Source organism: Cynocephalus volans, chromosome 13 (assembly GCF_027409185.1).
Source record: "Cynocephalus volans isolate mCynVol1 chromosome 13, mCynVol1.pri, whole genome shotgun sequence".
In the NCBI taxonomy this organism is placed as follows: Eukaryota; Metazoa; Chordata; class Mammalia; order Dermoptera; family Cynocephalidae; genus Cynocephalus; species Cynocephalus volans.
Genome location: NC_084472.1, coordinates 104,470,106 through 104,542,194, shown reverse-complemented (window position 1 = coordinate 104,542,194; position 72,089 = coordinate 104,470,106).

Sequence of the window (72,089 nt, the reverse complement as noted above, 5' to 3'; positions counted from 1 at the left end):
GCAGATAGATCTACCATACGACCCAGCTATCCCACTATTGGGAATATACCCAGAAGAATGGAAATCATCAAGTCGAAGGTATACCTGTTTCCCAATGTTCATCGCAGCCCTCTTTACAATAGCCAAGAGTTGGAACCAGCCCAAATGCCCATCATCGGATGAGTGGATACGGAAAATGTGGTACATCTACACAATGGAATACTACTCAGCTATAAAAACGAATGAAATACTGCCATTTGCAACAACATGGATGGACCTTGAGAGAATTATATTAAGTGAAACAAGTCAGGCACAGAAAGAGAAATACCACATGTTCTCACTTATTGGTGGGAGCTAAAAATTAATATATAAATTCACAGACACACACACACACACACACACAGACACACACACACACACACACGCACACAAACCGGGGGGGGGGGGAAGAAGATATAACAACCACAATTATTTGAAGTTGATATGACAAGCAAACAGAAAGGACATTGTTGGGGGGGATGGGGGGAGGGAGAAGGGAGGGAGGTTTTGGTGATGGGGAGCAATAATCAGCCACAATGTATATCGACAAAATAAAATTAAAAAAATAAATAAATAAATAAATAAATAAATAAATAAATAAAAAGGAAAAAAAAAAAAAAAAAAAAAAAAGAAACCTACACAGCCCTATAAGAAATTATTTCCAAAAATCCTTTCCACATATTTATTAAAACTCCACTTAAATTTAACTTGCGTGTGAATGTATGCTGATGTATATATGTGCTTATACATGTTGGGATTATAATTATACAATTCTTAGGTGTATTTTCTTTATGAGTGTTTTTATAGAGTACAGGGCTAATAGTCATGAGAAAATCATAATCCCGTGTTATTCAGCTTCTTTATCTAACAGGTAAACAGAGCTTGAAGCACCAGGAACGTGTCTCCCCATCCAGACAACAATTAAATTGGCAGAAATTATTTGATGTACCACTTTGATAATCTGGAGTCTATTGAAGGCTTGAAACTTCCAGGTGAAGGCTAAGACAGCAAATGTGGTTAAGTTAGGACAATTTTAGCTCCTAGGTCAGCAGATGGAGGCAACCCATCCCCCACCTCTCCAACCCATGGCAGTCAGCTGTGCATGTTACTTTGAGCAGCTTGTACACAGCTTCAAGGAGCCAGGGTTGGGGAAAAGGACCAAGTCCTCCAAATACAGTCATGTGCCCCATAACAGCGTCTTAGTCAATGACAGACAGCATATACAACAGTGGTCCTATAGGATTATAATACTATATTTTTTCTATAGCTTTTCTATGTTTAGATACACAAATACTTAGCATTACCTAATGATGCATTTCTCAGAACATATTCCCATCATTAAGTGGTGCACAGTTGAACTGGGGATCTATATTCTGATCACTAATTGCTATTTTGGATCACAGAAGTACAAAGAGCCTGAGGCCATTGTTGTCACACCTCCCCCATTGTTGCAAGCCCCTCAATCTCTGACTGAAGTGACTTCCTGAAAATTTAAAGGGCTGGTGCCTTACTTCCACCTTTCATTTTTCTCTTTTTTCCTTTTTGGGAGCCAGACAAGGAAGACTAGGACATTCAAAAGCAACTGCATATGCAGTAGAAATTAGAAAGTCACTGTGCATGCCCAGGAGGCATGGCATTTTCTGCAGGCTCAGAAAATACATCAAAGACCTTAACTTTATGCCTCAGGCCAATCTGTGGCACAGAGAGAGCCTACAACAATCAAAAGCCAAGCCAAAAAAAAAAAAAAAAAAAAGCAAACCCTAGGGAAGAGAAATGATCTGATTTCTAGAGTTACCACACTGTAAGATTCAAAAGTCCAGTTTTCAACAAAAAATTCAAGAGGCATACAAAGAAATAGGAAAATGTGTCCCATTCAAAAGAAAGGAATAAACCAACAGAACCTTCCCTGATGAAGACCTAATGGCAGATTTACTAGACAAAGACTTTATAACAACTGTCTTGTGCTAAAAGAACTAAAGGAAAACATGTAAAACACTGAGAAAGGAAAATATATGTGTGTATATATATATATATATATGTGTGTGTATATATATATATATATGAAGAATATGTAAATATTAATAAAATTGTAAGAAACCAAAAAGAAATTCTGGAGTTGAAGAGTATAATAACTGAAATGAAAAATTCACTAGAGGGATTAAAAGCTTAATTTGAGAAGGCAGAAAAATCAGCATCTTTGAAGACAGGACAATTAAAATGATCAATTCTGAGGAATAGAAAGAAAAACTGTTGAGAAAAAGTGAACAGAGCCTGAGAGACCTGCAGGGAACCATCGAGTGGACCAATACATGCATTGTGGAGGGTCCAAGAAGAATAAAGAGAGAAAGGAGCAGTGAGAATATGTGAAGAAACAATGGCTGAAAAATTCTCAAACTTGATGAAAGACATTAATATAAACTACCAAGAAGTGCTATGAACTCTATGTAGACACATGATAATGAAACTGCCATATGCCAAAGACAGAAAATTTTGAAAGCAACAGAGAAGTAACTCATCACATACAAGTGATCTTCAATAAGATTATCAGCAGACTTATCATCAGAAATTGGAGGCCAGAAGGCAATGGCTGATATATTTTAAAGTCCAAAAAAAAAAAGAAGATATCAATGTCAACCAAGATCTTATATGTGGCAACACTGTTCTTAAATAGTGAGGGAGAGATTAAGTCATTCTCAGATAAATACAAGCCGAAGGAGTTTGTTCCACTAGACCCGCCATGCAAGAATTGCTAAAAGGAGTCCTGCAGGTCAAAACAAAAAGACACTACACAATAACTCAAAGCCATATGAAAAAATAAAGATCACAGTAAAGGTAAATACATAGGCAATTATGAAAGCTAGTATTATTGTAACTTTTGCTTGTAACTTTATATTTTGTTTTTTGCATAATTTAAAAGGTGAATGCATTTTAAAAACAATGATCAGTTTATGTTTTTGACAACACGATATAAGAATATGTAACATCAACAACTGAAAGGGTGGGGATATAGCTGTAAAGAGGTAGAGTTGTTGTATGTTATTAAAGTTAACATTTAATTAAAGTTAAATGTTATTAAAGTTATAAATTTAAATTAGTGTGTTATAACTTTAAAGTTTTAAATATAATTTCCATGCTAACCATTAACAAAAGCTATAAAATATACACAAAAAGAAATGAGAAAGGAATTAAAACATTTCACTGAAAAAATCAGCTAAACACAAAAGGCAATATAGTGCAGGAAATGAGGGACAAAAGGGCTATAAAGCACATAGAAAATGAATAGAAAAAGACAGAAGTGAGTTCCTCCTTATCAGTAATTACTTTAAATTTATATGGATTAAACTCTCCAATCAAAAAACAGAGATAGGCAAAATGGATTTGGAAAAAAAAAAGATCCAACTATATACTGCCTACAAGAGGCTCACTAGATCCAAAGACACAAATAGGCTGAAAGTGAAAGGATAGAAAATGATATTCCATGGAAATAGTAATCAAAAGAGAGTAGTTGACTATATTAATGTCTGACAAAACAGACTTTAAATCAAAACAAAACAGACTTTAAAGGTTACAAGAAACAAAGAATGAGATTATATATTCATAAAAGGCTCAATACAGCATAAAGATATAACAATTACAAATATTTATACACCTAATAACAGATTGCCCAAACATACCAAGCAAAAACTAACAGAATTTAAGGAGAAAGTAGACTTTAATACCCCACTGTCAATAATGGATAGAACAACCAGACAGAAGATAGGTAAGGGAATAGAGGACTTGAGGAATACGATAAACCAATTAGTTCTAGCAAACATATACAGAGCACTCTACCCAAAGATAACAGCATACTCCTCCTTCTCAAGGGCATGTGGGACATTTTCCAGGATAGTCCATACATCAGGCCACAAATTAAGTCCAGTAGTTCCAAAAGCATATATAGTATACAAAATATCTTCTCCAGCCACAACAGGATAAAGTTAGAAATCAGTAACAGAAGAAAAACTAAAATTCACAATTTGTGGTAATTAAACAACATACTCTTAAATAACCAAAGGATCAAAGAAGAAATCACAAAGGAAATTAGAAAATAATTAGATACCAAAAAAAACAAAAAGATGACATATCAACACTTATGGGACACAGCAAAAGCGGGGGGCTAAGGGAGAAATGTATAGCCATAAACCCACTTAAAAACAAGAAAGCTCTCAAAACAACAATCTTAAAATTTAAGGAACTAAAAAGAAGAACAAACTAAGCCTAAAGCTAGCAGAAGGAAGAATACGATAAAGTTTAGAATGGAAATAAGTGAAATAGAGAATGGAAAAACAATAGAGAAAATCAATAAAACCAAAAGTTGGTTCTTTGAATGATTAACAAAATTGACATTGAAAAGAAAACTAGAGACCATAAACCTCGATACAAACATCTTAACAAAATACTAGCAAGTCAGCTTATTGAGAGAATTGTACACCATGACCAAGTGGTATTTATTCCTGGAATGCAAAATGCTTCAATACAGAAAAATTGATCAATATAATACACCATATTAACAGAATGAAGAAAAAAATGCATGATCGTTTCAATTGATGCAGAAAAACTATTTGGGAAAACTAACACTGTGCAAACTATGAATAGTTTCATGATAAAAACACTCACCAAGCTAGGAACAGAGGGAAACTACCTCAACATAATAAAAACCGTATACAAAAACCTCACAGCAAGCATCATACTCATTGGTGAAAGACTGAAAGCTTTTCCTTCAACATCAGCAAGACAAGGATGCCCTATTTCACCACTTTTAGTCAACGTAATACAGGAAGTTCTAGCCAGAGCAATTAGGCAAGAAAAAAGAAATAAATGACATCTAAATTTGGAAGGAAAATTAAAAGTTTCTCTGTTCGCAGATGATATAATCTCATATGTAGAAAACCCTTAAGATTCTATACAAGAAAAAATTGTTAGAAATAATAAATGAATTCAGCAAAGTAACAGGATGCAAAGTCAACAATGCCATATTCAGATGCATTTTCATACATTACAATAAACAATTGAAAAGGAAATTAAGAAAACAATTCCATTTACAGTTGCATCAAAAGGGTAAAATACTTAGACATTAATTTGACCAAAGAGGTAAAAGACTTGTATAATAAAAACTTCAAAAATTGCTGAAAGAAATTAAAGAAGACATAAATAAATGGAAAGACATTCCATGTTCATGGATTGGGAGCTTTGATATTGCTAAGAAAGCAATACTACCCAGAGTAATCAGTAGATTCAATGCAATCTTTTTCAAAATCCCAGCGATGTTTTTTGCAGAAATAGAAAAATCCATACTAAAATTCATAAGGAATCTCAGGGACTTTTAATAACCAAAACAATTTTTAAAAAGAACAAAGTTGGAGGATTTACACTTCCTGATATCAAAATTTACTACAAGCTACAGTAATCAAAAAATTTTTGGATATGGATTTCTTGGATATGACACCAAAGGCACAGGCAACAAGAAAAAAATAGACAAATTGGACTTCATGAAAACTAAAAAAATGTCATGCATCAACAGACATTATTAACTCACAGAATGGGAGAAAATATTTGCATATTATATATCTGATGAGGGATTAATATCTCAAGTGTCTAGAGAACTCCCAGTACTTAAGAATGAAAAAAACAAACAATACAAAAATAGCAAAGGACTTGGATAGGCATTTCTCTAAAGATAAACAAATGGCCAACAAGAATATGAAAAGAGGCTCAACGTCACTAGTCATCAGGAAAATTAAACCAAAATTACAATGAGATATTGCCTCACACCCATCAGGATGGCCGCTATCAAAAACAAAAAAATAAACAGAAAGTAACTAGTGTTAGCAAGGATGTGAAGAAATTGGAACGCTCGTGCCCTTTTTATGTGAAGGCAAAATGGTTACAGCTGCTATGGAAAACAATATAAAGATTTCTTTAAAAATTAAAAGTAAAATTAGCATATGCTCTAACAACACCAGTTCTGGGTACTTATTCAAAAAGTATTGAAAACAGGATCTCAAAAAGATATTTTCACACCCATGTTTACTACAGCATTGTTCACAACAGCCAAGAGGTGGAAGCAGCCTGAATATCCACCAATGGATAAATGGATAAAGAAAATGTATATACCTACAATGGAATATTATTCACCCTTAAAAAGGAACCAACTTCTGACATATGCTACAACATGGTTGAACCCTGAGGACATTATGCTAAGTGAAATAAGCCAATCACGAAAAGCCAAATATGATTCCATTTATGTGACGTACCCAGAGGAGTCAAATTCCTGGAGACAGACAGTGGAAGGGTGGTTGCTGGGGGTTGGGGGTAGGGAGGAAAGGGGAATTAGTGTTTAATGGGCACAGTTTCAGTTCTGCAGGGTGAAAAGATTTGTAGAAATGGGCAGCAGTGACGGTTGCATGACAGTCTGAAAGGTACTCAATATCACCGAACTACATACTTAAAAATGGGTAAGATGGAAAACTTTGTGTTGTGTATTTTACACAATAAAAAATAATCGAAAAGAAAGTTAAAAGTTATGTCTAGAGGTAAGTTGACCAGACAACAAAATCAGGAAAAAAAATACCCCAAAAACCAGATATCCTGTCCCAGGCCACTGCCCCTTATCAGTTCTCAATCTGGTGATCTACCTACTATGCCTGTGAAAATGTCTCTCCCCTCCTCTGAACCTCAGTTTTTCTAGCTCTAAGACAGAGAGTTAGCCAGATAAGAGGTGGCAAACTGATATCATAGAATGATTTTTTCAACACTGTTTTTTTTCTCTTGAAGTCAATAGGTTTTTAAATGGAACAATCTGTATTTTAAATTATAATGCCCATCACTGGGTTTCCTTTCCACATCCATTCCTACCTCCTTCTTCTCCCAACCCCATGCTCCTCTTCCTACTCTCGGATATGTAGATCTCGGGTTGGCTCCCCCAGTTCCTCCTTTTTGAGTTGCTTTTTTACTTGCTGCTGAACGCACCCTGATAGACGCATCTGATAGACGCAATCTGTCAGCTCTCGGCCAAAATCCCCTCATGGCAGCAATTGGCTGGAACCCACATAGTGGCTTCTCCTTTTAAGAGTCCCTGTGCCCTTCAGGGTCAGCCCACTTCACTCATTTAGTTACCTGTTTGCCCTCTGTAGGGATTTCAGTTTATGACCCTTAGGTAAACGATTTTGTGTTACATTATTTTATATACTTTATAGATGCAGCACACACAGATGGTGGCCCTGGGTGGGCATATTGTTATTCAAGTATCTATTCAACTAGGTCAAATAGAAAGTTTTACTGACATCACTAGGCTGTACTTTAAACTGACCAAACATGCTAATGGTTTCGGCATTGTGCGAATGCTGTCTCAGTAAAGATCTGCTGAACTTTGCATAGAAATGTGTGCCAAATTATATGCAAATTTGTAATTTTTCATGGGAGCTGAGCGCTTTGGCACTTATTTTGATTTTTCTAGAGCATTGGCCAAGTTCTGCATGTTTAATCCTTTTAATCATTCAACATAAATCATGCTCTCAGCCCCTTAATCATTCTTGTTATTCTTTGAACTTCCTCCAGTCTCCTTACATCCTTCATTGCATAAAGAAGAGTTTTTTAAACAGGTTTGTTTCATTTCCAAGAATCTATTTTGTGATGGAAACAGTGGGGGTTCAGAAGAGCCAGTGCCAAGGGAAATGAGAAGCTTGGTCCTTGGAAATTCAGACATTCACAGGGACTGGATGGGCACTTGCAGCAGAAAGATCATTTTGCATCCTTTTCCTCCTAAGCAATACAGACAGAGAAGAGTTTATATTATTGAGGCAGGGACAGAGTAGGAACACGCCCCAGGGAGGCTGCTCATAAGTATTCAGACCAGATCAGCACTGCCCGCCTCTTTGCCTGGCAGTGAATGGACTCATACTGCACTGGCGACAGCTGAGCCACCCGCCAATCAGCACGCTATACCACTGCACCTATGCACAAGGAGGAGCAAAAGTGCAGACCTTCCACCTATGACAGACAGGACAAGGTAAAAGAGAAGTGACTCCTGTGCATGGCCAGAAACTTCTCTAAGTGTGACAGGAAGCTGACACTACCTCATTAGGCTTTAATTACCTTAGATCCTCCTCCCCTTAGTTAAGGTGGAGAAACACCCCATCCCAGAACAATATATAAACACTCCCCGCACCTGTGTGCACACGTTGGCACAATAAAGTCTTATTATTTGTACGTTCGTCAGTCTATCCCTCCTCCTTTTTCTTTTTGCTGAGTGGGTGCTCACTGGGTTGTGGACTTCGATTGGTCCCGGGTAAAGTTCTCCCTGCTTGGTTTGACCAAACACCTAGACCAACCATCCAGTTTCAGTTTGACCACTGGAACTATATTTGACACTCTTCTCGTTATTTGTTGGTTGGTTTGCTTAGCATCTGCTATGTGAATGAGAGAGTTCAGAATGTTTGTTCACTGAATGAGCAATCACCTTCAGCCTATCACTTCATGCTTTCGTAAGGATAATCGATACTTCTTAATTTTATGTAAAGCATTATGCAAAATATAGCTCCATGACAGTGATTAAAGCTTCCCTCAACCCACAGTAATACCCTTCAAATTGTATTGGTGCCCAGAGATCTTCCTACAGAGAAGTTTAGAGCCACCATTACTCAAGAGCTGGGGAAACAACAGGAATGAAACAGCACATATCTTAGAAAAATTATAAGAATCCCAGTCTTCCTCAAATACTTCCCAGGAGATATGTTCCAGATTTTTTTTCCTCCTATAGTCTCCACCCATTGGCTTGGCTGTAAGAAGCAAATTAATCTTTTTCAATGGTCAATCCTTCTGTTATTTGGAGAAATTAACATGTCCCTTCTAAATTTTCTCTTCTTCATATTAAATGTCCATGGTTTCTTTCCACACCTAGAAATGTATAGCAGAAATCCCAGCTTAGAAGTCTTGCATGTATTCACCTTGAAGATCAAAAGGTGAATAGCAGGAATGGGCCAGTAGGGTGTCTATTTTCATAAAGGACTAAAGAGCTAAACCAATGACTAGCTAACTAAGTATGAGTCATCCTTCAAGAGCCATGAGTCAGCATCGGAAAGGAAGAATGATTAGGGACACAGCCTCAGCTAACACTGTGGATCCAGCTTTCTCTCCCCAGAAACTCATGCCAAAGCCTGGGGAGATACAATAGTGAGAATAAAAGGCCAACGTCACAAAAATTTTTGGTGAACACTGAAAATACAAGGCTACACTGTTTTGAAACTTAGGTGATGCTGTACATCACACAGATGGAAAAGCTGGCAGAATACCATGTCACATTAGAGCAGAAAAGACAACATTAGCTCTACAGCAAGGCAGGAGCAAGAATGGAGAGGTGATGGAGGAAACACCACCTGAGTGACAGCTGATATTCAAGAAAGAGCTAGAGTAGGGAGGAGAAAAGGAGCACTCAGGGGACAGCTGAGAGCAGAGGATTCTGCATTGGAACATACCTCCTGGGAGGTATTCGTGGAGGACTGGGATTCTTATAAATCTGCCAAGATATGTGCTGTTTCATTCCTGTTCTTCCCCCAGCATAGGAACGTGTTTCATAAGTCATGATAGCAACAGCTCCTATCCATGGAGTCTCTCTTATATAGGTCAGGCACTATGTTAACATTGGGTTAACTCATTTAATCCAATTAATAATCCTGTGAGGTAAGTGCTATTCTTATCCCCATTTAACATATGAGAAAACTAAGACTTAGAGAAACTATCTCATCCACAATTGCACAACTAAAAATGGCAGAGCTATGAGATAAAGCTACTTTTATCTGATTTTTAAGCCTGACTTTTTAAATGACGCAACGTTCTGCATTTTAGTATAATTTCCCTGTGTCACAGCCCAAATTTTAATAGTAAAGTATTTAAATTTAGATTGAATATGAAAGTTGACTGTTTGGAGCTTTAATCAATGCTTTCTCTTTTAAAAATATTGCTGAATTTAAATATACTCTTATATACCATATCAAACAAAAGCCTTAAGCAGGGAAGTGACATTAGTTCATTTCTACAGGAACTGTTCTTATCAATGGTGCTTACAGGATCATCCATCCCCTGTCACTGATCTAGGGGTAAGTCACCATTAGTCTTTAGTCAGTGCAGCTCTTTCAGCTGCAGAACTAGCACTTCGCAAGGGAGCATCTGTCCAAATCAGCCTCCTGCACTCAATATCAAGTCAATAGCAGGGGAGGTGACAAACACTGCCTCATATCTCCTGCATCCATCATCATCACCCACATCCTTCAAACGAGAACTTTTCACTCTGGTCCAGAGAAAATTAAATTGTCTCATGAGAAATTCTGGGGCATCTTGCTTTATGAAAACCTTTTATGGGACCATAAAATATCTCACCTTTGGGAAGCTGGCCTCATGAATGAGAGTAAACTATGTGAGCTATACAAGTTGAGCAAATTGTTACATTTTTCCTGGCTAGAACACATCCACCTTCCTTGTTGGACTAAGTGCATTTAGCAAAAGAAAACGTTTTAATTGCACACTCCTCTTTACAGCAGGCAGATCATTTAAGATTCACATTGTAAACCAGAAGAAGGCTCCAGCATGCCAAGCAAAGCATTGCTTACACTTTATGTGCCTAAGAACACAGCCATTTACAACCCAGAGGTACTTTACTGCTAACTATCTCTGAAGTTAACAAGGTTTGCAAGAGCTTCTCAGCATTATTATTACTATTTATATTAATAGCATTAGTGATCTCTTTTATTCTTCCAAGACTTAGCACTACTAATTGGCATCAGTATAAACAGAGGTATTAATGCTATCACGCAATGCAAGCAGAGCCAACTCTGGCAGCTTTGTGTGTTTAATATGGAAATGTTTGCTATCTAATGAGGACACAAAATGTTAATCTGCAGAACAAATTGTATTTATAGAGAAACTAATTATCATATGCAAATGTGACACTCATCACTTGCAAAATTCCTGTTGCTGCTGGGTGGGCCCTCTTTGACCTTGGTGAAAAGCAGCACTTTGAAGCTGCAGCTAATGGCTTCATGCAATGAAGCTGATTAGTTTCATCTTCATGCAGAAAGGAGCTAAGCAAGAATGACTCTGGCTTCAAATAAAAACACCAGAGCCACTGCTTCCGTAGCCATGACTGAACACTATTTTCTTTTCTTTTCCTTTAAAATTAAGAATTCTCTGTAGCTTTGCTATAACTGAAAAGCCACAGAACAGAGGACTAGAGTGAAGAATGTTTTAACTCCATTAATAAAAGAATTAAGATATTCTTATCATAAATGCAATCCTATTGAGCGAAGGCTACTTTTATATTGTTTTCATAGTTATATTTCCTAATTATTTTTCATAATTATTTTGTGGTGGTGGTCTTTTTTTTTCCTTCTCCATTGAAACAGAAATTCCTCCAAGTATATGGCACAGATCATTAGATCTAGTGAATATGATGTTGACTCCTTTTCTTGGTTCTTTTTCGTCTTCTCTTTCAAATATATGTGTTCTCTAGTTTGAAGCCTCCTAGAATTATAAAACGCTAGAACTTAACTTAGAGAGCATTCAGTGAGTCCAAATATTTCATTTACAGATGAGGACATTGTAGCTCAGGAAGGTCAAATGGCACGCCCAAGATCACAATGAGTTACTAGGTGATACTAGAAGCCAGGTGCTCTTTCTATGTGCTTAAAAATAAAAATAAGAGTATCCAATCACCTCTACTGTAGCACTGCTGTTCGTAGTTACATCAACACTTAATGGCTTTTATAACATTGTATGAAAGATGCAGCTGACCAGAGAGCCCCAGGCAGTTTATGGTAACTGTGAATTCTCATCCTGAGGTTGGGGATCCAATTCAGATTCAGCATTCTCCAAACGCCTGTTAGGCTCCAAGGACAAAAAGGCAAAGGAAACATAGCCTCTACTCTCATGGAATTCACAGTTTACTGAGAGAGACCAACACAGACAGACAATTTCAGTTAAACGAGGTGAGTGCATTGTCTAAGTCAGCCAAGTCATGTAAGAGTGCAGAGAAGAAATAAGTACCCCATGTGTGAGAGGCCAAAGGTTGTTTACTGCTATGTAACAAATTACCTCAAACTTAGTGGCTTGAAAATCAAATATTTATTATTTCCATGGGTCAGGATTTCTTATATAGCTTAGCTGAGTCCTCTGCTCAGGGTCTCTCATAAGGATGCAGTCAAGGTGCTGCCCAAACCATGTTCATTTCTGAGGCTCAGAGACCTCTTCCCAACTTGGGAGGCTGTTGGCAAAATTAATTCCCTTGTGGTTGGAGGACTGAAGTCTTTGCTTTCTTGCCAGCTGTCAGCCGGGGGCTGGTCTCAGTCCTAGAGAGCCCTGCACCTTCCTGCCAGGTGGCCTTCCCACTATATGGTGGCTTACTTCTTCATAGTCATCAGGAGATCCTCTTCAGGACTGGCCCAGCCCCTCTTTCAAGGGATTTAATGACTAAGTCAGGTTTCCCTAGGATAATCTCCCTTTGGTTAACCCCACATCAACTGATTTAGGATCTTAATTACATCTTCAGAAATATCTTCACCTTTGCCATAATCACAGGAGTGACAGTCCACCAAATTCATAGGTCCTACTCACAGTCAAGGGAAGGGGACAGAGGGGCAGAAATCTTGGGACCCATCTTAGAATTTTGCCTGGCAAAATTTCCTGCAGAGAAGAGAGGTGTGGCTAGAACAGTTTTCTGAAGATGTGAACTGAATCACAAAAGACAAACACAGGTAAACATCTGAACTGATAAATTAATTTTATAATTTTCTTGAAGTTACCATTCCTCCATAGGTTTTTGTCCATGAGGTATAATTTTATGTATTTAAGTCAAATTTGGATTGAGCAGGAAGAAAAATAGAGAAACGAAATGAACAACTCACCGAGAGTAAAAGTCAAACAAACAAAGCTTGGTTGCAATGAATGAATAAAAATGAAAAAAATGAAGAGATATAGATGGAAATTTAACAGATACGGTGCTTAATCTATTTGGGTGTCAAGGTTCTCATTTGAAAATATGGTGCTTATCTGCAACATGTGAGAGGCAAAGAAGTAATATTCCTAACATATAAAAACTGCTTATAAATTAAGGGAAAAAAAGAAGAATCCTTGAATATAAAAGTAGGCTAAACATAGGAATCCAACAGTTGGAACAAGAAGAAACAAATGGTTAACAAGCTTATCAAAATGCTCCAATTCATTTGTAATTAAAGAATAGTGATAACAGTTAATAATTAAAACATCTCTTATCTATGTGCCAGGAATTTTTCTCCTCCTTTTTCATTTATTGTCTTACATAACATGCAAACCTACAGAGAGGATGCTATGATGGGCTCCAATATATAGACACAGAGATGTTAAGTTACTTGCCAAAGGTCACAAAGTACCAAGTAGCAGAGCCCAATTCCACCAGGCAGTCTGGCTCTAGGGGTTGTGTTTGAATTATCACATTATGTTGCCCTGAAGACACACTGAGAAGTCAACAATAGTTTGTCAATACTTGTTAAAAATAGTACCTAGTATTGATGAGGGTTTGGGAAAATAGGCACTCTCCTATACCGTCAGTGAAGATGGAAGTTAATAAACTTTTCCATAGAGGTATCGACAGTAGGTATCTAAAGTCTTTTGAAAAATGTCTTTAATGTAGCATTTCTCTCATATTCTTTTATCTTAATGAAGATATTGTGTATTTAACTCTAAGAGTATCTGCCAAATTACTCATAATAGCAAATAAATAAATAAAAACAATTTTAAAAAATAGAAATAGAGCAAAAGATTACATAAATTATTTTGTTTTCATTCAGTGGAATACTATGCAGCCACTATGACTGTATTTTATGTTTTAGAATATTAACAGGAAAAACTGCACTGTTTGCGAGGAGTCAAAAGCAAGTTACATAATATCACAATTTTTGTTTTTATAAAAAAGCTTGCATAGCCAAGTACCCAAAACAGTGATTGGCCTGGAAACATATTCACCAAACTACAGTATTAAGTGTACTATGTTTGAAATGTGATAGAATAATAGGTGAATTCATGGTTTTTTAATTCTGATTTGGGGGGTATTTTTTATTTAGTAAGCATCATAAAATAAGAAAAAATAATAATCTAAGCTTTAATTAAATGCTTTGTAAAATCCCATTCATAGTACAGTGCATGAGTCACATTTTGTAATTTGTTTGGTATAAGCCGTCAATCTCACGCTGTACCATCAACACTGAACTCAGTCTGGTGACCTGTCTTCTGCCCTTGGCTTGGTTACAAACTCAATACAGAAATTTAGAACTGGAAGAGATCTCAGAAATCAAACTATCCAAAACTTTTTTTTTCATAGATGAGAATGTGAAGACCCCAGGGAATAAATGACTTGCCTAAGATTGACAGCCACTGTGTGACAACCCAGGACTAGATGAGAGGTCACCCTACCCACAGGTTTGTACCAATCCCCTTTCACTACACTGCCTTTTTGGATTTGCCTATCTTTAGTTGTGAAATTAGAGCCCTAGATCAGCAATTTCTCAGGTCAGAGTGTGATGGTCACACAAGTAGGATTTGAGGTCAAATAGCCTAAGTTCAATGCCAGGTCTTTTGTTTCTAACTGAGAGACCTGACACTAGAGAATCAATTTTTTTGAGCCTCATTTTTCTCAACAGCAAAATGGTGATTATAATAATACTCACCTCTCAGTCTGCAGTGAAGATTTTAAAATGCAATCACGTATTTAAAATGCTTACCACAATACCTGGCTTCTTTAAGTCTCAACAGACATAAGGAATTATCATTCTGTTTTGTGTCTTTGGGCATAGAGCTACATACTGACTCCAGCGTTGTCCACTGCTGGTGGAGAGCAACTGAAGATTGGGTGCTATGACTATGCTCCAATTTCTCTATGTCTGTAGAGAGCTAAAAGCCTCATATATCTTCCCTGAGGAAGGCAGAGTTACTTTCTGTCTACTGCCTGCCCTCTGGGGAAATCACATTTGTACTGCAGTCATAGTGGAAGCCATTCAGATTTACAAGAAAGGAACATAATTTATTAGCTAAGGAATGTCAGCTCCTCATGTAAATAAGTAATAAGTTGGGTAGGAAAACAATCACTGAAGTTGGCTGCTCTGGAGGATGTGTTGATGCTGGGATTATTGCTTGCAGGACCTAGGCAAGAAAATGCTTGGTTGAGGATCACACTCATGCACAAGCCTCACGTGCACATCACTCCTGACTCGTGCAAAATCACAGAAGTAACTGATGGTCAGAGTTCGTACCACAGAAGATACAGGGAAGGAGACAAAAAAATAAAACCAACATGACATGAAGGCAGGAACATGCCCGGGGACCTTGGCAGGAGCCACAAGCAGCCTCCCCAAAACTCTCAGAGCTAATAAACAATTTCAGTAAAGTTACAGGACACAGAATCAACACACAAAAATCAGCAGTGTCTTTATACTCCAATAATGAACTAGCAGTAAAAGAAATCAAGAAAGCAAACCATTTTTCAATAATCACCAAAAATAAAAATAAAATAAAATACCTAGGAATCAGTTTAACCAAGGAGATGAAAGATCTCTATAATGAGAACTACAAATCAGGACTGAAAGAAATTAAAGAGGACACAAAAAGATGGAAAGACATTCCATGCTCTTGGATTGGAAGAATTAACATTGTGAAAATGTCCATGCTATCCAAAGTGATCTATAAATTCAATACAATTCCCATCAAAATACCAATGACATTCTTTACAGAAATAGAAAAAAAAGTCCTAACAGTCATATAGAACAACAAAACACCCCCAAAAGCCAAAGCAATCCTGCACAAAAAAAAGTGAAGCCAGAAGAATTACACTTCCTTATTTCAAATTACACTACAAAGCTATAATAACCAAACCAGTATGGTACTCACATAAAAACAGACATATGGACCAATGGACCAGAATAGAGAACCCAGAAATCAACCCACTTATAGATAACTGATCTTTGACACAGGCATCAAGAACATATATTGGGGAGAAGACTACCTCTTCAATAAATGGTGCTGGGAAAACTGGACACCCATATGTAGGAGAATGAAACTAGACCTGTACCTCCTGCCATATATCAAAATCAATTCAAAATGGATTTAAAAAAATTAAATATAAGACCTGAAACTACAAAACTATTGAAAGAAAAAATAGGGAAAGCACTTCAGGTAGGACTTAGAAATGACTTTATGAATAAGACCCTAAAAGCACAGTCAACAAAAGAAAAAATAAACAAATGGGATTATATCAAATTAAAATGCTCTGCATAGCAAAAGAAACAACAAAGCAAAGAGACAGCCTACAGAACGGCAGAAAATATTTGCAAACTATTGAACAAGGGATTAATTTCCAGAATGCAAGGAACTTAAACAATGTAACAGTAAAAAAACAAATAACATGATTTAAAAATGGGCAAAGGAGGTGAATAGGCATTTCTCAAAGATGATATACAAATGGCCAGAAGATACATGAAAAAATGTTCAGCATCACTAAGTATCAGAGAAATCAAATCAAAATCACATTGAGATATCATCTCACTCCAGTTAGGTTGGCCATTATCAAAAAGAGAATAACAAATGCTAGTAAAGATGCAGAGAAATATACTGTTGGTGGGACTGTAAATTAGCACAGCCATTATGGAAAATGGTATGAAGTTTCCTCAAATAACTACAAATAGAACTACCATATGATCCAGCAATTCCTCTGCTGGGTGTGTACACAAAGGAATGGAAATCATCATGTCAAAGGGATATGTGCACTCCCATGTTTACTGCAGCTCTATTTACAATAGCCAAGAATTGGAAACAATCTAAATGTCCCTCAGTGGATGTCTAGATAAGGAAAATGTGGTATGTGTACACAATGGAATTCTACTCTGCTGTAAAAAGGAATGAAATTCTGCCATTCACAGCAACATGGATGAATTTAGAGAAAATCACATTAAGTGAAGTCAGCCAGGCACAGAAAGAGAAATAGTACATGTCCTCACTCATAAGTGGGAGCGGAAAAAAAAAAAAAAAAACCAAAAAAATAAAAGAAAGAAAGAAAGATACAACTATCACAATAATTTGTTAAACTCTCAAAAGGAGAGAATAGAACTGAGGCCGCCTAAGGTGGGAAAAGGCGAGAGTGAAGGGGAGTTAGCGAGAAATTTGTAAAAGGCCACAAAAATGATTACATCATGTAATGATAAATACAGCAATTATCCTGATTTGAGCATCACATGTTGCACACAGGTATTGATATTTAATGCTGTACCCAACATATATATGTACAACCAATAAATTTTTTTTATGTTTCAATAAAAAAAGAAAAAGAAACCAACATGACACTGGATTGGTGGGCGAAAGCTCTGCCCGAGATTCTGTAACCACCTTGCTCAGTTGTACGCTCTTGGGAAAATCCTGCAACTTCTCCAAGGTTCAGGAGTTGGGCCAGGTAGGTAAGGTACCTTCCAAGTCTGATACTTTATGAAGACAAGATTTAGGGTCCAGGTCCCCCTTCCTAGTTTACTTAGAATACATACATTCAGATTAGAGGTTAAAACCTGTTCTGTGGAAATAATGGGCAGATTTGTAGACAAAAGCTCCTTCAAACAACTGCCCAACCCTTGCTGGCCTGTGATCCATGTCTGTGCCTCCACCACAAAGAAGCCGGTAGTTTATCAGGCATGTTGAACTCACTAATCCCATTAGCAACCTACCTAACCGTTTCGTCTCAGTCACTCATTGCTCCGGTTCCAATACTCAAGGGCAATTAAGTTACATTTGGTTGAATATTGAGGAGTTATTTAAAAATAGGTGATAAAAAGAAGAACTCATCACATTTGGTTAAGCCAAGTTGCAAGTATTCCAACCATTCATCTGTGCCTGTTCTTGGAACTCAGAGAAGCCCTGGTCTCACACCTCTGTAATGCAACCCCTGACATGAGAGGAAGGAAAATACTGCTGTCCGTGGTCATGTGGGACAGCGATGACTTCCAGAAAATTCAATCTTTGAAAGGAATTCAATGCATAATTTTAATGTCCCACCATAAAGAAAAAAAAAAATGTTGTTTTTCATTGTCATCTCAAGTGTATGATAAATTGACAGCTGAACACTTTTTTTCCCCCTGTCTTTCAGGTGGCAGGAAGTATTTATCAAGAACACCCATTCTTTTCGCCCTCAGAAAATATCTACAAATGCATCACCCCTGAAAGGCAACAGCTTTTATAGAGTCCAAGTGACTTCCAACCTTCAATTTGGCTGCAGAAAGCCAACGATGATCGATTTTCACATATCATGGAGCACAGAAGGGAACATGAGAATCTACCTGGCAAATGCCCCTGCTAAAACATCTGAAGATCCTGGCAAATCCCCTCATCAATTTCACGGTCCAATATTACAAAGTTTCTAGAGAAATAGGTCCCAAAAAAGCCAATCCATCAAGGTGAGAGGAAGCAGAGAGCAGGCTCTTCAGGTTGTCTTAGCCATTTAAATGGTCTAATTGGCTTCTGTCTTGCAAATTGTACCTCCACTGATGAAATACCGAGGAATGGCAAGGAGCCAGAATCGCTCCCGTTAGCTCTTGTTTAACTCAGTCGTTTAAGTGCTTGGCAAGTGTTACCTTTAAATGTGTGTAAATATTATTATCCCTCCCCCCAAAAAAAAATCAAGGGAAAAGTGTGAATACGCGTCCATAGGCCACACGTACAGGTCAAGAGGGAAAATAACTTCAGGGATATTTAGAGATTTAGCTTTTAGCAAAAGTCATTGTTCCCCCTCCAGTAAGCCTGTGAACTTTTAACAGCCACTTTCCTTGATTGCCTTCTAGATCATGTCTGCTGCCAAGTGCCCTGATATGAACACACAGATGCTAGTCTCGGGGGAGGGGGAGGGGGGTTAAGAGGATCCTCAGACCAGAATTCTGAAAGCCTTCCCAGACTGAGTCAACCATGTCTCTCTCCTACATTGTGTAATAAAATAAAGTCCCAAGCTCACATTTCAAGAATCATTCTTTTTGTGTTTGAATACGTTTATATTTTGAGAAGTGAAAAAAGTTTGGAAAAATGCCCTCATTCCCCCTCAGAGTTCCCTACATGTTTCTGAAAATATTATGATGACCTTGCAGTTAAAATATTTTGGAAATATCACGAGATTGCAGAGAGAGCAAATTATTAAAATGATTTATTATCTTGAGAGCTGATGATACTAACTTGCTCTTTATTTTATGAACAGTATTTTTTTGGTAGAAGTTATTGACACTTTACAGTATTTCTCTTAATGGGTAAGTAGGTGGTTGGGCCAGATCCCATAGGCTAGTCCAGATTTTAAGGGTGGAGAGACTCAGGCATAGTCTTTGTTTTAATATGGAAACCAACCAACTAGGAGGCAAAGGATACATATAAGATCAAAGACACAGGACAATGAGCACAGATGCCCGATACCTCCTCCCTTGCTCCTCTCCAAGGCTCACCTGACTTACCTGCTTATTTGCTCGGGGAGAATCCTGAATCTATGGGTTTGCTACCATTACACCGTTTAGCCTGCTCCTACTTCCCTGACTGCTCCAATCAGCACTCAGGGGTGTACTTCATCTCAAATAAAACCTTCTTGATGTGCTATTACATACTTACCCCGGTTTACATTTTACCAAGGCACCGGGTCTAAAGGAGATTTCTGTACAGTGGATTGGACCACACCTATCACTGTGTTGAACTGCTAATAATGATCTTTGAGTACACTATTCTTTCTTTTGAAAAACTTGTCCGTATTAATTTTCCCATAATCGCTTGCATAAAAAGAATAGTTAACAATTCTCAAAAGGAAGTTAATATCGTGGTCTACAAACTAATCACCACATTTGCTGAATACCTAGCACTCGAACGGGTGTTGTGTTTCTTCCAAAGTATATTGAGGACATGAAACTTTCCCTGAGTGGAGTCTGGAAGAGAAGAATCAGTGAAAACTTAACAAGAACCAAAACTACGAACAAATGCCCTCACCTTTGTTGACCCACATAATACGTGCCAGCACTGAGCTATGCACTTTACATAAGTTATTTCAAGTCTTTCCAGCAACTATTTAAAGAAATTTAAAGGGCCATTTATTGATGGAACAAATGATAGTTTGTCTTAGAAATTATATCTCCTAGAAATTCGACTTCTCAAATCTCACACACAAACATTACAGTTAGGATTAGAATTAGGAACACTTAATCTGAAACTGATATTTATTGTGTTATACCTTATTGCCTCCCAGCAACTAAACACATCCATAATTCTTTCTTACTCATCCTTTAAAAAGAGTTAAATAGCAAAATAAACAAACACTTAAAAATTTTATTAAAATGTTCTAGTTAAAAAGTTGAAAAAACTATTAATGTTCAGTCAAATCTACTATGCCTCTCAATAGTAACATCTCTGAGTTATCTCAAAATGATGTTTAGTTATGCAACCTGAAGACTTTCACATGAAAGGCCACAGGTCTTCTGTTCCTCTTACTGCCGATGGAAAAGAGAGCTGATGGGGATGTGTTAACAATATCCTAGATTCCTACTCTGGAAGTTAAAACATTACATTTATTTAATTACTGACTGGATATGTAACTGCAGACTGAAACTGAGGAGGTCAACCATCCTGGTCTGCCTGGTACTGAGGGGGTTCCTAGGACGTGGGACTTTCAGAGCTGAAACTGGTAAAGTCCCAGGCAGATAAGGAGTTGATCACCCTTACCGAAATATGCATGCTTTTCATAGAACTTTGAACCTGGACAAGACCTTTGAGTTAAACTATTTTAATAAGCACACTGTTTAGATGAAAGTCTACAAGGATATTAACAAATAGTACAACTTCAGCATGAACGAAAGTAACAGTATCACACCAGTAAAGTGTAATGGGTATTATATTTATGAAAAGCCACCTAGATAATATTCCCTCAGTCTAAACTGCCCTGTATTGTTCTGAGTCCCACAGGTGAAACCCACACTAACAAAAAATAAAGGCAAAAAACAAAGGAAGAGCTGTGTAAGGCTTGGCAGAGAGGACCTGAGTAGATCTCCTCAGTGTTGTGTGGCTCCCACATGGCATGGGATCATGTGGAAAACCCCTTTTGCTCTGTGGAGGGTGTGGGGAGTATCTGAGGACACTGGCTGTCTCGAGAGTGGGGGGTGCATCCCCGTGGTAAGGACAAAGGAGACACACTGCAGCTAAGGAATCAGTCCCAAATAGCAAATTTAAACAGACTTCAAGGTTATATATAATACTTCTAAGAGTAGAAATGAGGAGTAGGGCTCCAAACAGTTAAGTGAAAACAGGTGAGATGCAGATGATAACAACAGGTGTCAGCAGGGTGAGCTGAGATGTCCAGACAGGGGTCATCGTCCTCCAGAAACTGTCTTCAGCAAAGAGGACACTCACTGAATCATCACTCAGACTGAGGAAGACCCTAAAGCACCACAACAGACTGAAGATATGGAGGGACCTTCTCCATACCCTTCCTGAGGGCCCCATACCCTCCCCATACCCCGAGATACCACCTCGGGAAGGAAAAAGAGGAAAGGCCCAACTCCGAAAACTTGAACCTGAAGGTGACCATTGTGAAATGAAGTTGCTTTAAAAAGAAGACATTGAAAAAAAAAAAAAGAAGGAAAGAAAGAAGACATTGAGATATTGTCAATTGACAAAGTTAAGTTCCTCCACTACCCAGTGGGAAGCAGCCCCTATAAGGAAGAAGTGATAATAAGCAAACAGATAAAGATGTGAATAAATAAATGAATGAATGAAATACAAGTTTGTTTTGATTTCTGCACATCTAAACAGTGGTGAGAACATCTGCCCATTCACTTCAAATAATTCATTTGAGGACTTGAAAATTATAGACAAGCATAATAAAAGTATAGCAATTTACCTCCCAGAGAAAAACATTATTAACATTCTGTTAGATAGATAGGCAGACAGATAAATAGATGGATGATTATAATATATATGTAATTATGCTCTACATACAATTCTGTATCTTGACTTTCATATATTATATTATGATAATAAAACCATGTCAAATGTTCTCTAATAATTTTTATGGTTTTATAGCAGTCAATTATCTGGAGATACCACAATTCATTTAGCCATTCTACTGTTGCTGGCCATTATTTATTTACTCCTATTATGAACAATGCTGTAATGAATGTGATAATATTTATCTTTGCCATATCTTTGACTATATGCTTATCATTAATTATTTAAACTGAAATGATTGAATCAAAGGATGTGAATTTCTTCTAATCTCTTGATAGGTTTAGCAATGTATTTTCTGAAAGCCTGTCCGAATTTCCCTATCAGCAGCAGTGCATCAGTGCCTTTACAAGACATCATTACAATCTGCAGCATTACCAATTCTAAAATTACTTCACATGGAAAAGATAGTATCTAATTTTTATTTTAATTTGCATTTTTTGCCTTGCATTGAGGTTGAGTATTTTCATTATGTTTATTAGCAACTTAAAGATATGTGAAACCTCTATTCTACATTTTTTGGATGTTTTTTATTTCAACAACTTCATTATATATTACCTGTCATATTTGTTGCATTTTTTTAATATTGTATTTTAGTTTTTGACATGCTCATTTTTATTTTCATGTGGTCAAATCTCATTCATTGTTCTATTGCTCAGAAAAGCCTTGCTCTAAAATAACATAATGGTCCTTACTTTGTTTTTATAAATTCTACACTTTCATGTTTACATTCAACATTTTAATCTAATTACAAATTTTTCTTAATGTAATGGGGTTTTTAATTTTTTCTGTATCATCAATTAGTTATCTCAGCAGCATTTACTTTCTTAACCCTCAGTAATTTGAGATGACTTCTTTATCAGACAATAAATATTCATGAGGGGACTTCAAAAATCTGTGGAAAATGTAATTAAAAGATAAAAATGAAAAATATGAACTTTATTTCTCAACATAAGGCCCATCCAGTTCAAGCACTTTTCTGAGTGATGATACCAGCTGTTTAGTCCCTTCCTAAGGAACTCAGGGTCCTTGGAATCGAATAATGTCAGTGCAGTCTTTTTTACATTATTAACTGAAGAAAAATGGGTGCCCTTTAAACATTGTTTTAAAGATTAGGAAACAAAAAGAAGTCAGACGGAGCCAAATCAGAACTGTAAAGTCGATGCCTAATGATTTCCCATAAAAACTTTCACAAAATTACCCTTGTTTGATCAGAGGAAGGAGCAGGAGAATTGTCATGGTGAGGACTCTCTGATGAAGCATTCCCGGGTGTTTTTCTGCTAAAGCTTTGGCTAACTTTCTCAAAACGTTCTCATAATAAGCAGATGTTATCATTCTTAGGCTCTCCAGAAAGTCAACAAGCAAAATGCCTTGAGTGTCTCAAAAACCTGTTGCCACGACCTTTGCTCTTTACCCATCCACTTTTGCTTTGACTGGACCACTTCAACCTCTTGGTAGCCATGGCTTGGATTGTGCCTTGTCTTCAGGATTGTACTGGTAAAGCCAAATGTCATCTCCTGTTACAAATCTTTGAAGCAATGCTTCAAGATCTTGATCCCACTTGTTGAAAATTTCTATTGAAAGTACTGCTCTTGTCTGCTGCTGATATGGGAACAATAGTTTTGGTACCCATCAAGCAGAAAGTTTGTCAACTTTAGTTTTTCTGTCAGAACTGTGTAAGCTGAGCCAGTTGAGTTGTGTATGATGCTGGCTATTGTTTTTTCTGTTGATCATTGGTCCTCTTCAATTAAGCCACAAACAAGACTAATTTTTTTCTTGCAAATTGTGTGGATGGTCTGTTGTTGTGGGCTTTCTCTATAGCCTTTTTAAATGAGTTACCCATTTGTAAACTGCTGGTTTCTTTGAGGCATTTTTTCCATAAACTTTTTGTAAAGCATCAATGATTTCAACCTTCTTCCACCCAGGCTCCACCATCAATTTGATGTATCTTCTTGCTTCAATTTCAGCAGAATCAGTGTTGCTCTGATGGGAGCTCTTTTCAACCTGATGTCTTATCCTTCTCAGTGCCTCAGACTAGATCCTATTTAGACATGTAATAACAAGTTGGGACAAGCTTATTTTGGTACAAAAAATTTCTGAAGTTCATGCATAGTTTTTACATAATATGCATTTTTTATGAACCTTTTGAAGATCCCTAGTATACATAGAAACTCTTTCAGTACCCTTTGTTCTATTCTGTTGATCTATCTGATGACTTTTGTTCCAGTGTGATATCATTTTAATTATCATAGTTTTATAGTGTGATTTATTTCTTGTATTGCTTCTCTTTTTCAAAACTTTCTTGAGTACTTATGCCACTTTATTATTCTACTTTGTTGAATCTCAGGGAAAAAACAAACTTTAGGGTTTCCATCCAAAAATTAATCTGGGAATATATTTAAATTATTTAAACTTAGGACATGATTGCCTCTCCATTTACCCCATTCTCATTTCATTTCCATTAATGAAATTTTGAAGTTGTCTTTATTTTTGTTTGTTAGGTTCTACATATATCTTGTTAAGGTTAATTCGAGGTATTTAATATTTTTGGCAACTATTATGAGAGTGAGAATTTAAAAATAATAATAATTATTGGATATATCTGGTGCCTTAGTCAATTCAGGCTGCTAAATAACAAATTACTATAGACTGAGTGGTTTAAACAACACAAATTTATTTCTCACAGTCTGGAAGATTGGGAAATTCAAAAAGGTAGATCCAGTGTCTTGTGAGGGCCCACTTCCTGGTCCGCAGTTGGCCACCTTTGTGTTGTGTCCTCCCTCACATGGTGGAGAGCAGAGAGAGGAAGCAAGTGCTCTCTTGATTCTTCTTATAAAGGGCACTAATCCCATCATGAGGGCTCTACCCTCCTGACCTAATACCTCCGAAAAGGCTCCATCTCCAAACACCATTTAACTGGAGGTCTGGGTTTCAACATATGAGTTTGAGAAGGACACAAATGTGCAGTTCAAAACATCTGGTATGTAGAAAATATTTTTTTAACGCATTGTCTTTTATATGCCTGACTTTCAGAACTCTTATTAATGCTAAGGATTTTAGGCAAATTTTTGAGATTCTGCTTTGTATTTTTAAAACTTTTCTGCTACAATCATTGTTTTCATGTTCTATAATTGATGCAAGTAGGAAAATAGGTTTATCTACTAGTTGAATTAATTATAACAAGACTGTTGAAGCTAAAATGTATGTTAAATATTAAAATTTAACTTCACATGAAACATATGTAATAAAAAAAGAAAACATTTTCCTATAGCAAACAATTGAAAAAGCATTATAGTTTCAAGGTTAATAGTTGTATGATAATTATTCCCTGAAATTCAAGTACTCTCCCCGTCACGCTCCAATATTCTGATGACAAGATTACAGAATAAATAAAATCTACTAGAAAGGACCTTCATCCCAACCTGACTAGGTTTTAGAGTCTCCGGGGTAGCCATATCTGAATCGTCTCCAGCTCTTCTTCTAATCTCTGTTATGAAATGTAATAGCTAGCTCAGTATTCTATATTCCTAAACTGTGAGGAGAACAGGTCAAAGTGCAGCAGACTCTCAAAGACTCAGCTATTAAAAATTGTGTGGTCTCTGATTTTTACTTTAATTTTAGTTGAGACTGAATTTAAAACGTTGAAGTATATAATTTTTCACAAAATCATATTATTGACAAATATAATATTTTTATTCTGCTTGAGATATGTTGACTACAATTTCCAAAACAAGTTAATTCAAATAATAAATAAATAAAACAAGTAATATCACTAATAATGAGCATCCTTGCCTTATTACTGATTTTAAGTCGAAGACTTCCATGTTTTATTGTTAGAATATTGACTTGATGGGTGATTTATAAATGATTTCTTTATTATACTGAGAAAATATTCACTGGTTCCTGATATATCTTCAGCAACAGGCTTTGACTTTTATCAAATACCATTTTGGCATCTCGTAAGATTATTGTTCTCCTTCAACTTATTAACATGATTTTTTAAATCCTTTTTCTAAAAATAAAGAATTTTAGCATTTCTTTGATAAACCCTCCCCATTTATGATGGACAATTTATTGACTTTTCTTTCTTTCATTCTTATTGCTTACATATATTCGTAGTCAAATAAAATAAATGTGTACAATATGTGGTGATCAAATCAGGATAATTAGTATACTCATGTTTACAAAACATAATCAACCTTTGTGACCCTTAACTAGTTTCTTGCCAACTCTCCTCCCCCTCCCCTTTTCTGACCTCTAATAACCACAATTCTGTTCTTTTTATTTTTTTTGAAAGTTTAATGTATTGTTGTGATTGTTTCTTTCTTTTTCACTCTTTTTCCTTTGCTTATTTATTTTAGCTCCCACTTATGAGTGAGAACATGTAGTATTTGTCTTTCTGTGTCTGGCTTATTTCACTTAACGTAATTTTCTCTAAGTTCATCCATGTTGCTGGTTATGGTAGAATTTCATTATTTTTCATGGCAGAGTAGTATTGCATTGTGTTTATATACCATATTTTCCTTATCCAGTCATCTGTCAATGGACATTTAGGTTGATCCCAACTCTTCGCTATTGTAAATAGAGCTTCAATAAACATGGGAGTGCAGGTATTCCTTCAACATGATGATTTCCATTCCTTTGGGTATACACCCATTGCTAGGTCATATGGCAGTTCTATGTGTAGTTGTTTGAAAAACATCCATACAATTTTCCATAGTGGCTGCACTAATTTACAGTTCCACCAACATGTAGGAGGGGTCTCCTTTCTCCACATCCTTGCCAGCATTTGTTATTCTCTGTCTTTTTGATAATAGGCAGTCTAAGTAGGGTGAGATTATATATCAGTGTGGTTTTGATTTGCATTTCCCTGATTCTGAGTGATGCATTTTTTCATGTTTGTTAGCCATTCGTATATCTTCATATGAGAAATGTCTATTCAGTTCCTTTGCCTATTTTTTAATTAGGTTACTTGTTTTCTTACTGTTGAGCTGTTTCAGTTCTTTGTATAGTCTGGATATTAATCCCTTGACAGATGCATAGTTTGGAAATATTTTCTCCCATTCTGTAGGTTGTCTTTTCTCCATGTTAATTGTTCTTTTTCTGTGCAGAAGCTTTTCAGTTTGATATAATCTCATTTGTTTACTTTTCCACTTGTTGCCTGTGATTTGTGGGTCATATTTAAAAAGTCTTTGCCAGTCCTACTTCTTGAAGTATTTCCCTTATGTTTTTTTCAGAGTTTTATAGTTTCAGGTGTTATATTTAAGTCTTTAATCCATTTTGAGTTGATTTTGGTATGTAGTAAAAGGTACAGATTCAGTTCCATTATTCTGCATATGGATATCCAGTTTTTCCACCACCATTTATTGAAGAGGCAGTCTTTTCCCCGATGTATGTTCTTGTTACCTTTGTCAAAGATCAGTTGGCTGTAAGTATGTGGGTTGATTTCTGGGTTCTCTATTCTGTTCCATTGGTCTGAGTGTCTATTTTTATACTGGTAACATGCTGTTTTTGCTAATATAGCTCTGTAGCCTAGTTCGAAGACAGGGAGTGTTATGCTTCTGGCTTGGTTGTTGTTGTTGTTGTTGTTGTTGTTGTTATTGTTATTATTATTATTATTATTATTATTATTACTATTTTGTTCAGGATTGGTTTGGCTATTCGGGGTCTTTTGTTGTTCCATATGAATGTTAGGATTGTTTTTTCCATTTCTGTGAAGAATGTCATTGGTATTTTGATGGGGATTGCATTGAACCTATAGATCACTTTGGGTAGTGATCACATTTTAACAATGTTAATTCTTCCAACCCAAGAGCATGGAATTTCTTTCCATCTTTTTGTGTCCTCTTTAATTTCTTTTAGCAATGATTTGTAGTTCTCGTTGTAGAGATCTTTCATCTCCTTGGTTAACTTGATTCCTAGGTATTTCATTTTGGGGGGAGACTATTTTAAATGTGCTTGCTTTCTCGATTTCTTTTTCTGCTAGTTTATTATTGGAGTATAAAAACACCACTGATTTTTGCTGTCTTGCAAAACGGACTGGCACCTCAAGGGATGAATGGACACTTAGAAGCAGAGAAGTAGCAGAACTCCTCCAGACTCCTCCTCCTTCACATTCTGAGCTAGTGTACTTGGGCATGAGACAGCTGGACACATTACAGAAAGGGCTCCAGGAGACAGTCTCAAAAGCTGGCTGCTTCATATGTTTATAGAGTAGTTGGAAAGGGACAAGAAATACTCAGTAGGCTATGGAACAAAGGGGCCCAGAAGGGAAAGGAGAGACAAATGTATTTTAGAATCTTTGCATATATGTGTACACAAAGATAACTTTCGTGTAATAGAAGCTAAGTAAGAATATCAAAAAATTTTAAAACTCCCCCAAAATAGTAAAACCTCTCAAAGACAGTGCACACACACGTAAGAATGCAGATATACATTTACCAAATATGTATATGTTCTTAAGTGCTGGGTCCTTTTGTTTGTTTGATGGGTTTTTTTTGCTGTCATTATCAGGTGTCATATTATTGGGGAGTTTTTCATCTTTTTGATATTCATTCTCAGCTTATTTAACATGAAAGTTTCCTGTGTACTGAGAATTCGTAAGACTCACCCATAAAACTTTACAGACTGGGAGTCTATGAACAGTAAACTTCTGGCAAGTACTGTATACCAATTTGTTCTGTGGCTACTGATATATTTATTTCTATTTTTTAAAAATTTTTGATTATTTATATTTTTTCAGGAAAAACCTATTTCTTTGAAACGTTAAAAGAGTGAGAGCATTATGTTCCACTCTTCTATCTCCTTTATCATTCTTAATTCTACTGATTGGATTTTTTTTCTCATTTTAATTACCTTCCACAAATTGTACATATTTTTATAATTTTAAAGAATGAATATTGTTTATCAATTCTACAATTTTTGCTCTTTTCTAATTTATTAATTCTTTTTCTCTATATATTTCCTTTATCTTTTAGGGTTTTTTTTCATTTCTGTCTTCTTAGAAGAATAGCTCAGTGTTCTGATTATTTTTGTTCTTTCTTGTTAAATAAGAAGACTCTTAAGATATGAATTTGCTGTGAAGTACTTACCTGGCTACATGTCAAGTTTGTTTTTTTAATACATTGCTTCCATTGTCACTGATTTATATCTAACTGTAATTCTACTTATGATTTCCTCTCTTAATTAGGATTCGTGTTATTATTTTTATAAGACATTGGGAGGACTTGCTGACTTGTTTTAATGATTAAAATTTATTAATTTTTATTATGTTATTATCAGCATATATCACTTGTTTAATTTCTGTTTCTCAATAATATTTTATTTTTGGCTCAGTATTGAACCCATATTGCAAATGTTTCACGGATGCTTGAAAAGATGAGTTCTTTCTTTGCATGTGGAAAATAAATAACTTTTATATCAATTTTCTGCCTTAGTATTTATTTTTGTTTGCTTACACATTAAAGATTTAGTGTTGGACTAAATTCTCCCTTCCCCTCCCTGCATTTTGTCAAGGTTAATCATGTGGATCAGGAGTCATGCCGCCTATGTTGAATCCTGCTTCCACCCTTACCAGCCATGTCCCCTTGGTCAAATTAGTTCATTCTCCACAGTTTACTGTCTCCATCTATAAAACAAAGACAATAACCCCCTACTTCATAAGAACAGCTTTAGATTGATAATGGAGATACAGAAATTGGCACAGTGCCTGGCACACAATATGGTCAATAAACATTAGTTTTATTATTTTTGCTATTATTATCATCATGTTCCATTCATTTCTAATGTTTTTATTTTTATTTTGGTTGTATGCTATTCAGTATACGATTATATGTAGATTGTCTGTAATAGCCTTACAGAATGGCCTTCTCTTCATTTCAATGTTCTGCACTTTGAATTCTATTATTGCTGACTCCAATTTATTTCAGTTTGATTTTTTTCTTATATAATTTTTGTTTGTACCTTTTGTGCCACTCTTCAGGCTTTGTTGTTTTGTTTTGTTTTCATAAACCAATTAAAGATCTTAGTACAGTATTTTAACCTGTTTATTGGGGGTTTTCTTTGCCATAACTGACATGTTTGGACCTGTTTCTATAATCTTTTTTTATGATTCCTTGATATTTTCTTTGTTTTTTGCCTTGTACAAACTACATGTTATTTAATTTTATTTTTTCTAATATTTTTCTCTTAATTTTACTAATAATTTTCTGTACGTTAAAGAAGAAAGCAACAAATGTTTAGGGACCTACTCTTCCTGCCACACCTCTGCCCACCTGAATATCTTCTCAAAAGTGTAGGTTTAGATCCAGAAGTACTTTGTTAAGGATTATTGATTTTACTTATTATTTCCTGGTGAGATGAAAGTATTTCATTGCAACTGTAATGATCAGCATTTTTAAAAATCCTGCTTGAACACCCTCTTTCCATAGGACTCCTCTTTTTGGACACTGCCTCTTGCTGGATCAGCTCTTTTCCCTGTTTTCTTCAAGTTGCACATGCTACCTATTTACCTCCTGTGCTATCTGTCCGAGTGAGGCTCAAGCCCAGGGATCTCTGTAAGTGCAGAAAAACAATTCACACAATTCAATAAACAACTTTTGTTCATCTCCTGGTCATTAATTATGGTTTTTGTGCCTGGGGGTAAAATGGGGTGGGAAGATTTGATGCACCCCACCACACCATCCTTGAGCCTATGTTTACATAATAATAAAATTTGAGATAAATATAATATTTGATTCCTTTCTTATATGAGAAAAGGAACTAAACTTGCTTCTTTTTCTTCCTGCCTTTATTCCTTTTCAATATTTTTTATTTTTGGTATAAGATTAAACCCAGATTGTTGTTATTGAAATTTGCATATCTGCATATTCTCTTTCAAGAAACAGTTAAAATTTGCACTTAAATATTTATATTTATTGAATTAATAATAATTATTTAGACCTCATACATTCTTGAGGCTTTGCTTCTTTTAAACTTTTCTAGACATTGATCATATAGTTAAATAATAATATCAAAGATAATGTGACATTTAGAGCAAGCAATGAACTTTTTATATGTATCTAATTTGGAGTGAATAGTATCAATAAAACACATAATTAGATAGATTTTGTGTATTGAGATACAGGGATTAGAGTAAAAGATTAAGGTTGAGTCTAGAGGTAAATATCCCAGAAAAGAGGTCAGTGGTCATTGTTCAAAAACTAAATCTGGTGCGTAGCCCAGTAGTGTTATGTTTACAAGGGCATTAGTTATGAATGCTCTAAGTCTACTTCCAAAAACATGCTAGAAGTGCCAGTTACCTCCACCCAGACTACTGCACATCCCCTGTGAGATGGGCCATCTCTGTACAGAAAATTTACACAGGCAGAAATGGGACAAGTAGATCCATTCCTTTGCACAGACAGGTATAGAAAAAAATACATCGGTGGGCCTCAGTCAGAATTCTGACAAGCATCCCCCAGGGGACAAAGAGAAAGCCACAGCAGTTAGGTAAAGATGTCGAACAAATGAGAAGAAAAATAGTGTTCCTGGCGCTGAGGTTAAAAAGTAAAAGCCCAGTGCTTATAAAATCTGTACATGAAGAGTTCTAGCTACAACTAAAAATATGTTTATTCAAATATTCTGGCTCTTGAGCAAATGGATGCAATAATGCAAATAAGAAAAAAAAATTACTGAATGCTGAAAATGAGACCAATGGGCTGCGTTCCTGAGAAGCTGCTTGCAATTCTTTTTTTGTTTTTATTTTTAATGTTACATTTTACAGATGGACAGCAGAATTTGTTTAGGATAAGTGTCTTTGTTCCAAATTTACATAATAAGTTCCAGAATAATCTTTCTTTTGTTTGATATTTTCTACATGTAGCTGTTTGGACAGAAATATAATTAGCTCAAATACTATCTGTGGACATTAGCCACACCCTCATTAAAAAGATATCCAGGCTGGCTGGTTAGCTCAGTTGGTTACAGCACGGTCTTATAACACCAAGGTCAATGGTTTGGATCCCGGTACCAGACAGCCGCCAAAAAAAAAAAGATACCCGGGCAGCTTTTGCTCCAATAGTGCTGCATAGAAAGGCATCTCCTGAATTTCTGTTGATTACAACCACAAACAGCCCTTCCTGGCTCACAGTTCTGTAAGTTGGCTGTGGCTATTATGTTGGGTTAGGTCTGCTTCATAGGTCTTTTCATCCTAGGACCAATATCGAAGGAGTGGCTCCTATCCAAGGTATACTATTAATATGACAAGGGCTGGTGTGCAAGAAGCCCAGGAGAGACTTTCAATGCCTCCTAGAGCCTTCCTTCAGAACTGGCCACACTTGCTTCCTCCCACATTCCCCTGTTCATAGTAAGTCATGTGGCCAAACCTACACTGATGGGCTCAATAGCATTCTCTTCCCACAAGGGATGAGAAAAGAGTGAATATTTGCTGAATCATATTCTAATCTATCACAGTCCCTTCTTGGTGTGTATTGACACTCCTTCCCTCTGTGTCCATAATAAACTTACACCCTCTCTCATGAGAACACTCCAAAGACATCAGATTTGAAGTCCAGGATCTTGTACTGACTTCTGTAGCAGGTCCGGATACCAAACACAGCTCCTATTGTTCCAAACACCTATGAGCTAAAAAGAAAAGTTATTTTTACACACACACACACACACACACACACCATATAAAAGTGAAACAACAGCAGGATGAGAACAGTTAATAATCCCACTTGGAAAGGGAAAAAGATGGGAGGCACTCAGCAGTCAGTGGTCCGTAACAATTCTGAATTCCTCGTAGGCAGATGTCCTTTGGGAAAATGCTCCATAAAAGACAACCCCAAATCTCAGAGGCTCTCAGCCACAAACATTGATTTCTCACACCCTGGTCTGCAGGTCAGCTGTGCGCACTCCGTCCAGGTAATAAGTCAATTTCAGAACTGCACCTTGTGTTGTCTTATTCAAAGTCCCACGATGGAAGGCAGCTACTATCGAGGTCATGCTACTTCACCATGGCAGGTAGGAGTGCAGAGGATTGTTAGAAATAGGTACAGTACAGTGTCCTACCTGCTGTGTTTCATTGACAGGTCATGTGTTCAAACCCAAATTTAATGTACTCCTCCCATGGCAAGAAGAGAAAGCAAAGACGTGCTAAACAATAATATGCACCAACAATAATATGAGATTATTTTAGAGAACTCTTCTCTTCCAAAGAAGTCTGGTGAAAGTAATCTTTCCTAATATGTGAAGATCCCAGTGAGTAGTTAAATGTTCTTCATATAAATTATTCTGCAATCACAAGAATAAGTTATGCTTTACATTGAATAAACATAAAGCGAGAGTACATAGAAGTATATAAATTCCACTTCGTACAGAGAACTGAATAACATATAGTTCAACAGAGAATTGGAAATCAGTTTGAATTACCAATAAAGCAAAGCAAAGAGAAAGAATGATACAGATGAATTTCACATAAATGTGAGTAAATACACTAAGGTAATCTGTAATTCTTTCTCTACTTCTGTAGCCTGAATGGAAGAAAAAAAAAAAGAAAGATAATTTCCAGGGAACTGGACTAAGTTTATCTGAAAGGCCAATATTGGATATGCACAGAATTTGAACAGATAATTTTGCAGGAAGAATTAATGAATTTTAAAAAAGACCGACACCATGGTTAGGAAAGTCCCATGTCTGTCTCAAAATAGCTTGTCCTACTGGACACAGTTGTCACAGTATTTCCAAGCAACCAAATACTTGAGTTAACATCTGAATCTCAGCCTACTAAAATGATATATTAATTAAGACTTGTGCTAACTCTCCAAGAGCCTTGGACAGAGTAGAGTGTGAAGGAACAAGTTCATTTGCTGTCTCTTCAAAGGAAGAAAACTTGGAAAGGGCTGCCCAGAATGACTACATGCTTGTGAGAGTCATCTCTTTGATATTACAAATTACAGCCATCACAACAGTGCATCCACAAAGCAAAAATGCTCATCCCCTGTGAATGCATGGATACTACTATGGTGTAACAAAATCAGATTTTATGTACTTTTGGAGTTGATCCATTCTCTTTTTTTTAAAGTTAATTTTGCTTGCTGCATTTCTCAACTAGCTTGTAGCCACCTTGATTGGTAAAAAGTCAAAAGTCTCCTTACTTTCAAGTCAAAGGAGAGATCATAAGACTAAATAAATTATACATCTAGATCGGTCTCTGGAAAATTACAGATAAATATTGAACTATGTAGTGAATTTGTAAAATTTATACTGAAGTGGGGGTTGGAGCAGGGGAGGAAAGTTTAAATTAGTTGCTTAAGAAATGAAATATAATTATTTGTGTATCCCTCTTTTGTTTTCACAAAGTCTCAAGTTTAATATAAAAAAACAACAACTTAGGTTTCATCAAGGAATAATATTTGTAATCCTCCTTCTGGTACTGAGTGAAAACACACCTTCTACAAAGGTGCCTGAATTAGGCATGACATTTGCAGATAAGTCAAAAAAAAAAGCAAAATTGAGGACGGAGAAGTTGCTTGCAAAAGATAAAAGGCACCCTTTATTTCATTATTTAATGTATGTTTATTGAGCAGCTAATATGTGCAAAATACTGTAATACATACTCATGTATACATATCTTTAATATATATCAGGAAGAATACCAGAATAGCAAACACTGGAATCTTCTCTCAGGTGCTCACACTTTAAGTGAAGATTAAAGACACACACACTTAACACACACACACACACACACACACACAACTCTAATACAAGGTAGAACATATGAACATTCAGAAATAAATTATTCAGTCACTTTAAGAACAAGAAGAGAACCAGGAGAGCATTGTTCCCCTGAAAGAAGGGCACTACTAATGTAACGTAACACCCTGAAAATGCAGAAAAAATATTAACTTCTAATAAAAGGTCCTCATAGATCCTCACAGATGAGCAAAGGAGAGGAGTATTACTAGCTAAACTAAGACAGAAAAAAATTAGAGAGAAGGGCAACATGGAAAAATATTGAATTATTTTAATTATTCCAGTTTATAAATATTAATTGTTTTGGTGCATTGACTAAAATTAAAGAAATTATATGCCCGATACTCTTTATGTTCTTAAGATAACTGTAGATGTGATTAAAGAGACTAAATTTAGTCAAATTTCATAGAAGAGAGAAGAAATTTAGCCCAAAAATGCATGATGAATGACTTAGCATCTTTTGTGTGTGTGTGTGTGTGTGTGTGTGTATGAGTATATATATAAATATATATATTGAAATAAATACACACAAATTAACATAAACATGTATAAATACCCATTTAGGGTAGTTAGAGATGAAATTGCTAGGGGATCTTAATGATTTTAGATGAGTTGCTCTATATTCAAAACCCAGATATATTTGAATTTGTCAGCAGCACAATTTATCTACCAATTTGCGATCACCTCCAAGAAGACAGAATACAACATGGCAGATAATACTGTTTTAGTAAGTGTCAGACTCACTTAAGTGACTTCTATAAGGAAATGACTTGTCAGATAGATAAGGGAGAAGCAAAAAATGTTTTCTTACAGTGTCATGGTTAGGATTTAGCACTTGTCCTACATGACATTTCCAGTTCACTTATTCCATTAGGAGGGCATGTTTGGAGGTAGCCTGCTGACCCTCCTAGTATATCCAAAGGTAACTTTGTTTTTTAATTTTTATCTTAGAAGAAATAGCTCAGTGTTGTGATTATTTATTTTAATACTTTCTTGTTAAAAAACAAAACTTTTGGACTTCCAGTCAAGATGGCAGAATAGACAGTCCCCAGCATCACTCTCTCCCACAAATCAATGAATTTACAAGTATTGAAAAGCAATGACAGCCAAGCTGGAGCCACTGGAGCTCAGAGGAAGAGGAGGAGAGACCTACGGAGAGCATGAAGGCAGGAGAAGCCATGACGAGAGAAAGAAAAAACCTCTCCAACCATTTCAAGCCTCGGCTCTGTCCAGGCTGGAGCCGGTGAGTGCACAGAGCAGGAGCTGGCAAAAGCCACAGCTGTGTCCTTTGGATGAAGTTGCTTGTAGGCAGCAGGGCAGAAGAGGGCCTTGGTGGCCCCCAGGCCAGCAATACCACTAACAAGATTCCCATGGACCCACATAGGAATGAGGAGCCACAACAACTGAAAAAAAAGGAGCCACTCAGAGGCTGGTGAGTCATCACAAGGGACCAGAGTATAGCACATCCCTTGGGAAGTGTTTGCAGCATGGGTGGTGGGGGAGACAGCCCCACTGGGAGAACACTGAGACACAGCTAGGACAGCTGATCTGGCCCCCAGTCAGCATAGGACCACTTAGAGGAGACTGGTCAGGAATGTAGAATTGCATGGGGTGCGGTTTGATGAAAACACTAAGGCCCAGACCAAAGTTTCTACACAACCCAGGTGCACAAGATCTCACGAAACCTGGAAGTACCTATAAAGTCAACCATTAAAACCTGAGCTGCACAAAAAGCCTCCCTTAGGGAATCAGCAGCAAAGGAGGAATTTAGCCCAACCACAGAGTTCAAGTACTGGTCCCCCCAGGAAGTTCCCCCACTTTAGAAGTAAGCAAAGGAGAAGAAAGTAGTTCCAGCAGAGTTAAAGTGATGGGAACAGCAAATAATCCAACACAGAACTGAAAGAAAAAAGAGTACCCACAACCAGAGACAAAGTTTGATATTAATTAGTAAAAGGTCTCATTTCACCAAAGAGCAACTATAACACTTAGAAGGACTGGAAGTTCCTTGGGCTACCAAGCCAGAAAGGAGGGACAACCAGGCACACTGCCATTGCCACCACCAACTAGGTAAGGAGCATGCCAAAAATATCACCTCCATGTGGGTGGCCCACCACAGCCACCACAATAACCACAGCTGCCGTGAAAGCAGTTGGATATCACAACCACCGTGCTGATGGTCTACCAGCCACTGGAGTCTGTTGACACAAGAAGAGTCACCAGCAGAGACCAAAGAAAAGATGTCTCTCCCCACAAAGCCGATCTGTAGTGGGTTGAATTATGTCCCCCCAAAACTCACTGAAGCTTGAATTGTGTCCCCCAAGTTTTATGTAATAGAAACATAGCCCCCACTGTGACTGTAAAGAGGGTGGGAAATCCTATTATGGTAATTGTAAGGTGGGGCCTTGAAGAGGTGATTAGGTTATAGGGCCATGCAGTGGTGAATGAATTAAAAATGGTGGTCAGGGGGGTGGTTCTGAGGGCTTTAAAAGGAGGGGAGAGTCTGTCTCTGCTCTGCTTTCTCTGCTTCCACCATCTTGCAAAGTGAAACCCCTGGGTTGCTATTGCCACCACCAGATGGACTTGGGACTTCCCAACCTCAGAAACTGTAAGCAATAAATATTGTTTTCTTATAAATTACCCAGTTCCACGTATTTCGTTATAAGCAACACAAAATGGACTAATACACCATTCCAGAGTGATAGAAGAAGCATCCGCTCTACAATAATATTGGGGGACCTGAACACACCTCTCAGCATTGGACAGATCATGTAGGCAACAAATCAACAGAGTAACCATTACTCTTTCAGAGGGAGAGAAGAAATCCATGGTAATTAGAGGGGGGAGGGATGGGGAGAGATTGGTCAAGAGGCATGAAGAATAAGTACGATTTGTAACAATATATATGCTAGTAATATAGATTTGATCAACATATGTCAATGTTGAACCCCCAAAATATGTATAATCAATTAGGAGTCAATAAAAATTTTAAATTTTTTTTGTGGTAGGGTTTGCCTACCTTAATATAGGAAGTATTTATCTGGTGCCTGTCAAAGAATTTTTTTTTTAATGTACAGCTTCTGTTGTCATTGTATTACATGTAACCTATGATTCTACTTAAGATTTATTGTCTTATTTAAGATATACTTGGATTTGGGAGAATTGTTGACTAATTTATATTATTAAAATTTGTTAATTTTTTATTCTATTACCAGTAAACATGACTTGCATTGCTTCTGTTTTTCAATATTTTGGGCCGAGTATTGAGCCCATTCTGTAAATGTTTAATGGATGCTTGAAAAGATGAGTTCTTTCTTTGTATATGGATATATAAACAAATTTTATTAATTAAATTATACCAATCCTCTGCCTTTTTATTTATTTTTGCTATTTAAACATTAAAGATTTAGGGTTAGGCTCAGTTTATCCCCTAAATCTACCCCCCACACATACACACCAGGGTTAATCGTACAGATTAGGAGTCAGGCTGCCCGTTTTAAATCCTGGTTTCATACTTACCATCTGTGCTTTGTCCAACTTAGTTGATGTCTCTAAATATTAGTAACTCCATTTATAAAATGAAGACAATAATCCCCTACTTTGTAAGAACAGCTTTATATTAAAAGAGATAACGCACATATAGCGATTGGCACAGCGTCTGGCACATAATATGGTCAATAAACATTAGTTTCAGTATTAGTGGTATTATCATGCTTCATTCATTTCTAATACTTTATTAGTTTGTTAATTTTCTTTTCCCTTTTACTAATATGTGCTTGCAGAGGGACAGAATGCTTGGCCTTTGATCAAACTGATCGGTGTGCTTTCTCTATAAAGCACTCGGCAAGACTGCCAAGGCTCCAAAACCATCAGGGTTTTAGACTGAGCTCTCAGACCAATAGTTCCCAAAGAGTGGTCCTCTCTCCTGTTACATTAAAACCACCTGGAGAGCTTTTTAAAAATAGTTCCTGCTGCAGTCTTTCTGAGTAGATGGACAGCCTGCGGGAGGCAAGCATTTAAAGCAGTAGAAACAGTGATGGCAGTTGTCCATGGATATAGGCAGGTCTGGGAGAGACCAAAGTGGCCTGAACCCAGCCACAACCAAGGACAATCGTTCCTGTGTTGGTGCACGTCCATCCGGGGGAGGAAGGGAGCGCTTACGAAGGATGGCACATTTTCTGCGTCTGGCAAAGCCCATGCTTTAGTAGGAAAGACAGACACACCCACATGTAACGTTACCTGTATGACAGGGCTATATCACATTTAAGGTGAGAAAGTTACTCAGGGAAGGTGATGACTGCAGGGGAGGCCTCACAGAGAAGTGACGATTCCTCTCTAAATGATGAGTAATAGTACAGTAGTAAAAAAAGGGGTTGAGAGCATATAAAGAGCGAGACAAAGTTGGAATATGTTTGAGTCAGCAAGGAAAGTAAAAATATTTAATTTATAAATAGGATGAATAAAGATTGACAGGTTGGTAAAAAAAAAAAAAAAAAATAGAAGTATACATACCAGCCACCTAAACTTGGGCCAGTTGCTTAACTTCTCTGTTCCTCTCTTGACCCATGTGTTGACGAGGCATAACATAAAACCTGAAAGAGGCAAAAGGATTAAAGAGTTCACATAAAGCATGCCAGTCACAGGAAGAGCTCAAGAAATACTAGGTTTTACTATTTTTTTGTTGTTGTTATTTCTTGTTGTTTTGCCTTCAATATCTTTGAATTAGTTTAGAGATACAAAATTAGCAACTTGCTTCTTAAAATGGTAAATACAGTGCCTTTGAGGGTAGAGCAAAAAGGACCCTAGTGTTGCTGGTAGACATGCAACAGTTAGAAAAAAATCGAAAATATAAATGAAGATCCTTAAAAATGAATGTTTATCCACATGAACCCACTAATTGTATTTCTGGGCATCTATCCTAAGTAAATATCCTGTGATATGTAGAAAAAACTATGCACAAAAATATTCATTGTACTATCATTTAGGACAGCAGGAAAACTGACAACAAAAAGATTCTAATCAGGCAACTATGAAAAATGATGTTTACCAAGCATTTATAATAACAGAAAACACATATGAATAAATGAAGAAAGGAGGATATAAAAACTGTGTGTTGTAATCACAACTCAGAGTATCTGCATGGGAATGTTGATGGCTATCTTCGCGTAGTAGGATTACACATAATTTTTTTTCCTTCTTTGTTATTTTTTTTTCAAATTTTCCAAAATGAACATTTATCTACCTGAATCATAGAAAAACATGCCTTTACTGAAATGGAGATCAGGTAATACTGAAGCTTTGATGGTTTGGGAAATGCCTTCATGGAGATGTGTGCTGGAAATGATTTACAATTCCTCCCATCTTCAGGTCTTTCAAACGGATTTCCTGGGAGTGTTTCTTCTGTACAGCAAGAGTATAAAATGACAACCATGCTCACGCACTCATGACCCTCAGCTGTTTATATCACAGGTGACAATAGCAGTTGTGACCTGGCATGTATCCCAAGGAGTCCTTCAAGGCAACAGTGATGTTTCCCAGGGCAGAGCAGTCTTGTGGAAGGAAAACACTCCCTGATTCTTTGAATCTAAACATGATGACACATGCCACCTGCGAGGACCCTCCTTTTCTACTATCTTCCCTGAGCTGCCTGTGTGAGGTCAGCCTCTTGAAGGTGATGTCTCCAGACTGCCTTCATGCTGGCCACTGCCTCAATCCCCTCCAGAAATCACATGTCAAAAAATCAGATTTTATGCAGTATTCTTTCAGAGACAAAAGAGCTTTCTCATTTTTATTGGCACAAAAGGCATTTGATTGTCTCTCTCTTTTTTTATATATGTTATTTATAACAGAATTACAGTTCTTGCGTTTATTGTGAGCAAATTTTCTGTGAAAGTAACTCTTTTTATTGATGCTTTAATGTACACACTATTTAATTATTATTAGCATTATATACTTTATAGTACAGTGAGTTTTTTCCAATAAATTTAGCATTTAATGTAAATCATCATGTTGAAAGGATACTCCCATGTTTATTGCAGCTCTGTTTACAGTAGCCAAGAGCTGGAACCAACCTAAATGTCCATCATCGGATAACTGAATAAGGAAAATGTGATATATATACACAGTGGAACACTGCTCAGCCACAAAAAAAGAATGAAATTCTGCCACTGTCAGCAACATGATGAGCTTGGAGAAAATTATGTTAAGTGAAATAAGCCAGACATAGAAAGAGAAATACTGCATATTCTCACTCCTAAGTGGGAGCTAAAAAATAAGCAAATAAATAAAAAGGAAAGAAAGACAGAGCAATCACAGTAATAATAATCATAATCACATAATTTCCATTCTCTTCTGTTGAACTTTCAAAAGGAGAAGTCAGAACTGCGGTTACTAGAGGTGGGAAAGGGAGAGGGGGAAGAAGGATTAGAGAGAGATTGGTTAATGAACATAGGAGGGTTATGTTTTATAATGACGAACATACTAATTATGTTGATGTGAGCATCACATATTACACACAGGTGTTGATATTCAACTCTGTTCCCCACAAATTTGTATAACCAATTATGTTTCCATAAAAATAAATAAATAAATAAGCAGCCAGAGTAATCTTCCCAAATGTAAATAAAATAGGTCAATTCCCCCCACCACCCCCCAAAAATAGCATTTAATAAGGGAAGTGATCAAATAAATCAATTTTTTTTCACTCAAAGACAGTTCCTTATCTATATCCAATGGTTATATTTAAAAAACTATTTTCTGAATGTATGCAATTTTGAAAATGATAAAAGTCAGCCCCAAAGTATTTAAGAATATTGTTATAAATCTTTTTCAGGAAATGTAATTTCAGAAAATCCATAATTTACTTTAGAATGTAAAAATCTAAATAGTAAGTTTCAGTATTTTCCAGTTGGTTATTTCCCACGGCCTCCATGGTGATTGGATATTCATATCCTTACGATGCAAGGCCTGGAAAGAAGCTCTCCACTTGTCCATTGGCTATCCTGTTATTCTGTTGGAAAATTCTATTGAGTTTTCTATGATATTATTGATTTCAACTGATGCTTTATTTTCTTATTTCTTAAACATTTTTGGCTTTGTGTACATAATATCCATTCTCTTCTGTAGATACTCATGGCACTATCAAAAAGTAAGCCACTGTCTTCTCAGTTGCTGTAGGTTTCCAACTTTCTAGAATTCTTCTGGAATAAATATCCCGTACTCCACTCAGTTAAACCTGAGTAGCTACTGAATATATTTCTATTATTGGTCCCAAGGTAGGGCCTAATACTAAATTGCTCCAGTGAATCTTCTGTCATTGTCAGTTTCACACTGTGAATCTTGAACAGGAGAATTCCCTCCAATTTGATTCTTAACTTAAAGACTGAACCCTGGAAGAGACCCCGCAATGCTGAATAGGAGGAAGCATTGATTTGTAGAGCTACAGGTCCAGAAGTAAAGACAAAAGCCATGGCCATCCTGGCAACTTAGAGAACAAAACCCAGAAGCTCTTTAAGGTAGGGCTAGCTCCCGGTGTTAGCCCAGGTTGAGAAGACTTCACACTTCTGTCACCAAGCAGTGTAATTAATCTTTTCCTGTTCGCACCCAAAAGGAGGCATCCAGGTCTCATAGCCACTTTTCCCCTGCTTATCTCGTTCTTTTTTTATTTTTTAAGTTCACGTTATTTTTTATTTTTTTAATCAAGGTATAATGTACATACCACATAATTCATGCATTGTAATTTTACAATCGAAGACATTTAGCAGATTTGTACAGTTCTGCAACTCTCACCACAGTCTGGGTTTAGAACCCTGCGGTCAACACCCCCCCCCCCCGCCCCGGATATTCCCTCAAGTGTGTTTTCTGTCAGTCTCTGCTCCCACCCCCAGCCCCAGGCAACCACTAGGCTGCTTTCTATCTCTATAAATGTGCCTTTTCTGGATATTTCTTTAAATAGGATTATACAATGTATAGTCTTTTATGCCTAGCATAAAGATTTCAAGTTTCATCAGTGTTGTAGTATACATAAGTATTCAGTTTTTTAAATATTACTGGCTAGTATTCCATTGGGTGGTTATACCGCATTTTGTTTATTTATTCACCAATTTATAGACATTCAGATAGTTTTTAGTTTTTGCCTCTTATTAATGAACAGTCTCATACAAGTCTGTGAGTAGATAGATGCCTTCATTTTTCTTGGGTAGGTTTTTAAGAGCGGAATTGCTTGGTCGTACGGTCAGTTCATATTTAACTTTTTAAAGAAATTGTCAAACTTTTCCTAGGTTGTTCCTTTTTATTCCCAACAATTTCTCCACATCTCTGAAACTTCCTAAATATGCTGATGTGCACCGTCTGTCAGGCCTTTGTTTCCACACTTCCAACTTCTTCATTCACCGCCTTTCATCTTTACCCTTCCAGTTCCGATACTTTGCCAGTGCTTGGTAGTGCCTGTCTTTTTGATTACAGCCGTTCTATTCTGCATAGAGGAATATCTGACCGTGGCCTTAATACATGTTTCTTAATAACTAATGATGCTGAGTACCTTTTCATGTATCAGTGATTCATATGTCTTCTTTGATGAAATGTCTGTTCTAGCCTTTTGCCAATATTTTTTACTGGATGGTTGTTGTTCTTGTTACTGTCTTGTAAGAGTTCTTTGTGTTTCATGGATACAAATCCTTTATCGGAATCATGATTTACAAATATTTTCTCTTGGCTGTATCTTGTCTTTTCATTTTCTTAATGGTGTCTTTTGAAGTGAAAAGGTTTTTAATTTTATTGTCATCCAATTTATCTTTTTTTCTTTTATGATTCATAGTGTCAGTATCATCTCTATGAACCCTTTGCCCAGCCCAAGGTCACAAAGATCTCCTTCTATGTTTTTTTCTGAAAGTTTTATAGTTTGAACATTGTCTTAGATGTATACCCCATTTTGAGGTAATTTTCCTGTATGTGTAAGGTAAGAGACTAATTCATCTTTTTCACATGCAGCTATTCAATTGGCAAAGCGCCATTTGTTGAAAAGATTTTTATTTCTTGGTTGTCGTGGCATCTTTGTGATGAATCAATTGGTCATACATGTAAGGATATATTTCTGAACTTTCAATTTGTTCCATTAATCTCTGTGTCTATCCTCATGCAATACCACACAGCCTTAAGCACTGCAGCTTTACAGCAGGTTTGAAACTGTATAGTGTAAGTCCTCTACCTTTGTTAGAATTGTTTTGCTTTAAAGTTTATACTAATATAGCTGCTCCAGCTTTCTCATGGCTACTGTTTGCATGGTTTATCTTTTCTTATTTATTTACCTTTAGCTTATTTGTTTCTTTGAACCTAAAGTCCATTTCTGGTTGGTATCATAACATTGGATCTTGCTTTTTTATAGTCTGACAATCTGCTTTTTGAGTGAAGTGCTTAGTTAGTCCACTCACATTTAATGTAATTATTGGTATGGTTGGATTTATGACTCCCATTTTGCTATTTTTTTTCTATTTATCTCATGTCTTATTTGTTCTCTGTTCCTCCTTTATAACCTACTTTGTGTTAAGTAAATATTTTTAGTATACCATCTCTCTGTTGATTTTTTACTATATTTTTTAAGGTTTTTTGTTTTTTAGGGGTGGATCTCAGTTATATAAGATGCGTCTTAACTTGTCACAACTTACTTCAAAATTATGCCAACCTAATTCAGTAAAATGAAGAAACTTTACTACAACACATCTTTTTCTTCCTCCTTTTTATGCTATTATTATCACATACAAGGCCACATCAGAAAGTTCATGGAAAAACAGAATTAAAAGATAGTACGAATCTTTCCATGAACTTTTTGAAGTACCCGTATGTCTATATATGTCATAAACCCAACAATACAGTGTTAAAATTTTTGATTTGATTTATAAATCTTCTACCTTTTAAAGAGGTTCAGAGCAACTGGAACAACACCCAAATAAAGTGAGCCTCCTCTGGCCGAGCTTCTGCTGTCACAGCCTGTCTCACTCTAGTTCGTCTCCCCTGACCACAGAGCCAGTGGGGGAGGAGGGCTGGAAACTGCATAGACAAGAACACCACTGACTCGTGTGAATTGTACTTGAAGTTCAGTAGCTTTCTTGAATAATGCTTCTTGGTTTTTTGTAAGCCTTGATTTTTGTGATTTCTATAGCACTCAAATGGCTGTTTTTGACAGTTTTATCCAGCTTTGGACTGCATTTTGGGGAAAGGGTCTATTGACCTCCTCACTAGATCATGCTAGAAATGAATCTCTCTCATGTTTGTACTTTTATAAAGTGAGACTCACGTGATAGGAGGAGAGCCTAAAACTGGAAGCAAGAAATAAGAAAATGAGAGAAAAATCTTATTGCCTGTTGCAGTAGGACTGATTTCCCAAGGTTTGACAGGCTTCAAACTAGGTATCTTTTACTCTGTCAGATTTTGGACTAAAACAAGCTAATTTATGAATCAGGAAGAGTACTTTTTTTTTTTTAATTAGAAAACTGTAGATAAGCTTGTGCAACAATCTTTAGGGATGCAGCAAGGTATAAAAAGGTAAAAATTACGATGTGGGGCATTCAGCTATGTCAGTGTCACTTTGGGCAATTAAATTAACACCTCTCTCCACTTCAGTTTTCCAGTAGAAAAAGAACAATGATATTTAGCTCAGAAGAATTTGGGGGGAATTAAACATGATAACAATCATGAAAACAACAAGCTCAGTATCAACGAATAGTAGCCACTAAGTAGATATTTATTTCCCATTATGTTCTTTCTCCAGCCTTTCAGGAACTCAGTGCTCTTCAGCCTAGCCTGACTTCTGGGAAAAGGGTTACTCTGAGTCATTTAGAAAGCATAAATAAATGTGTCACTTTAACTTGGGACAGTCTCTTTTCAAACCATAGGTCTGATTTTTGAATCAGAGCATTGATTATGTAGGGAAGTTTTTCTTTTCTTAAAGAAATTCAGGCATCAGTAAGACTATACATTTGTTTTGCTTTGTATTTGAAAGGAGGTTTTTTTTGTTTTGTTTTGTTTTCTGGATCCCTGGAAATTGCATCAAGGTGGGCAATATTATTAGGTTGAATCCAATGAAATTAATGATATTCTGCCATTTTGATCTACAAAAAATGGCAATTTCATAGCGTTCACCTAATGTGTTGAAAAGAGAACTGAATTAGGAGACAGGAAAGGGAGCACCATTCTACCACTAGCCAGGTGTCTAGAAGGGCAGGCTCATTCTCTGTGAAGCCCTTTCTTGGGATTAGGGTGCTGCTGATTGGATCTCTACGTAAGCATTTTCTCCTAATTTTGAACCCAATCCAATTTCTACAGCATTTGAAGTGCCAGCAAAGATCAGTAGTCAACCTGTCAAGTAAGTATGTGTATGTAGTTCCCAATGCCCCACAGTGTGACCCACGTTTGGGACATTTCTGAGTCAGGAAAAAGAATTAGCACTGACCTGCCATGCCCCTGAAATTATACCAGGTGGGTGGGCTTGATAGCAACAACAAACTATTGGGGGAATTTGCATAATTCTCCCTCAAATAAGGGAAAATTCCCAATTTAGGAGTAGCATATTTCAAATAAAGAAAAAACACCACTCATAGTATCATGGCCCAAAGAAAGCCACTATTTTCATTTTAGAGTACATTTCTGGATCTTTTTCTACCTATGTTGACAATTTGCCTCAAGTTTTTTCACAAAATGATTTGATATTGTTCTTTCCCTGTTGTTGCAAAAAATTACAAGCTGTATATTATTTCATCATCTGAAATTTATATACTTATTTAAATAATTTCCTTTATTAGCATATTTACATCTTCAGCTTATTTCCAATTTTTTGCACCGTACAGGATACTATGGTGTGATATTATAAAATATGATCTTCTTCCTCAGCTCCTGACACACACCTCCTAAAACCCTTAGAATTTCCAGAGCGATGAGAGACTTTTTGTGTGTTAATGAGATGACTGGTATCTCCCAGGTAGCATCTGGATGGGGACTGGTCACTGGAAAGACGAAGGCATGATTAAAGGGTTGGGACTTTCAGCCCCTCTCCCCTGACCTGCAGGGAAGGGAGAGGAGCTGAAGGTTAAGTTCATCACCAGTGGCCCACATAATAAAGCCTCCATAAAAACCCAGAAGAACTGGGTTCAGGGAGCTTCTGGATAGCTGAATACCTGGTAGCTCCTGGAGGGTGGCACACAGAAGAGGGCATGGGAGCTCCATTCCCCTTCCCCCATACCTTGACCTATCCATCTACCTCTTCATCTAGTGTTGATCTGTGTCCTTCGTATTATCCTTTATAATAAATGGGTAAACGGAGTTCTGTGAGCCACTCCAGCAAATCAATCAAACCCAAGGAGTGAGTAGTGGAAGCCTCAACTTGTAGCTGGCTGGTAACAACCTAAAGTAAAGGTGACAACCTACCACTTGCAGCTGACATCTGCAGTGGGAAGCAGTCTTACATTACTGAGCCCTTAACCTGTAGAAACTGATGCAACCCAAGGTAGATAGTGTCAGAATTAATTGAATTATAGGCCCCCTAGCTAGCATCTGCTGGAGAACTGCTTGGTGTGTGGAGACAAACCCCCACATGCCTGGTCCCAGAAGGGGTCTGTGTTGTAAGAGAGACTGTAAGAGAGCAGGTAAAAAACAGTTTGTTGCTCCCTGTCTCCCATCGTTCACACATTCTGGTGTCAGAAATGTTAGTGGTGAGTTAGAGTAGAAAAAACACTTTGGTTTTTACTATACCTTAAGATATTATAGTTACTATCCTTTGACATAATTTTTTTATGTCATATTTAGGATTGTTAGGCCAGATTCCCAAAAGCAGGTCAAAACATACGAACAATTGGTACATTTAAATAAACGTTTATTGAGTCCAGCGTGCACAAGGCAGGATGTTACAAGCTGAGATAAATGACATTGCATCTGGGATGAATTATTCATGATACTACAGACATAATCTCTCAATCATTAGGAAAGATGAAGGATAGTTTTGGGGACCTGGTGCACGTGAAGTAAATCACACTAATGGCCATTGTTTAGTCTACATCTGCTGTCACCAGAGATAGTTACATTAACTTGGTATCAGAGAAAGGAATAAGGCCTTTCAACTCTAAAACTTAGGGAATAACACAGATTTATTAGTTAATTCATAATCTAAACAAGTGGTGCATGGCATAAAACAGTCAAACCCAGAAATATTTCCAAAGCGTGTAATCATTTTATATCATTCAATCCACACCATGGGGTGCATCAATGTGAAAAGACCAGGACTGGGAAATGGTATCATTAGTATGTGGCAGCAATTGCCTTGTTAATGATTCAAAGCTCATTTTTCTCATGCAAGCAAGATTTAAACCATAGTTTTACTGTGTTAATTCTTTCCCCAGACTGAGGTCACTAGAGAGGAAACGTGATGTTGTTATGCTGTTTTAGGCATAGGAGCCCATCTCCACTGCAAAGACTGGGAGCTTCAAGCTTCTTGTCTGTGTTCTTTCCTGTCTCTGGTACTGCTCCGTGATGCCCTGAAATGCCTTGGCTCACATCATGGCCTTTCTTCCCTACGTGGATTCTTTCTGCGTCATGACTTTTCCTTTTCAACCTTTTTGTCTACCTTCTCCCACCTGCAACAAAAATGATCACTCTGTGTCCTAGGCTGTAATTCTCAGAGGGTAGAGATAGTATCTGTCTTGTTCATGATGTCTAAGTGCCTAGACAGTGACTGTTGCACAGTAGGACCTCCATAAAGAATTAGTGAATTAAAAAAAGAATTCAATTCCCTCAGGGGTTTACCCTGTGATAATTCATACTAAAAAAGTATTCACACCCTGGGTTACCTCTCGCAGGTAATGATGGCACTTTACCAAAGCTATTACCAGAAGTGTGAGGAATTGGGAGTTTTGGGTATTATAAAGGTAACAATAGGGATATTGGAAGAGAGAGAGGAGAAAAATGATTTGCCACTTTGCCTATCTTCCTAGAGATCGTGTCAATCCTCTTCTCAAAATTCAGTGGTAGTCGGCGACCTTCAAGAGCCTGTCCCTCTGCGTAGCCAGGCCTTCATGGCCTCGCCTCCATGGTGCAGGGAAACAGGAAGGCTCCTTGGATGCAGGAGTGCACTGGGTGCAAATTCACCTCCACTTAAGACACTGCAACGTCCAGCAGCTCGTAAGCTTAGGGAGCCTCAGAGAACTCATCTGTAAAATGGAAAGAAATGGTAACAACTGCTTCACAGCACGTCATAAGGGCAATGAAATACTGCACTTCAGAGGCTCACTTGGTGTTTCCCACCCCTGCCCTTTAGTGCCTTATGCCTCCAGCCATGCTGGATTGGTGCATTTCTTCATTTACAGGCCGATCTTTACAGATTTTATTCATTTGTGCATTGCTTCTTTAACTCAGGAGCCCACCTTTGCGCCTCGTCATTACCTGTATTCACTCATGTAACATGTACCCATAGACTGCTGGCCTCTGTGCCACACATCAGCAACACAGGGGTGAACAAGAAGCAGAAGAAAGTCTCTGCTCTCATGCAGCTTAGACTCCAAGAGAGGGTGCAAAATTACAAAATGGTAGCAGAGATACAGGCTTGCCCAAATCTCACTCAAGCCTCAAACTAAACTAGACACATTTTGATAAAACTGGGTTTTTCTATAAAAAAATATTTATTTTTATAATTGTAAATAAGTGCCCATTTATGATACAAAATTTGGAAAGTAGACAAAAGTATAAAGAAGAAAACAAATATCACCTACAATTCTACCATCCAGAAACATTACCATATTTTCTATGCATGTATTATATATATATATATATATATATATATATATATATATATATATATATATAATAAGATTAGGAGTATATAACATATTTTTTAATATTAAAATATTAAGTAGTAAAATATTTTATGTTAAATGTTAACATATTTTGGTCATTTTCCCATCTCATTAAAATTCCTTGCAAATGTGTAAGTTAATAACTATGATATTTCTTAGTATTATTTGCCAGTTGCTATAGACATATAGGAAAGATTTTTAGAAGAGTGACTATAATTTGATAGAACTGAGTCTTTTTTCCATGTACAACCTGGCATAGATTAGGTTCTCAAAATTAAACTGAGCATCTTTAAATATCCTACATGTATTTTTCCATGTGATATGATGAATCAGCAATTCTTTTCAGCAGGAATTGACTCTTTGTTGGTTTATGGACAAAGATGAATCACTTACCATATGCAGGAAGAAGGTAACAATTCATGATATTGAATAAAGAAGCTTATATTTGCTTTTTATTTTTATACATAATAATTATTGGCTTTTCTGAAAACAACAAAGATAATTTGGAATTATTGATATAATATGTATATTTCTAATTGTTATCCCTGAAGTCACCAGGAAAAAAAAAGGTAATAGATTAATGTGCTTGTGAATTTCAATATACTTTAATTCTTAATAAGAAGAGAGAAATAATCAGTAAATTGCTAATTCTTCAAGTTGTTTAGTATTTCAATGTTTACAAGGGACTTTTCTACATATTACCATATTCTAATTATTACTGTCTAGGACAGATAGAGAAGTATGCTAATCCTTATTTTTTTAGATACAGGAGGTAAAGCACTGAGAGATCACATGCTTTCCCCAAAATGGTAGAGTAAGGATTGAAGTCTTCTCAATCTTAGGCATTATATCTTCTATGTATTTTTACATTTTCTTTCTCTGTATTCCTAAGATATAATAAATTGTGTCATTTTGGCTCCATTTCAAATAAAAGCAGTTTCTCTCAAATCACATGGTACGTAATCTCTACTAACAGAAATGTAAACAGTGGACCCTTACGTTAGTGAGTAAGCATGCTCACGTGGCAGAGCCAGGTTGATTGTGGGTCCTTTGCCATTTCTCTTGAACAGAGTCCCCATGAAAACCTTGAAAATCTAAACTTCTGGGTGGCCACAGACTCACTCACACATATACTAGCCAAAAGATACCAGTTCAAGAATAGCAACAACAGGCAATCTTTTCTGCTGCCTCTTTTCAATAGTTCTAAGTCATTTACCATTATGTTATAGTTATGTTGTTCCAGAAAGAGACATCAAGCCAAAGATTCAGGTGTGCTGATTTATTAAGGAATAGTGTCCAGAAGAAATCAGTGAGCAAGGAAAAGAAGCAGAATAAAAAGAGGAAAACAAACAAGCAATGTGTGATCTTGAAGTCCCAGCCTCAACCTCCACTCACAGAGAACTCCAGCATAAATGTGACTGTGGAGGCTGTCGTTCCACCTTTAGGTAAAGGAGATGGGTTTTTGTGCTTCTGTTCCATTCGGTCATTAGCTATGTATGAACACAAGGCAGGTAAGGAATCAGGAAGTGAACTCCCAGGCACAAATAAAGCATTCCTCCGGAGGCTACAAATAGATGTCATTAGCTATTAGCCATTAGCAGCAAAGGCTGGGGTCTAGGAGCTCAGAGCTGGGAAAAGAGATCAGAGGGGATTTGGGCAAAACTCAACAGTGACTGATATATGTTCTAAACCAGAGGCTGCTACTTCCTGCTGTCCTGTTCTCTACTAGTAGAAGAAGTTCACTCGTAATCAGTCTGTGCTTTCCTCACAAGTCAGCTCCGTCTACGGAACCAGACACCTGCCTACTGATGGGAACCGAAACTCTCTCCAACTGTTCTGAAGATTTCCCTCATTATCTGGTAACTCAGAGTTAATATATCTCTTATTACAAACATTCTAAATTGCTGGACTTCTTTCTAAAAACTGTCCCACTAATTAATCTTAAATAACTCTGGAGAAGATGTCTCCAACCTCAGGGAGGTTAAGAAGGTCCTGAGAAGGGAACCCGCGGCTTCAATAACAAACAACACAACAGTCTCCTGAGGTTTAATTTGTTCCTAACTAGCTGGGAACAGGGAGTAACTGCCACAAGCTCCACAGTGGAGGTTGTCTTTTCATTAACTCAGCACTGGTGTTCTTAGGTGAAAGTAGGCTGTGCCTTCCCAAAGAATCACACACTATCATGGCTTGCAAGTATAAACTGTATAAAACTGAACCACCACTCAGTATCCTCATACTTGCATACAAAGAAACACTACTCGCAAACTAAAAAGTAATAGAAAAGCAAATTAAGCCATTACTTTAGTTAACCCAAAGAGGAATCATTGTTAATGCACACCTGCAAAAATCTTTTTACAATTCTCTTTTTTTCCATTTTTCTCTTTTTTCTTCTCTCATACCTATGTCAGGGACCCTAAATTTCCTCTCCTTCTTCATCCTAAACTCAAAAAAAAAAAAAAAAACCCACAAAACTTTGCATGAACTCAGACCTGGAAGGCTCTCTTAATATCTCTCAACCTTTTCCTCTTTCCATACCTGTTCGTTCTCTCTCTCTCTCTCTCTCTCTCTCTCTCTCTCTCTCTCTCTCTCTCTCTCGGTAAGAACACTTAACATGAGATCTACTATCTTAACATATTTGAAGTGTACAACACAGTACTGTTAAATACAGGCACAGTGCTGTACAGCAGCTCTCCAAAACTTAATCATCTCATACAACTGAAACTTTGTACCCACTGAAAGCAACTCCACCAGCCCCTGCTGACTACTCTCTGCTCCTTTGTGTGTGACTGTTTTATATGTCTCAGGTAGGTCATACCTGTTCTCTCACTAAATTCAGTATCTGTTTGACTTCAGCTGGCTTTTCTAGCTACTCGAATTCTCCCCCTCACCTACTGTCCTGGTAGATATTATAAAGCTTCAGCAGTTGACAAGACGAGACAGAATGCTGTTTATGTTGCGGGAGAAAAGGAAAGCCGGTGAAAGGATTCTCCTAAACTGCAGGGCAAGAGAGAAACCGCAAACACTCCTTCCACTTTGTCATGGCAACCATCTAGATTGCCTCTAGTGTGTTCCCATGAGCCTCTGGGATACTATGCAAGGAAAACACTCAAAAGCCCGGGAATCACCCTGGGTTGCACAGTCATTCACAGTTAAATGAACCTTGAGGACCTCCTACAAAGTGAACATGTGTGACAGGGACATGTTGTGTTCCTATGCTAACGTTGTCACCTGGTTCAGATTTACTCTTCTCAAGACCTCTTTAAAAGTAGGAAGGTGGACAGCCACAGTGTGGTGTGACCTCAGGAGCTTCTAGTAAGGCTCCCCAGACTCACAGACTACTCCTTCATTTGGCCGTGCTGCTAAAAATTCTTCAGTAGAGCCACAAAATATAATATAACCCTGGAAGGAAGGCTGCTTAAACTCTTTCTGGATAGGAGCTCTCAGGAAAGGGCACATCACATTGTGGAACCAGAGAAAAGGAAGAAGAAAAAAATGTTGGGGTCTTCAAATTAAATTCTGCGTAGGACAAAGCTTTGCCTAGGAGTTGTTTAATTTTTTTCCTACCTCTATTTCTGGATTGGTATCATGAGGAAAATTCTAGGCAAGTCACACTTGTATCATGAACATATTTTCTAAGCAAAAGTTGGAAGCCATGGCTTTTCTCTTTTAAAAAAATAAAGTAAAAGTCTTATATTATAGAAAATTTAAAAATAAAAAAGATTAAATATATATTAGTTGTATATAATATTTTTGCTATTGGCCTTATGTAAAGAAGTTGTCATTAATTTTTTGCAGGGAGGGTATTTCTAATTCATATACTCACAAAGGTCTTATATCTAGAATAATTGCAAGTCAGTAACAAAAACCAAACATTCTAATTTTTTAAATGGACAAAAGATTGAATAGACTTCACCAAATATGAGATACAGGTAGCAAATAAGCACATGGAAAGATGCTCAATATTATTAATGATTAAGGAAATGAAAATTGAAAGCACAAGATACCACAATACACCTCCTAAAGTGATTAAAAAAAAAAAATGACGATATGAAGTACTGATGAAAATTTAGAAGTGGAACTCTCATACAAGGCTAGTAAGTGTAAACTTACACAGCCACTTGAAAAATAGTTTAGCAGTTTTTTCCTTATCAATTAAACATTCACTTACCACAGGACTTTAGATTTTTACTCCTAGGTATTTATCCAAGAAAAATGTAAATATATGTCCACAAAAAGACTGGTATGTGAATGCTCATAGTGACTCCCAAAAAGTGAAAAACAAACAAATGTCCATTGATGAATGAATGGATAAACATACCGTGTCATGTCCATTCAATGGAATACTACTCAGCAATAAAAAGTGATGAACACATGAATGAATATCAAAAATATTACACTGAACTGAAGAAACCAAACACAGGATACACACTCTATGATTTCATTTATGTGACACTCTACAATAGGCAAAACTGATCTATGGTGACAGAAATCATATCAGTGAATAGCTGGGCTGGGGTAGGGAAAGAATGACTGTAAAGGCTAGCAAGGGAATTTTGGGGGGATGCTGTGATCTGAATGTGTCTCCCTGACATCTGTATGTTGAAGTCTAATCCCCAGTGTGATGGTATTAAGAAGTGGGGCCTTTGGGCAGTGATTAGGGATTAATGCCTTACAAAAGAGCCCCAGAAAGCTGCCTTGCCCCTTCTGCCACATGAGAACACAGCAAGAAGTCAATAGACTACAACCCAGAAAAGGGCTATCACTGGAACCTGACCATGCTGTCACCCTGATCTTGGATTTCCCAGCTTCCAGAACAGTGAGAAATAAATTTCTGTTGTTTATAAGCTACCTAGTTTCTGGTATTCTGTTATAGTCAGCCTGAAGGAACTAAGATAGGGAGTGATGTGAATGGTCTATATCTTGACTGGGGCACTGACTACATAGGTGTACACATTTGTCAAAACCTAGTGAAGTATACATTTAAGGTGGGTACATCTTCTTATATATAAATTATGTTTCAGCAAAGTTGAAAAAACAATTATTTTGAAATAATTAAGGAGTTATTTAAAAAGTGTTTTTTATTATCACTAGTGGCTAACCAATAAATCATTACAGAGGTTAATCAGTCCATCAGTTGTATTAGATTATCTTTGGTCCATCAGCCTTCCAAAACGTACCAGAGAAACGGGTGCTCTGTCCAGTGGGAATGGAGTAGGTTAGGGAATTTGTTTTCTAATCCACAGAGGTTAGAGTGTAAATTTGCATACCCTCTTAAGTTATGGTAAGAGTTGAAGCCAGCTATTTTTTGTTGTTGTTATTAGAAAGTTAACGCTTCAAAAGTGAAGAATCCCCACTGTGGCTGTCCTCACTTCTTGCTTGACATATGCACTTGCCAGTGGAACACTGGTATTGCTGGTGACTGAAACTGGGCAACACCCTGCTCACCTCTACAAGCGTCTATTTGCATCCTGTAATTTACATAGGTGACTAAAGATCCCCCTGGAGAAACATGGAATGGAATGGGGGTCCCACCTGTGCTCAGAAATTAAGAGGATAAAAACATGTCTCATGGACTGTGTAGGCCTAGCTGATGACGGGTCACTGAAAAAGGCACAAAGACCCTGACACGAAGTAAGTTCTTGAAATGGTGAATGGGACAGGCCTGAAGCAGTGGGTTTTCTGGGAACTGAGTAATCTAGAGTCGGGTGCAAGGTAAGCCCAAATAAATCTCAACCCATCTTCCCTGGATCTGTGTGTGGGGTTGGGGAAGATGCCTGTGCATGTGTTTGTGAGTGTGTGTGTGTGTGTGTGTGTGTGTGTGTGTGTGTGTGTTAGCATGTACATTGCATATGTGCCAGTGTGTTCATGAGCTGAAAGAACCGTAGCACCAGTGATACTCGGGCCTGGGCCCTTTGGCTCCTGGGTGTAACACAGAAGAAGAAGGACCCCTCTTGTCATTTTTCCAGAGCACACCTGCCTGCAGGGACAGTCAGGATCTGAAACTAAACCTCAGGAGGGTCTCTTTCAACTGGAGCTACATCCAAGGGGACAACCAGCTTCCAGCACAATAGCAGCAATATGTCACTGTGGTTGGGATTCTGGGCCCTTCAGTAGGAGCAGTGAGGGATTTCTAATTTCATTTCATTTTCAGTGGTAATAGTAATTACCACTATTACTAATTACTATTGGTAACTTTTGGAGGAGCCAAATCCCAGGTGCAACCCTGGTTGCAGCAGCACCTCAGGAACCTGCAACCCTCAGAGGCTGGTGACTCAATGAAAGCAGCACCCCTTAGGAGCTTAAAATAAACAAAACTGTTGAACATTGGTCTAGTTTTGAGGATCACATGTGAGTTCTTGAGCAGGCAAGTGGAAAGTGGAGGAAAATAATGTATGAACATATAAATACATCCCTGGGCATTCTCTGAAATGTTTGGGGACCCAAATTTCTATAAGACTGGACTTCAGCTAGTCAACCAGCTGGGAACACAAGCCAATATCTATCACTGGAATAACCCATGTAAAGTGTTTAGCAGTGCACCTGGCCTATAGTAAGCATTTGATCAATTTCAGTTATTATCATTGGCACATGTTAGTTGTCATTTGTGCTGGCAAACTGGAAAAGCCTGGGATACACATGTTACACATTCATAGTCTTATCACCGAAAGAATACAAGTATTTTTGATAAATTTCCTTTTGGAAATTTTCAAATTTGTGAACTTGCTGAATGTCTATAATACGCTGGGTCTGAGTCTCATTTGATATGACCTGGGTATGGATCTCCTCATTGCAATGATGAGGAAACCAGGGCTCAGAGAGGTTGAGCAGCTCGCCTAACATCACGGAACTAGAAAACAGCGAAGGTGTAAATCTAAAGATGTTAGGCCCTGATACCCACACACAGAGCTATACACATGAAGATGAACATGAGCATAATTATATATCATATTTACAAGAATAAGATGAATTTGATCTAGGCAATGTCTTGGAAGATCTAGAGTATGTGAATATCTGCAATTGCTAAGGGCTTAGTGAAGCTTTTATGGTGAGAATTATTTCTGTCTCTATTTTTCTACATTTCTGTTTCTCTCACTTAGAGCACCGTGTGTAAAATCTCTCAGAAATAACCAATCTACAAGCCACCATTATCAACCTGATATCAGGAAAGGAAGACTCTCGCTCTGGGATAACATTGAGCATCTTACAGGACTCTACACGGGCTAAAGAAGTTAATGTCTCAGAAAGAGCTTGTGGGAGATCTTCACCCCATACAAGTTACCTATTTTATAATAAAGTGACTGAGAGAGACATGAGAGAGATGAGAAGAAATGGCATTTTGGGGAATGTCAGTAATCTCCAAGAGGAGCTAATTATTGAAGAGCTGCCTTAAATTCTCTAAGGGTGACCTCTATTTTCCTTTTAGAAAAACAACTTTAAAAAATGTTCATCTTAGATTTTTGATTCAACTTCCCAAGCAGAATATTGAAGTCAGAATTTGGTTACATGTTCCCCAAGTCAAGGCATGAGATGTCTCAGCATTTACCAGAGTAAGAAAGGACACCTTTTCCTGACTTCTCCTCTCGTGCTCTTGGCTTAGATTCTGACCTCACCTTGCAGAGCAGGCACCGCTTTTCAAATCACCAGATGGCGCGTGTAGTTGCCTCTAACAGTGATTTAGAATCCCATCAAATGCAACATCATTCAGAATCAGTTCAAAGTTAGATGATAGTGGCTTTGCTAGCTACTTCACCGTAAGTTTAAAATGATCTGGTCCTTGATTTGTAAAAATACTTCTAGGCAGGTTGCATGTTGTGATATGATGAGAGTGGTCTTAACAACCAAACAGACATGGATTCAAACTCAAATTCCAGCACTTACTTACTGGGTGACTTGGGCCTCAGACAATTTTTGATAGTTCCATACAGTATCGACATTCTTTAAAGATACATTCAGAGACCATAAAGTATAGCCAAACTTTAAAATACTATTAGAACATATAATTTGTATTGTAAAATGTTTTGTGAATGTGAATAGAACAAAATCACTCTGACGAATCTCATTCGTCAGCTGAGGGGCTCTTCAAGCCACCCTGACAGTGCTCCAGGTTAACACTCATCAAAAATCATCACATGATACATGTCACCAACTTTCAAGGTGGCTAAGGAAGATACTAAATAGTGAAGATAGTGATCGTGTATACAAAATAGGACAATGTATGTCATCACCTGTCACACAGAAGGAATTTGATAATACTAGTTCCCTTCGAAATCTATCCCCATTTTATTTTTGGAGGTAGCATTCCATGATTGACATAAAGTGTGCAATGCCAAGAAAAAACACACTCTACAGTGTATTGATCTGGCTTCTGTTCTATTTATGTATAAGGTTTCCCCCTTTTCGGAAAGTAATTCAACTTAGATGGGAAGCCCGAGCTTCAAGGAAAAAATCACCTCACTCATTTTGAATCAAGGATTAGTACTCAAAACTGGCTAAAATTTAAGCCTTCTTCTTCTTATTATTATTAATTTTTCCTCACTTGCTAAGCTTCTAAAATCAGTGTGGCCACTCACCAATACTTGCTTTGGCCACTCAGTCACTCTCCTGGCCCTGGCAGAGATCTACCAATTCCACAGGGTACGATGCACACTTATGGGCTGCACTGAGTATCAGAGACACATTTCAGTTTGCTGAACAGAAACACTTTCTCTGTATTATTTGATCAGGATAAACAAGGCAAAGGAAGAAAAAAACACAGGTTAAGAAAAGTTAGAAATTCTTGGTACAACTTAGATAAGTCATTTGCCCTTTTTGAGCACTGGCATTTCAATCCTAAATTGAGATCATAATGCTTTTCTCTGCCGATAGTGGGGCCGATGATAAACACTACGAAACAGCCAAACAACTTAGAAGCTATGGAAACAAAAGTGCACATAAATCTACACTATGGATATAGTTGAAATCCCAATTTGAAGTTTAAATAAAGTAGAGAGAGATTAAATGTATTTTAATTGTTTCCTTTGTTCTGAATTCTTTATACCTTGCTGCAGTGTTCGCATTCTTAGAAGCTAACTGAATTCCCCACGAGACTAAATCAGGAAAAAAAGTATGTCTACACATAAATTAAATATCTGAGTTAATGTAGGATTCCTCAGTTTGTGAAAGGATGTATTTCAAGAAAGCAAAGCCAACTATCAATGACTTTTCCCATACAGCCATGGGATATTGGCTTTCTGACATCCTGGACTGGAGATTCACGATCTTGTTAAGTCTAATAGCAGTTGTTATTTCAATTATGCTTACCCTAGAGCTCTAGAAAGAATCCTTTGATAGCCCCCTCTGTGGCACTACCATCTACCCTGGGTACCACTATTTTCTGTCAGGTCACTGACCCACTGGGTACAACAGTTTCCCACCAGTGCTCTGCTGAGCACCACTTTGTCACTGTCTGCTGCTCCACACAAGGTGCGCCATATCCCAATACATATCATCTGGATACTGCCATACCCTACATGTATCGATGCTCAGTGCTCCACTGGGCATCAAAGTCCTCCTCCTGGCACTGTAGTTGTTCTGCCATGACTTGTCATGAATGCTTTGGCAACATTACCATACCCAAACTGCTTTTAGGGGAAAAAAAAAAAAAAGAGTTAGGTAGGGGAAAAAATGCCTCCCTCATGTTTAGGTTTCAGTTCACCAAATAGACCCTGAAACACTGCATTGTACTTCAATGTTTTAAAATGATATCATTTAAGCAGGTTTGTTTTTCCCCACTTTGTACCTTTAAATGCCCCATTCCATTCTCTATAGCACGTAGGTAAACATTCATGTCATTCAGCTGGGAGACAGAGCTAGATGTCAGACACCATGCTGTCCTCAGGCTTCCTTGCTCCTCTGTTGGGAAAGGCTGTCTCCATGGGTCAAACTCTTGTTGCCAGGCAACTTCTTCCTTCAGAATGAAAACTCTCCCAAGAGGACCCTCAATCCATATGCAAACGGGCTGCTGGCAGCTGCTCCCACCAATTCCACAGACATGCCCAGGCATGTCTGAATCTCTCTCATAGCTAAATTGAGATTCTTCATTACATTAATTGAAAGGACCAAAGATTATTCTTTCTACTCTTTCTTCTTTAGTGACTTTTTTTTATATGATATATTGGATACATAATAAAAGAGAAATATCATAATATTATAATCTATCTTCATTTAGAAAATCATTCACCCCATCCCCCTGCAAACATATTCTCTTGCTATTCATCTTAGGTAAGATTAGTGCAGAGAACAATCTCGAACAAATTAAATTGCTTTCTTCTGTAGAGCCTTATGATTGTCCCTGTTGACAGTTACATAGAAAGCAGTAGCTCCGAGCAATATTTATTAAGGATCTTCTTAGTTCTAGGCCCTGTGCATTAGGGCTAATGGTGAATCCAGCATAATTCCTAACCTCAAAAAGCTCACATCTAGCTGGAAATCAGCCATAAACATAAGCATAATATGATGTGGCACATACTGCAGTAGATAATGCGAAAGCCAAAGAAAAAAGCAGTGATCCAACCTTTATAGAAGTTGAACCCATTTATAGAGAAGAAATATCAAGTGTCCTCTGGGCTTCAGCTGTGACGTCTGTGATTTTCATTCACGGTGGCCAGGTTTACCCTGTAATCTGTAGCAGTGACTGTACTTTGATGGCCACACAAAGTGCTTTCCGTTACTGTGCTCACTTTGGGACCAACTCTTCTAATTCTCAAAGCAGGCATGAATATGTGGGTGACCAGAATTATCCAGCAGCACTTCCTCTGTGGACCACTGTGTCCCATAGATGAAACAGTCACATGGGAGGTGTCCTAACCCACTGGTAGGCCAGTCTGGTCCTCCCTGACATGGAAGGTTTGCCACTTCCCATGAAGGCTGAACTGAGATTAAAACCTTAATTTCCTAGAAGACTGAGGGGGCAGATCCCAACATACTTCCTCAACTGTTGAGTTAAAAGTGATCTGCAGCATAGCAATTACAGAAATGAGAAAGATACATAAAGGGGCATGTATTCCTCTATGAACTATCAGAGTGCCAAGGGGGTAGCACTTTTTCTCTGGAAGGTGGTGAGATGAGGAAGAGCAGCAGGGGAAGTTTTCAGAAGCATCCCAGACATCTGCAAACACCTGACGTGGCACCCGGCACAGTGCTGAGAAAGCAGAGCGTGCTGGTAGGATGTTACCAGTAGGAGGTGGGTTGTGTGTGAATGACAAGCGAATGAGTGAACCCAGATGCCGGGGGGGTGTGAGGTGCATGCCTGGCTTAGCCAAATGTTACTTCTATACGAAGAAACTTGAAAAAAGAGACAGCCTGGCTTTAGTCAGAATTTGCTCTCATGTGTTATATCGATGGAAAAAACCTATTACTGTGGAAAGGGATCACCTTCATTTAAAGAGCTGCTCCTCCTAAGCAGCTTTCCAGCATGAGTCCTCTGAGGCAGACATCTCTATAAAAGGAGGAAAAGACGGAAGTGGTTAAGAGCAGGGGCTTCGGCATTAGGCAAATCTTGGCTGACTTCCAGCTCCAACATTTGTTGGTTGCATGATATTAGACAAGAGTTGTAACATAGCTGACTTCAGTTTCTCATCTGTAGTATGAGAATCATAACACCTGCAGCACAGTATTGTGCAGATGAGGTGGGGATGTGTGTGCAAATGCCAGCACAGCACAGCACCGACAGCCCCAGGCCACAGTGAGGACCTCACGCCCTGCACGAACTGAGTGTTGTTCCTGTCTCAGCTCCTGGCTCTTGCACTCCTGTAAGTGCATGAAGAGTGTTTTATCAAACTTCTCAGAACAGGTGTTGGCAACCTTCCCACATCCCAAGCTCAACGACATGCTTGGATCCTCTCCTACCTCATACCCCATGTCTACTTGGTCACCAAGTCAATTTCTCTGCCCCTCATAAATTCCCTTCCACTTCATCTCCCAGTCTCCGTCTTTCTTGCCACTAATCCATTTTAGGTCCTGATTATTACCACTCATCTGCAACATTACCTTCATCTCCTAAATTCCCTGTCTCTCCTCCATTGTCTTACTGCCCTTGTCTTCAGCATTCATTTTATAAGTCCCATTTCTGAATACCTCACCCTCCTTATTAATAACCTCCAGTGTGGACATAATGACCTTACTTAGTCCCAGCTAATAACACCAGCTTCACGTTTGAATCCACCACCAGCTCCACATAAATTTGCACCCTCCACACCAACTTGAAAAGACCCTACTCTTTCACTTCTCTGGATATTTCCTCATGAAAAATAATTTACAGTAATAACTGTTACCTCATTCTCTGTTGGTTGAACAACAGCTCTTTTCAAACCTAGCTAAATGATAACCCTCAGAGAGTAGTTTTCTTTTCTGTGCTCCTGTGGCACTTTATAATATCATTATCATCGTACCTTTAAACTCCCGTTAAAAGTATTACTGAGCAGTTGCTCTGGGCCAAATGATAATTTAGATATTTTTATATATATTAGGTAATCCTAACAATATCTTCTTAAAATTATTTAACTATTATAGATAATAAACTAGGCCTCAAGACATTTAGTAACCTGCCAAACTTCACATAGCACCTACGTGGCAGAGTTGGCAGTAAGCATGTGATGAAAGACTCTACGTCCTATGCTTTTTTCACTAAAGCTCACCCTCCTTGCACGGTCATACTGCAGTTGTTTACGTGTTAGTTTCCAGAACTAGACTGTGTTCTCTCAGAAGGATTAGATGTGTTCAAGTGAGATATATGTTGTTCTGCTTTGCATCACCAGCTCATAGTCCAGCGTTGTGCATATTACAAATATTCAGTACATGTTTGCTGAATGAAAGAACGGGCTTTGTGTTACAAAATGAAGTTTTGATGAATCTTCTCTGAGGATCAATTTTGGAAGGCCTGGAAGACAGTGCTAGAGATTAATTCTCAAACATCTAATGGGCTGACCGTGTGGCCATGGCTATGAGCCCTAACGGACAGTGACTTCCTTCTGCAACCTTGCAAGAGGGATATGGCTGGCTGTACCAACTGACCACATGACAGTGAGCACTGTCTCCTAGGCCGTCTGTGGCACTTGCATCTTAGATTGCAATCCTGTTCTTAAATGAGATGACTGGTTACATGTAGTCTCTTGGGAAGTCATTTTTCATTTGTCTAAAGCTTCCCTCATTTTCATCTTAACAGAAAATCCCCATCACGTAGCCCCACCCATGGTTACCTCTCCATCTTCTGCTGAGAACAGTAAGTGATACAGAAACACAGAAAAGCTATGTTCCCATAAGGATGCCTTTCTATCCAGCCAGAATGTAGCTGCCAAAACATTCTGTGACTTCACGGCCTTGTTTTTTCATGTTCAAAAAACAAAACCTGTGGAGCTTATTGTAGCTAATAAAGGTAATAAATCTCAGAATTTGTGCAAGTCTGAACTCTTGCAAAAGCATGAGGTAACTCGGCATCTGCCAGAATAAGAAAGAGCATCGTGGTCTCCTGACTTCTTTGCTTGGGCCTCATGCCCCAGAGAAGCTGCCACTAACTGAGGTCCTGGCTGCACAGCGGGGGGCAGACAGAGTTTATCAAAGTCCCAGACAGCTGGATTTAGCTGCCTCCATCAGTGTCTTCAAGGTCCGGTGGCCACAGAATAATTTCAAGGTCAGACAGTAGTTTTGCTGATTACTTCACTGTACCCATATTTTTAAATGATCTTGTAGATGCAGAATTACCAGGTGTCTATTCGCAGGAAGCTTTCTCAGTCACCTTGCCTGATCCCATCAAAAAAGAAAAGATTTTACTGCATTTGCCATCAGCCGATGAGTCATCTAGCACATCTCATATTTGCTCTACTCGCGCAGTTGCCTATGGGCAAATTAGAGCCCATTCTTCAGCACAATCCTGCCACTGAGCTATCACAGGATATCTAATTAAATTAAACCACAAGGCAGGAGAAAACTGTGCCATAACCTTCATAATCTGTGAAACCTTTCATCATTTGCCAAGTACCAATTTCCTAAAAATGGGGACTGCAGCACCTCACCAGGAGACCAAATCCTAAAACAGAAATTGTGATTGTTTACAGTGTGTGCAGGGATGCTGAGCTGCAGAATCAGGGAGGGAGCCGAGCCAAAGCTCTGGGCATGTGAAGGAAGAGTGCACAGTACACAGTGACCTTGAAATCTAAATTAGCTCCTGCTAATTGGATGGAGAGAACTGTCATTTCCATTTCTGAATTTGTAAAATTGTTCTCTTCTCAGGGAAAAAGAAACATCTGCTCTACCAGTCTAACTCAGTTTCGAGTAAGTTTGTTTTCTTTGTTTTGGTGTAGCCAGTGAGCAAAAGGAGACTCATCCTGGCAGCAGACCCTGATATCCAGCTTTCTGATGACACATGCACTCAACTAGCCATCCCAGGGGAGCCCTCCATAGGCAGGGCTGGATCAGTAAAGCTGGCTGGTTGCTGAGCTTGGGAACACTGTTCCCTTGTCTCTACTAGACAAGCCAGTTTTCCTATACTAGAAATTTGCCACCAAATGAAGACATGTTATTATTGAGCACCTACTAAATGACATCACCCTGTGCTAAAGCTTGCAAGCAATAACTGTCTCATTTAATCCCCACAGTGAATCCAAGGCTCAGGGGTGCTAACTTGTCCAAACTCTGCCCAAATGAAAGAGGAAGATTCAAACCTTTATCTCACTGGTTCAGAGCTCATGTTCTTTACACCAGATTTTCATTTCATCACAGCATAGGTGTCTGGTTACAGCAAGGGCTACTGCGAGGCTAATGCCTTGAATCCTGCTCACAGTGCCAATTGTCTAGCTCTTAATCCTGTTCGTGATGCCAATTATAAAGCTAGGCGACCACACTAGTTGTTGGGCTCTATTACTTGCCAGTAATCCTGCACCGTCTGGGCCGATGGTTGAGCTAGGGCTGAGTCTGGAGCTCCCAGACCCCTCGAGCCCATTCACAGACTGGGTCACAAAACCTTCACATGCCAGCCTGGGTCACCAGACCCCTTCACGCAGGTCTGTGAGCTAGGTAACTGGTCACACCATCCTTGGAAGCTGCAGGTCTGGAAAAACATGGCTGTGCAGGGCAGGCACCTGAGACAGTAAAAACCAGCCAAAGTGGCACTGCCTTGAAGGCGCACTCACTCCACCCACACAATGTTTACAGAACCACCCATAAACCAGCTCCCAGGTGAGGGGAGCCTGACCAAATTTTTCCATTTTCCCAACAATCCACCCCTTCAGGGTCCCTCACCATACAATCTCCGTGTCCAGACTCTTCTGCAATTTCCCTTAGCGAGGATAAATGACCCTTACACTTACATAACCTATTGTCCATTCAATATGCCTTAAGGCTTGCAGTTCTGTCCTTTTAACTCCAGTTAGTAGTCACCATTGGTGTGATCCTCCATGCAAATCCTGCAGTCATACTGATGGGCAGTTCAATGCATATTCAGCAGGTGACACATTGATCATGCGACTCTGGTGCAGTGCCTGCAGCCAGAACACTATGGGCAAAATGACAGAAGAGTTATTGGTACCAATAGGGGAAGTTCTTGCCCCTCTGGTAAGATACATGCCAGTTTGCCATCCTGAGAAAGGATGGTTGCAGGAGGAGGTATCTTACCTGTCTTATGATACCATACTTTATCTGCTAACACTGTTGGATCTGTAGGTTCTACATGTAACAGTATAGGGGAACTCATAATTGGCCATAATGATAATACAAATGTGCCCTTTGGAATAGAGCACTCACCTGTTCCAGGCCATGTTATCTTTACTCAAAGAGGCCAGTACTTGTCACCCAGGGTGAAACTTGCAGGCCTTCCTCTAATCCTTTTCCCCAAGGCCCTATTAAACCTACCCAGCATATATGGGGGGTTTTTATTCTCTAAGGCCATTCCCATGGTACTGTCTTGTACCTGTTGAAAACAGGTTGGGGCTGGTAAGAGAATATTTCCATTCTTACCATATCCTGGCTTCAAAAACTTATCTTTAGTAGTGATTTGCAGCGGTATAGGTGCTGCAGCCCTATGCAACAGAGCTTCCACTGGAGAGGGCCTGCACTTGCAGGGTCTCTCATTTAGAATTCTGACTGTTGGCCATAATCATTTTGTCCACCCCTTCAGAGATGGGGGTTTGGTAGATAGCCTTAGTCCCTTTTTAAAAGGCCATTGTACTGTTCAATCATTCCCAACACCTGGGGATGATATGGCACATGTAACTTCCACTGAATGAACAACTGGGAGGCCCACCTCTGAACCCCATGTCCAGTAGAGTGGGTTCCATTATCTCTCTATGACTACAGGCCCACCATACATAGCAGTAAGGCTATTCGGTGCCTTCAAAGTGTTTACCTGGTCTGGGGCCTTAGAAGGCCAAACAAACAGAAGACCAGTAGCTGTATCAACAGTTGTGAACACGTATCTGAAATTCTCTGACTTGACAGTGGTCCAACAAAGTACACTTGCTATCGAGTCAGGGACACCCTTCCTCGAGTTATTTGCCCATCTGTATGGGGCACCTGCCGGGGGTGTGGACTCTCTTGAGCACACACTGGACAAGCATGACAGGCATTCACTACATCTTCCCATTTTATAGGCAAAGCCCATCTTTGAGCTGCCATCCACACGGTTTTACTGCCAGCATGCTGCATTTGTCAATGTAACCACTGGGCTACGTCAGTAGCTGGGGCTCTCTCCAGCCATCTTACCTTAGCCAAGGCATTGGCTTCATCATTTCCTGGACTGACTAAGGGGGAGTGTCCTGTGACATGGAAAAGAGTTACTTCTTTCTCATGACCCAATTCCCTAACTCTTGCCAAATGGCTTGTCCCCACAGGGATCAGTGGCCTACCATCCACCATTGATACTTCAAAGTAGACATCCAAAGGGTTAAACCTTTGTACACAGCCCAGCTGTCAGTACAGATGGTTAATGGCCCAGGCTCATTCTTTATGACCATCCATACTGCTCTCAATTCAGCCCATTGACTGCTTTGCCTTGTGCCATTTTCATACCACATGGTGTCTGTTAAGGGCTGGACAGCAACCACTGTCCATGATGCTGAAGGTCCCATGCTAGAGCCATCTGTATACCAAGCTTGCTCTGTGATAGGTCCCTGTCCCTCATGGAAAGGTGTAGGCTCCACCTCCATGGGTAACGTGTCAAATTTTCCTCCACAACCTCTACTGGGCCTAGCACAGTTTGCAACTCTTTGGACACAGGACTCATTGACACAGTGCTCCTTTTTTCTATATATGCTCCCCATTTAGACAAAGTGGGAGTCTGAGTTACACCCATTTTAGGGTTGGCAGCTGAGTTGTCAGCTGATCCAGCAAGTCGTGAACTGAAGGCCCACATGTGCAGCCAACCTATTATGAGGTATGTCATCCTTACTAGGACTGTGGCAGTTCCTGTGATAGCTTCAGTGGCTATCAAGGCAGAATACACAGCTGCTAACTTCTTTTATATTAGGATGTAGCACACTTCAGCACCCTTCCAGAGCTGAGACCAGAATCCTACAGGTGTGCGGAATCAGTCTTATCTCTGACACAAACACCATTCTAACCCCTCCTGGGTTATATGTATGTCTAACTCAAATGGCTTAGCGGGGTTGGTCACTTGTAAAGCCTGTACTTGCTGTATTCCAATCCCAGGGTACTCCTTTCTTTGTCAATGCATACAGTGGGGGTGCCATTTGGGCCATATGGGGTACAAAAACTCTCCAATACCCCAAAATTCTCAAATATGTCTGTAGCTGAGCTACCTTTGTCAGTTGAGGGTATGCCTGTATCTTATCTACAATAGCTTCTGGGATGACCTTCGTCTTACCCAACCAGACCACTCCCAGGAATTTGACTAACAGCCCAGGTCCTTGCACTTTGGCTGTGTTCATGGCCAACCCACATAGTTCCAAATGACTTAGCAGCATTGGAGCTGCCTGGGTTAAATCTGCAAGAGAATCAGAGGTTAGTAACACATCATCAATGTAGTGAAACATTGTAAATGTGCTACGCCTAGTCCACTTGGCTAGGTCCCCAGCAACCAAACCATGACAGATAGTTGGGCTATGCAGATAACCTTGGGGCAATACTTGAAAGGTCCACTCTCTTCCTTCCCATGTGAAGGTGAACTGATCTTGGCTATCAGCCAAGATTGAAATGGAGAAAAAAGCATTTGCAAGGTCCAATACATAATGATAAGTTCCCAGCTGAGTCATCAGCTGATCCAGCAAGTTGTGAACTGAAGGCACAGCTGCATGCAAAGGAGGCACTACTTTGTTCAGTTCTCAATAATCTACAGTCATTCTCCAGGTACCGTCAGTCTTTTTCACTGGCCATACTGGAGCTTTAAATGGGCTCTGAGCTGGGCTAATAATGCCAACTTTCTCTAATTCCAATATAGTGGCACTTATCTCTGCATGTCCTCCTGGTAGACGATACTGCTTTACATTAACTACACATCTCAGCCTGTGTAATACCTGTGGGTCATTTTTAGCATATCCTCATAACACAGGCGTTACTGTCTGTATCCACAGCTGAAACTCTCCAGCTATTGTTTGCAGGTGCATACCATAAAGTACATCTATACCCAAGATGTATTCAGCTACAGGAGACATATGTACTGTATATACAAGAGAAGGTAATCTTCCTATGCCCAATGGTAATGACACAGCTTTGACCTCAGTCGTGTGTTCTCCATAGACATCTATATAAACTGTGGCCCCTGGAAACTTACCTGGATTGCCATATATCAGGCTACATTCTGCACCTGTATCCACCAATGCCAAAACACGCTGCACATCTGTCCTTGACCAATATATTTCCAATTCAACATGAGGTCTCTGGTCCTCACCTGTTCCCAAAAGATGAGTACCTTGGCCTGCTCCCTAATCAGAATGTAACAGTTCATTCTCCTCCTCAGGAGCAACCAAAAAATCCTTTAAATCCACTGAGCGTACCTTGCTACCTGTTTCCGGACATTTGGTGAAATGCTGTTCAGGGCACAATTGCTGCCACAAGGCAAACAGGACTGCATTTGGCTGCCAGTCAGTTTTCTTTTTATCAACCCCTGCTGCAAGCAAGTCAAGCCACATCTGCTTACGGCTAGTCTTGCTTGGTCCCTTTGGGATAAAATCCTGAGCATTTCTTGGGGGTTTGGTCTTAGCCATTTTTTGGATCCTTTTTGCTTGTCTTTTTTCCTCTAATTCACACAAGCTGGCTATCATGGTCATTACCTCATGTATAGGATGACCAATGTATGGGGCCAGTATGGCCATCAATGACCCAAAGGATACTGATGGGGCATCTTGCAGCACTATGTCTCTCATGCTGCCTGTAAAATTTTCATTGTCTGGGCCACAAGTGTTCACATTAAACATGGACTGCCCAATCCCCAGCTCTTGAATAATTTGGACCAGCTCAGCCTACATTTGCCATTTACTAACAATCTTGGGCAGTTCTCCAGCATTTGCCCACACAGTTTGGGAAGCTGCATTCACCTAGTCCATTATGGAGTGATTACCTTGTCCGGGTGCATATCTGCAGCTATTTTTCAGCCGCTGCCTCAGGGATGGGTGCATGGTGATGGAGGGCAACTTCTCCACCTCCTCACCAGAGCACATCACACTATCCACCCCTAGGTCCCATAACCACAACAGCCAAGCAGCCAGAGGCTCCTCATGTTTCAACCTGAACTGTCTCCCCAAGTCAACCAGTTCAACCTGGGTGTATGGGACATAGGTAGTGAAGTGGGTCACCTGTGGATAGCCCACTGGTTGTCCATCCAGTCCCATAAGCTGCTCATGCCTCAATTTCTCGTGCACAACAGGTCATGCCTGGAGATGTACAGTTTCCCCCAACTCACCACTGGGTTGATTGTCTTCCCTGGTGTGAAGGGCAGGAGAGGCCAGTCACCGCACATCACCCTCCAGGACATTTATCTGTCTTTCCAACGACTCTGCTTTCTGCCTCGAATCTGCCAGTAGCTGCACATCATCCACCAACAACTCTGTTTTCCACTTCAAATCTCGATCAACTTGCATCAGAGTGAGCAGCAGCCAGGCTCTAGTCAGCAGAAAAGTAGCCACCAGGCACCACACACTCAAAGACAGCCACATTTCTTCCCCCTCCCAATGCGTTTTCTTCCATAGTAACTGGACTATGCTGCCTTGCAGTACAGTGTGCAGCAACGAGGTCCCGGTCAACAGAAGGGTGGCCATAGGGCACAGCATATTCACAAATAGCCACATTTCCTCCTCTTTCCAAGGGCCTTCGGCTCCTGTATCTGCTCAGAGTCTTGTCACAGGCTACGCCAAATGTAGCGTAATCCTAACTAACCACACCAATTTGTCTGGTTACAGCAAGGGCTACTGCGAGGCTAATGTCTTGAAACCTGCTCACAGCACCAATTGTCTAGCTCGTAATCCTGTTCATAATGCCAATTGTAAAGCTAGGCAACCATGCTAGTTGTCTGGCTCTATTACCGGCTGGTAATCCTGCACCAACTGGACGCTGGTTGAGCTAAGGCTGGGTCCGGAGCTTCCCAACCCCTCAAGCCCATTCACAGACTGGGTCACAAACCCTTCACACGCCAAGATGGGTCACCAGACCCCTTCACACAGGTCTATGAGCGAGGTAGCCAGACACACGGTCCTTGGAGGCTGCAGGTCTGGAAAAACACGGCTGCGCAGGGCAGGCACCTGAGGCAGTAAACACCAGCCAAAGTGTTGCCGCATTGCCGGCACACTCAATCCACCCACTCAGTGTTTACGGAACTGCCCCTAAACCGGGCTCCAGGCGAGGGGAGCCTGACCAAATTGTTCCATTTTCACGACAATAGGCTTTTAAGTATGAGTAGCTTCATGGCCTAATGTAGCCAAAGAGCTGCCAGTTCCTCTTTTCATATTCATTTTATTTTCTGGGTGATTGTAGATGAGCCCAATTATTTTATATACTTAAGTTTTGAATTCAAAGGGGAGAGTTATAATTAGCTAAGTGGTTTATTCTGAATCTCTTGGACTTTGGTTTTATAAGAAAAATAAACCACCGACCTGGTCTTAGAGCACAGATGATCTGACCTCATAGATTTAACAATGTACAAGCTCCTGGGTTATTCGTATTCAGTATCTGTTTGTCAATCTGGTGTTTTAGGTGGGGAATTTACAAGTTCAGAAACAATATGGTATCTGCTGTCCTGAATGCCTTCAGGCATAACTGACCAGGCAGCACAGCAGACTCATTCTGAGTCTGACAAGCACCGTTTGGCAAGAGTTACAGGTGAGACCAGCTCAATGCCAGTGACACCCCATTGTACTGAAGTTTTCTAAAAGCTTTCTAGGCATTTCCAATTCCACTGACCAGCAGTTAGTCATATCAGTGGGCTTGTATGTTAGCCAGGAAAGCTTAAATAAACACATGGTTACATTTTTTAAATCTTCAGGTAACTAAATTTGGGATCAACCTTAGAATCACCAAGCTACACAAACAAACAAAAAGCTTTTAAGTAGATAAATGGACAGATTTCTTTAAATCAATAAAGACCACATTTCTAGACTAGGTAAACTATTGGGAAAAGAAGCCTTGTGCGGTGAAAGGCAGATGCCCTCCCACTGGCTTGCAACTAGTTATACGGTACCTCCCTCTGAAATGGAATCACCTAGGAAATATCACTGAATGCTCGGTCTTGCAAATCTGCATTCTTTATAGTTCACTGACTTACATAGCATGTTTCCTATTACTCAACCTGTATATTTGAAAAGTTGTTGAGGACTTGCTGTGTGCAATGTTCTCTTTGTGCCTTTTTAAAGAATTGGGGACTCAGATTGGTTTTAATGCAATGGTCAATGTGGAGGTTTTCTTTATGAAACTGACCTAGTGAAAAATATCCAATTAAAAGTCTTTATTTTCAGGACCTTTCAAAGAAGTGGGAAGGAAGAAGGGAGAACAGGAATGAAAGGTTAATTTTAAGCTAGGGTTCTAGGGTGAAGAGGAACCAAGAGCAAGTGCAAGAGGCATGTATGGTACTCATGTGTTCACTACAAAATCTGGTCTAAGCCATGGAACTTCCATCCCTCGACTCTGACTTCTGGTGTCTTTGATTATGACTTAGCAAGCTTTAGTTCCACTCAAACATTTCTGATTTTTTTTTAAACAACTTAAAGTCTACTCTTTTCTTGATTCTGGATTTTAAAGTGCCTATGATCACCTAGAATCCTCACATGCTTGCCACCCTATGTCAATATGCTGTGTCTCCAGATGCTAGCGATTTATTCTCTGGGCATCCTGCATTGACCATGTTCCAGGCACTTTGCTAGGCACTGGTTCTACACAAAAAGGACAGTGTCTCTCCTCTCAAAGAATGCATGACCCACTGAGGGAGGAATTCTAGTTCACTACAAGTTAAGAGACAGATGGAAAATACCGTGTTGAAGA